This window comes from Lytechinus variegatus, chromosome 14 (genome assembly GCF_018143015.1).
Source record: "Lytechinus variegatus isolate NC3 chromosome 14, Lvar_3.0, whole genome shotgun sequence".
Classification (NCBI taxonomy): Eukaryota; Metazoa; Echinodermata; class Echinoidea; order Temnopleuroida; family Toxopneustidae; genus Lytechinus; species Lytechinus variegatus.
The window spans coordinates 30467943-30540031 of record NC_054753.1 but is presented as its reverse complement, the minus strand read 5'-3'; the positions used below and the strand labels follow the sequence as shown (position 1 = coordinate 30540031).

At 36.6% G+C, this 72089-nt stretch overlaps 2 protein-coding genes and 1 long non-coding RNA gene across 3 annotated transcripts; 2 read left to right on the top strand and 1 right to left on the bottom strand.

The window, feature by feature from the left end:
- Nucleotides 1-38711: 38711 nt before the first annotated feature.
- Nucleotides 38712-48621, top strand: LOC121427526 (kelch-like protein 14). Its single transcript, XM_041623969.1, has 3 exons — nucleotides 38712-38804; nucleotides 44384-45144; nucleotides 46348-48621. The coding sequence occupies exons 2-3, from the start codon at nucleotides 44441-44443 to the stop codon at nucleotides 47576-47578; spliced, it is 1935 nt and encodes a 644-aa protein (XP_041479903.1). The 5' UTR covers nucleotides 38712-38804; nucleotides 44384-44440; the 3' UTR covers nucleotides 47579-48621.
- A 568-nt stretch (nucleotides 48622-49189) lies between these two features.
- On the bottom strand, nucleotides 49190-51057 carry LOC121427524. The gene is made up of 2 exons (XR_005971699.1): nucleotides 50826-51057; nucleotides 49190-50055 (listed from the first exon to the last, which is right to left on the bottom strand). It is a non-coding gene; the product is annotated as an uncharacterized LOC121427524 (long non-coding RNA).
- Nucleotides 51058-60330: 9273 nt separating this feature from the next.
- On the top strand, nucleotides 60331-64962 carry LOC121427155 (carboxypeptidase N subunit 2-like). Its single transcript, XM_041623405.1, has 2 exons — nucleotides 60331-60658; nucleotides 62308-64962. Exon 2 carries the CDS (start codon nucleotides 62315-62317, stop codon nucleotides 64229-64231), a length of 1917 nt encoding a protein of 638 aa, XP_041479339.1. The 5' UTR covers nucleotides 60331-60658; nucleotides 62308-62314; the 3' UTR covers nucleotides 64232-64962.
- Nucleotides 64963-72089: the final 7127 nt, after the last annotated feature.

The following is a 72089-nucleotide window of genomic DNA, read 5'->3' as shown; positions in this document are numbered from 1 at the left end:
CCTATGGAACAGTCATGCGTGCATGATGCAGCTAGCAAGGCCTCCGCCGGGTGTGCTCGCGGAGAGCTGAGGTGATGGTCGGACAGCGCTTTGCGGCCGCTTTTCACCAAAATTGCAGCTCCTTGTAGCAGATCAATGCGATCGAAACGGCATAAAGAAAATTTTTTGAAGCTTTGGAGCAGATTTCTTTCTACTTTTTCTCCATAACAAGAAAATGATATGCTTTGGAGCGACTTTCTTTCTTCTTGCAATGCCTTGGAACGGAAATTTGAGTGTAAAAATGGGGGTCCCCTCCGCAGCACATACCCACTATGCAATTATATACTGAGTGCTCACCCCCCCCCCCGGGGGCACCACTTACGCATGGAGCATTTAGTCATGCAGCTTCAGCTCCAGGACTGAACACTTGTGGATCGAAGCATGGTAGGCCCACAGAGGGTGCTAGACTAAGAGGGAGGTCATTACGTCAAAATTCCCTTTGAAACGTTACCGCAGTTCGGATTGCGAACTGCGGTGTTGTACCTCATTTTCCATTTGGATTTCCTAAAAATCATTTCCAAGCCATTATCAACCGCGCTTGGCCAAGTAATCCAGGGGTAATCCCTGCTGTCTCAATTTCACCCCCACAGGCCAGTATATGAGCGTTGAGCAAAGGACGAAAAGATAAACAACAGCTGTGCTATTACGTAAGACTTCTCTGCCTGTAGTAGGACCTTCGGAATTAAATTATTTTATTCCATATTTAATCACGTTTTCAAAGGCATAATGTATTCAGTAACCCAATGTTAGTCCATTTTCAATTCCGAACGAAGAAAACCGACCTCGGAATAAGTAAGTGAATAAAAATGATGGCATGCTTACAGGGACCGCACTCAGCACTGCGCATGCATCCCATCGTGTGTGGCCCCCTGCTGTGACTGTATATGCCAGGCTGTTGTTTTATCTTCGGATACTTAAATTGCTTTCTTGAGGCAGTTACGGCTGGAGAAGAGAATTGATGAGAAGGGGAACTGGGGTATAGTGTTCTCGAATGGAAGTTTTTCGTCATGGTCCAGAATCAACGGGGAGGTCAAAAATTGGATTGAGCAGGCTAAAAACTGCTCAAGGGGATCATGAACCCCTTTTGTTGCAATCAAATTCTGAACCTGTAGAAGGTACTCAATAATGTATGTTGTTCAATACATCATAGCTTTTCTTTAGGAAGGTAAAAATATAGCAATGTAAACATAGGACAGGAATAATCTCAATTAAGAGACCCATCTCCTAAATGCCAAATTGATCTCGGCATAACTATATATGGCAAGCTCCCTATCCTAACTGATGAATTGATATCGTAACCGTGGCGATGGATCGAGTGCTGATCATGATTTCTAATCAATTAGCGGTGTGATAGAGCCAGATTATTTAGTGATTTAGGAAGAGTGTTAGGAACTGTAAGGTGGTAAAATATGCAACTACAAGTGTTGGCAAGGAGTAGGTTTATACAAGCTCAGATGAATTAGGTACGATTTTTAAATATTGTGCATTTGCTCTTTTGTCCATCTCCCACCCCCTATTTTTATCAAGGCTTTCTCTCTCTCTCTGGCCCCTTCTACTTTTTCGCTCTCAAATAATTTCTCACAGCTTTTTTCTTCTCTTTCTCTCCCTTTCCTCATTTTTTTGTATCCATAAAGCTGCTTCAAATTTCACCTATTTTCTATGAATTTTGCCAACATGTCTTCATTAAAGGTACCCAAGGTCTTCTCTCATACTTCCCTCCTCCCAATTTCCTCTTTTACTCTACTACCAATCTCCAGCATCACTCAACGTTGCCATGGCAGTCGCACATTTTCACTTCAATTCCAGAAATTGACTTGCGAGTTGCTCTTAGCAGTGTTCTTTCCAAAGCCGTCAAAAACCTGGCTGAATAATGATGCAGCAACTTTCAAGAGCTCTTTCTTGATAATGAATATAGCTGACATCAAGAGAGCCATTACATCAAAAACCTCAAAACCTACTTTCAAGAGTGGATTTTCTTTTTGTGACATGCCAGCTATTAGATGTTTCCAATGAATATATCAGGTTTCATGAGACATTCCTATAACTCTCTTCTGCTGCTTGCTGTCCATTGTTTTGATGACAAGATGGAGGCTTTAAATGCAGTCACACAAGATAACACAGATCTCCACAATTAGTTTCCAAGGGTTTTATGGAGGATTGGTCATGAAGATCAATTCATAAACACTCCATCAAATTGGCATTGCATTTATGATATTTGTTAAGCCTTTGTTTTATATTTTATGAAAAGACAATAAGAAATTTCACTTTCCTTCATTTCAAATCATCCCTATACCCTAATTAGTAGGAAAACCCATATTAATGCACAGAAAATAGAGATTTATAAATATGTGAAAAGCTAATGAGAGGGATAGCCAAGAATTTTTTGAAATTTATATCTTTACAAAGAGAAAATCCCTTAATAAAGATGGAAAATGTACAAATGCATCTGCCTTTTTCTAGAAGTCTGAAAACAATGATTAAAAAAAAAACAAAAAAAAAACATGTCCTTCCCATCTTTGGTTCACTATTGCTTGGGTAAAGTTACAGTTGTTTGGAATCAGGTCCACTACTTATGATAAAAAAGTTTGATGTGATCTTAATGCACACAAGAATTTTTTTTTCTTCAAATATTCTTTTATTTGCATTTACAAACTGTCTAATGATAAGGTAGCAGCAAAATCAAAGAACAAAGAATTATAAAAATGAATTTATTTGTATCTAGTTATCATTTCATTGAATATAGCTTGTCCTTTCCTTTCTTTTCACCAAAATAAAGATTTACAAAGAAACTTGAAAAGAAAGAAAGACACGCCAACACAAAAGTTTACCCTTCCCTTTCTTACTCACAACCCCCCCCCCCCAAAAAAAAGTCAACACCACCTTTTCCGTATTTTCTTTTAATTTGGGGATGAGAATTTTTTCTTTGGTTGCCAAAACCTGCTTTCATTTAAAAGAGAATTCTGAAAAAATATCCAAAAATATTTGTACCATCACTTCCCTGCCACAAATTATTGGAATCCTGGATCCATGCCTGCATATAACTCTTGAAAAACGGACATGCTAAAACTCCAAATCCAGATCTAATAAAGTGAGAATAACCAGTAATCTTCAACTTGACTCTTACCAAGCCAAATTTATAACCTAAGGGTTTAAAGGTTCAAGTGGATAGTTGACCTCACATTAAAGGGCAAATCCATTATAATTACATATATGTATATATATATGATTTCTTACAAACAGGAATGTAGGCCTACAGGAGAAAAATTCAGCAAAACAATAATGACATCAATATTTGGAACGTAACAAACTTTAATGACATTTCCTGTTATGTAATGGACATGTACTCACTGGAGAAATTAAAAATATGAAAACGTTTAGGCCTATAATAACATGCGATTTTCTTGTTTCCCTTTTATAGTTTTTGTTATAAATGAACATTGAGAAAAAAACTGCATAGATTATAATTTCTAGACAGTTATTTATAGCTGAGAATTTGATGACACCCAGGAGCAGGTTACCAGCCATTAAGAGTCCAAATTAGGCCAGCTTCATAAATCACCACCCAGTTGGATACATTGTTATATTGAATTATTATGGCAACATCAAATTTTTATTTTTCAACTTTTCGCTTATTCCTCCCTATAGCTGCATATACACCCTTTAATCAAATCTCAAAGTTAAGAAGTTGTTAAGAGGCTGTTAAGAGGATTACCCCACTTGACTTATCAGCCTCTTAAGTGCATGTTAAGCACCCATTACTGCCTTCTATTCTAAACACTATTGCTAGATTGAAGATTAGCAAGGGAAAAGTTAACACCCATTTGTATTTTGTAAATGGCTTCTCTATCATACGCCCACTGTGTACGCCAGTTTCTACTTCATTTTGGAATTTTAATCCCCTTTAATAACGCAACATAAATTCACATCCTATTAGGACATATAAAAGTACAAAACAAAAACAATATCAAAATCATAAAATTCATGATTGCATTTATATTTTTGGAAATGATGCCTAATATTTCCTTCAATTGTTTTTTTTACCAAAATTTCATATTCATGAAAAAGGAAATTTAACCCCCAAAAAGCGTTTATTTGGGGGGGTTAACCAAGTATGATAAAATTAAATACAGTTACTGAAATAAAATATATAATTGGAATAGACTTTAATAAACAAATACAGTTACTGAAATAAAATAAATAATTGGAACATTGCGGTAGGATTCAGAAGAATTGTCAAATACACTAAAAAATGGAAGATCGTTGGCTTGTAGCTTTTTTTAAGGTATATCGCCATAGCAAAAATCATATTTGAGCATTGACTATATATATAAAGCAAGAATGAATATGCACCAACCCAAAATCAGATTTCCACACGAACAACACGATACCAACTTGGAAGACAAAAATGTTAAGTTTATCAAAATGTTAAATTCTCTTTTCATTATCTTTGTCTTCAAAATTTAGGTGTCATGAATTGTATTCTTGTTTCAAGAATAGAAAATAATGTTTGAAAAATTGAATTACCATTATAAGAATAAAAGTAAATAATAATCTTTAAAATCTTAATGGGGCTACAAGTTGGGCTGCCCTCAATCTCTCTCTCTCTTCCCTTCTTGAGTTTTTAAAGGAAAATCAAATTTGGATATTATGGTCATAAAATCAGATGTGCATGTGCAGAGAGCAAGTGGAAATAAGCATATAACTTGGTGAGGAATATTTAGAATCCATCATAATTGATTTCATTTTGAGGGGGGGGAGTACATGACTGATAGATCACTTCCTTCAATGCTTCCCTCTGAATATTCCAATCTACAGATTCTTAGTAACAGAAGGTCTTTAAATTGCCTCTTTTTGCTTGGTGTAAACTCCCTCCTGGCTCTCAACTAAGGGTGTGTTTATGCTTCCATTGCGAGGACAGAATCAGCGATTTCAAACGTCGATTCAAAACGCCGATCGTAAACGTGGTTCTGGGAGTGCTGTTTATGCTTAACTTTTCAGAGCAAATCATGATCTCCAGCCGCATCGTAAAGCGAGGTCAAATTGGGCGCGCCTTTTTTCGAAATTTTTTTTTTCCCATTGTTGTTATTACGTAGAGATAACATGGAGCAATACGACTGTATTTGCCCGCGGATTTTCATCTCACCGGAAGCAGGTACCAAATGACGTCATTTAAACACGTTTACGATCGCGGTTGTGTTTATGCTTCCCCAGAAAGCCTGATTCTGGTCAAACGACGTTTACAAACGCACCTTTTTGTGAGTTTACGATCGGCGTTTTGAAACAGCGTTTATATGAAAGTAAGCATGGACGCAACCGTGTTTTGCACTAATCACGTTTGGAAACGCTGATTCTGGCCTGAAAAATGGAAGCATAAACACGGCCTAACACTGATAGAGGCACGTTCCCATCAGTCCAAACAAGCTTTAATTCAAGATAAGAGCATGAATTAAAAGTGCCTCTCAAGAAAATGTGAATGTGATGTTCAGCAGAGGTGTGTTTTCATTACGAACGTGTTTGCTCTGGATCCAGGAATTACCTGTACAAAGTCTTTCAGCATGACTAATTTAAGAAGTCTTAATAATAGCCCTGCTATCTAAAATAAAAATAAAAAAAGAGACAGGTACAGTACTACTCAAAACAATTAAGTGGTGGATTTTTATGTATAGATGTATAATCTTTTATAAACAAGTTCTAAATTAAGATATGGAATAGCTTCAAATGTACTCTGCTTGATTGTATAGGGTTTTAAATGTTCAAGTACACAAGTACAATTGGATATTCTTAATATCCAATTGCACAAATAGTTATTATTCATAGACCAAACTCTTAAGCAAATTATGAGGCACTATCAGGGCATTATTTTATGACTACTTGAAATAAAAACACTGGCAATTCACAATTATGTAAGATATAAAGCTCGAGTATATGCTGATATTAATTAGCCACACCAAGACTGTATTTATAAACTTTCCCAAAATAAACATTTTCCTACACTCGATATAAAAAAGAAACACAAATTTGTGCAATTCAAAAGGCTTGTCAAATCTTAAGTGGTCAAAACAGGTATCATCTGCCCAAAGTTCCCAGAAATGCCTTTTGAAACCTTAATTCTACAGATACCCCTAGAGGAGTTTAAAAGAAATTAGAAATCAATTTTAAGAAAATATTTGGTCACAAAATTAATAATAATTAACACTTGTGGTTAATTGTAAACTTGTAAATGATTGCTGCTCTGTTTCTTGGAAACAGAAAATATAATCCTATTGGTTTAAGTTTTCATGAATTAATCAATTAATTATAATCAATGTAATGCTGACATATTTCATGCCATATCTTCTTTATACCTCATGCTTAAAACATGGGCAAATGAAAGTATGCCTTAATTCATCTTAAATCAGGCCAAGTGATCACTTCCAGTATGTAATTCACATAGGAAATAAACAAAGGTCATAGGATGAAACATAAATGTATTGAGTGCATCCATCAGTATCTTCAGAAATGTTCATTCATTACTGAGGAATGTTTCCTTTCACAGTTTTACACTTAATACTGAAGCAAACTAAGGACCTGTAAATGCATTGTGATTTGTGAAAGGGAGTTTCTGCATTTACTTAGAGATCAAGAAAAGTTAATATAATTCTTTACCCTATGTGTCATTCAAAAAGGGCATATAGGAAATACCGGTAATATTCAAATAATGAATGTTTATGAGTGCAATGGAAGAATACTTCATGAGGTGAAAGATGAAATGATCCATACGAGGCGAAGCCGAGTTGAATGGATCATTATTTCATCTTTCACTGAATGAAGTATTCTGTCCATTGCACAATTGAAAAAATCATTCATTATTTGGTATATATGACACCTAAAGTTGTTTTTTTCATACGAAATTCATGAATTTCGAGTGCAATGGACAGAATCATATGGATCCAAAATTGCACGGTTGATGACTTCATTGCAAAATGGGCTGAATGAACGATATCAAACAACCAATCAAATCACAAGGATCTATCTAGGTGTCATATACATTATCATCTATATAGAGAGTTTTAGCGATGCATTAAAAACATATATTTTGGTCTGCATCAATTGCCTGTGCAGCATCAGACCGTATCCCTAAAATTAATTAAATGTTAAAAAGGTTGTCACTCCACCAAACTCTCAATTATTGATTTAACTTTATTTCAATTTTTTAAAGCTCTCAAGCACCACATGTATTATGTAGGCCTACAACATAATGTTCCATCTTCCAAAGAGAGTGAAAGACACACTCCCAAGAGAAAGGTTTGGATAATGTAAGGAGGAAACAGGCATGCCTACCAAATTGATCTGTGTCATCCCCTTCCTTTGGAAACCGCAAAGGAAATCATTGGATGAGAGAACCCCCCCCCCCCCATGATCCTCATTGACTCCAACTTTAGGTGATTTTGATATTTCAAACTGACTCAATCACCAAAAAACCTGTAAAATTTATAACAATAACACAGTTCTTGCATAGCGCAAATATGTCATAACGTCCCGATGTGCTTCCAGAGGACTTGGATATTATTACCCTAGCTTTAGCCCCACAGCCTTTTACAGCGGGGTGGCATTTCAAGGAATAGATTCCCGCCAGGTACCCATTGACCTCACCTGGGTTGAGTGCAGCACAATGTGGATGAATTTCTTGCTGAAGGAAATTACGCCATGGCTGGGATTTGAAACCACGACTCTCTGTTTCAAAGTCAGAAGACTAATCGACTGGGCCACAACGCTCCACAACATTCAAAAATTTTACAAGAACTTGTTCAGGTCTCAAAATATCTGATAATTATCATCTCATAATCTGCTTTCATACCTACCCAAACAAGACCCTTGTCGGGATACTAAGCTCCTGAAGCTGTGAACATGCAAATTATTAAGATCCAGGCAGAGACGCCAGGGAAGCTGTTAAAAATTGTGAGCTCAGCTAGCTCACAAACTAAGAACCTTATGGCACCCATGCCCAAATTACTCGCAAGGATGGGAAGATTATCATAATATGCTTCACACTACGAGCTTACCCAAGATGCTGGAAATTCCCTGCAAAAGTTCTTGTAATTTTAAAAAGTACATGGATACCTACTAATTATTGGGTTCTATTTATCCTGAATAGTACAAGTAACTTGATTTTTCTCTGGCAAAAATGGCTGATTTTCTTTCAGAGTCAGAAAAAAACATATGGTAGGTAATGCAACAGCTGGATCGAGGCAGCGAACATGGGGTGGGGGAAGGGATGATGCATTCCCCCAACTACCATCACTTCCACCACCCTGTACCCCATGATTTTGCAAAAAACTTGCATTTTACATTAAATTTAAGCTATGTTGCATAATTTGTAAAAGACAGTAAGGTGTCAAAATAAATATTTCCTATGTACATTAAGTTCAATATTTATTTGAGGTTTTCACTTCTCATTTTATGCAAACAGATCTGTTTATGACAGATTTTGGTTGATTCCTTTTCAGTGGGTTACATCAAGGTGCAGATTGCTATGTTAGGCAAGCACATCGAAAACAGTGAAATATTGTAACCAACTGAAAGCAAATTTTCCAAAATATATATACAGTAGTACAGGGCTCTGATTATCCCACTTTGAAAGGTAAAACCTCTGCAAACCCCCATCTTAACAATGTGCAAAGTGTAATCTCTCCTTGAGTTAAATGCTCTGAAGTGAGATTCCTGATAGCTTTGATGACCAAACAAATATGAATCAGCTATTTAACCTTTAACTCTCAGGTGATCCATAAAGAGTCGATAGTTTTCTTCATGGTCAGTTTGTATCCAGGGTAGGTCTATCATATGGTCACCTGTCTGTAGTCGGGTCTCTGACAGGATCGGTCAGCAACCTAACAAGATCTAGGGTCCATGAACTTGCTCTTTACACCTGCTTTTCCGGTGTATAAAGCCATGAGATCGAACACCAACTGATCTACTTCTAGGGCAATTCACTGGGACATTGTGGTAAAAACTCAATATCGTTAAAGGGGTGGTCCAGGCTAAAAATATTTATATCTTAATACAGAGTAGAATTCACTGAGCAAAACGCTGAAAATTTCATCAAAATCGGATAACAAATGATAAAGTTATTGAACTTTAAAGTTTAGCAATATTTTGTGAAAACAGTCGACATGAATATTCATTAGGCGAGCTGATGATGTCACATCTCCACTTTCCGTTTTCGTATGTTATTACATAAAATCATATTTTTTCATTATTTCATACTTGTGTGAATAATATGTCTCCCTTATAATGAAATATGTTGCAGCAATAAATATCTAATGCACTAAATCAGTTGTCAATCCAATTTTTCTAGTTCTTGGAGGAAAAAATTTGAATAAACCTAATTTCATATAATAAAATACAAAAGAACAAGTGGAGATGTGACATCATCAGCCCACCTAATGAATATTCATGACGACTGTTTTTACAAAATATTACTAAAATTTAAAATTCAATAACTTTGCTATTTGTTGTCCTATTTTGACGAAATTTTAGGCATTTTGCTTAGTGAATTCTTTTACTAAGCTGTAAATACTTTCAGCCTGGACCACCCCTTTAAGTTTAATTATTTATCAAGTTTCAATAATATGCCCTGTAAGCATTGTATGTTGTTATTGCCCCTTGCGAGTGATAGGACAATCAGAAACGAGTGGTAGGCCTATACCTTTATCACTGCTTGCAACTAATAGCAACAGGCAATCTGTATTAACATGCCATTTTAGACTTTATCAACACGTATCCACCTTGTTAGGTGCTCAAGCCACTCCTACATGTATATATTACCCTGGCTAAGCTATTCTACCGATTCCTGCCCGTACCCAATCACCTCACATGGGTTGAGTGCAGCACAATGTGGGTAAATTTCTTGCTGAAGGCAAACACATCATGTCTTGAAATCGAACCCACATCTTTCAGATTGAAAGAGGAGAGTCTTAACCATTAGACCGTCACTTTATATTTTTCATAATTTGTTTTATTAATTTTTTAGCATTTTAATTTAATGCTTTCATTAAAAATTGACAACTGGGTAAACTTCCTCTTCAAATCACCATGCAACCTTCCTTGATGGACATAATTTCCTAAATTTTTTTTTTTGTTCTGAGTACAATTTTGCTTCAACATTAGGCTACCATTGGGTTCATTTTGAACAGTCTAGACTGATTTAGTTTCACTACTTTTATTGGTCACAAAAGACTGACTGTTTACCTTTAAGGGACTTGAGCCCAGATGCAACACCATCTGCCGAGGGAGGGCTGCGGTCTGAGAGAAGTTTTGAAGGAAAGGGGCGCAGGAAGGCAAGGTGACCCGACTAAAGAAAGATTTTTGGTTAGGAATATCCTCGTCTGGTTCTCAGGTGTGGGTCCTATGGGATTCGCAGTAAAAAGAAAAAAATTCTATTGTTATCCACCGTTTTTTATTGATGTTTTTGTCTGTAATCTAGTTTCTATTTCTAGTTTCTTTCACCATTTACTTCTAAATTTCAAATTCTTTCACTATCATTTACCTTTTTTTCTTTATTTCTTACTTCCATTTTGCGCTCTCTCTCTCTGCCCTCGTTTTACTACACTCTCTCTTTCTCACTCTAAGACTCTCTCATTCTCTCACCAGTAATTGTTACTTGTCCCATATGCCTCAATCTCAATTTTAATAAAATTAGGCAGATTTTCGAACAAAACAATGCTACAATCTTCTCAATTCTTTATTTTGATGACCTTATCCTGTGCATCATATCTATCTACTCATTGTTTTGAAAACAAACCTGGGTTCAGAAAGAATGTTGTAACCCCTACACCCTGCCTTTAATGAAATCATAAAGAAACCATTAGTAGACCCAAGTCATATTGTTTTTTTTTTGGGGGGGGGGTCGTACATGTGCCCTTCATGTTAAAGGTGTAATTTTGTTTTGTGTTTCAAGTTTTAAAGAAATTGAGATGAGCCATTACAATACTAGGAGCTGTTATTTTCGCGGGGGTTTTATTTTCGCGGATTTCGCGAATTGCCGATCGGCCGCGAATTTAACAACACGCGAAAATTTTGACACATTTCTTAGTCAGCGCCAATGCCCCCAACAGCAAAGCTTTGCTATTGAAAACATCCTGCATAATGAGAAAATGGAGATATGCACCTCTATATGTACAAAAAATAAGGCTTAGAAAGTACAGTTATTGATTCAAAAAGTTAGCTAGAATTTCACTTTTTTTAATTTCTCAAACAAAATTCAGGGCCTAAACTATTTTCTAACATTATTTTATCAATATTTATACACTCACTGTAATATTAAAATGTATTTTCCATGAAGCAATTTGATTTTATTGTCATCTGATTGACTCTATACACACGTATTGGTAGCTATTTGCATACTCATTAATATTCATAAGTCACATGACCAGAATTTTTAAGGTGAACATTCTGTTCACTAAATTCCACAATTTTGCACTTTTTACCAACTTTTTGAAAAATGAATCGAACAAAACACAAATTCCAAAGATTGCTTAACCCTATAGATCCTGTGGCATGATGAATTTTTAGATCTAAAGGTTAAAAAAGTGAAATTTAAGCCACTTTTTCCACAATTTGTAACTGTTTTTACAGGGACATATTTATGTACAAAAGACATATCAGCAAGGTGACTTGGAAGTGTAGATATTTCCACATGAATTGCACTAGTTTTGCTTCTTTGAAATGCTGTGGAAATGTATGGTACATCTTCCGATCGCGAATTTAACAACCCGCGAAAATGTCGGGACCCCGCGATTCGCGAAAAATTCTGTACGCGAAAATAACAGCTTTTACAGTAACAAACCATTAAACAAATATCTTTAATAACTGAATATTATCAACTTTAAATAGAGACATTCAGATTTGTATTCTCAAACAATAATCCACATTTAGATCATTTTCAAGTATTGAAATAAGTTTTTTTAAGGGATGATAGAATAACTTTAATGAGTGAAATGATAGAACATCGGGCCTGAAGCAATCAGACTCCTTCACCCTTTGATGACCGAGGTCTCAGACAAGAGTTTGGTCAGCTAACGACAGACCGATTGTTCCAAATGTCCAAATCGGTACTTCTATCTTCCCTTTTCTATTAAACACAGGAAATCAGCCTCCTCCTTCATGGATCACCATTAAACAGAAATAAACAACAGTATTCATGCAAGGGAGATAGAAAAATAGGCTTTAGTAAATTATCTCATTATTTAGTGCAGTTGTTTCCATGATGATGGGTATTTATTCAGTTCACAAGCAGTCAATCTCCTCAGATAATCAAATGCCACATGGTCTAAGCCCACCATATCAAATTTTTGCTCTTCACTAAACTTCAAGTGTAATGGCTCGCTTTAATGCCCAGTTAATCTATTTCCATCTCATCCACTTATTACTTTTTAGTCTGTAAAATGATTTGATTCACAAACACTTCATCTATAGACTAAATGGTATTAAACCAGGTGGTTTGACTGGCCTAACTGAGAATAATACATATGGTAAATGGACTAAATAGAATTATACCAAAAGGTAAGAAAAACAACTAGGAGTAAGACCAAAACACAAACAAAACAGAAACCAGACAAACAAAGCAGGTCAAGGAAAATCAGAAATTTCATCTCCATGGAGCATTGTGGCCCAGTGGATTAGTCTTCTGACTGTAAAACAGATGGTCGTGGGTTCGAATCCCAGCCATGGCGTAAATTCCTTCAGCAATAAATTTATCCACATTGTGCTGCACTCGACCCAGGTGAGGTAAATGGGTACCCGGCAGGATTGATTCCTTGAATGCACTGAGGTAAAGCCCTCAGAACAGAAAATTTCTAGATAGATGGCACTATATAAATGCCTATTTATTATTATGACACGAAAAATGATTAGAATCTTTAGGCAACCAATGTAGCTCTGCAGTTTCAATTTAGTCACTAAGGTCATAAAATGAATCTTATAATCACTGGTGAAAATCCCACCAAGGCCTAGGTCCTTTGGCATTGCGTTAATCCACACTTTGCCACTCTCCACCCGGGTGATAAATGGGTACCATTGAGGATGCGAAAGGCAATGTAGTATGCCCAGAATAGCATGGAGTTTACAAATTCTCGTTGAAATGATCCTTAGGGAGTGGAGAACGTGTATACATTGTGTAAAACCAAGCCAGTATCTAATAAATCAAGTAATAACATTATATGTAAAGCACTTTGCTGTTGTTCCCACCTCTGTATTAGGTGATATGACATAACACTATAATGAATATGCTAAGAATTAAAGTAATTTGCATACCTTCTTGATGTCTCCCTGCTAGTAGGGATAAGGTATTAAATCCATAAAAGCTCCTGTTCCCTTCACATCTATAGCTATAACATACAATTAAAAAATATATGACATAGAATTTTACAAAAAAAACCCAATCTGTATCGAGACAGCTCTGCTTCCCACAAAAGTAAATCCAGTTCTTTGGGGAGCTTTAGAGAAGTGTCAATCAAAAATAACCTGATTTCAAATCCATACCATCAGATATTAAACTTTAGCAGCATTAAAGGACATATTTTCTGTAACGATAGTGCTTTTCATCCCCATGACCCTGACCTAGTTAGGGATCTTAATATTGGCGTTATTAATTCCAGCTAATTAGATCTCAGATCCTGGGACATGTTCACACAAGGGATTGATATTCCTATTGACAGTCAGAGTCATGTTCATATGTCTACATTAGTTGAACTCTATTGAAATGTTTGGGGTGTGTTCACACTATGTCTGTACCAGCGAACTACAGTTACAATTTACAACTGATTCACATCAATCGTTTGCATGAAGTGAAATATATTACATCAAGGAATTCTAGGCTAGTATTATTAATGTATTTATAAAAAAATACAATTTTTACAAAATGCAAGTATGCCTACAAATGAATGCAAGTAGGCCTATAACTTGATCAGGCATGCTTGTATAAGAATATGCATCAGCAAATGACAAAATCAATGGTACATGTAATAACTGAAACCAGAACCAGAACTAAGTAAACTACAATCTTAGCTTACTTCACTTGAGTACCTCAAAATTTGTTTCAAGAAAAATAACATATTGATATACACCTATTGAAATATTAGAATACATTAAGGTACATCAACAGAAAATCAAATTAAATTAAGTCTTTGTATTCAGATGGATGTAAACCAATGATGAGTTGAATGCTCAATAGTATTATCAGCAATTTGAAAAGACAGATTCTTTCATTAATAGACTTAGATAATTAAAAGTTGCTTTGCCTAGCCCTAGATGCTATGTAGGCTTAAATAATTTTAGAAGTTGAAGTTAAAAATTTGTTAGTAAAAATTGACTGAAATCGGCCAATTAATCTGCTAAGGTCCTCAACAGGCTGCTTAGTCGGAAGGTAGAGGACCACTGACAGCATTTTCAGAATTAGTCAGTGGTTTGCAATAAATTTGTCAGTGATTTTCTGTGACAAATTTTCCTGAAATGGAATTTAGTCGGAGATGCTGAATTGTCGGAGAAAATGAAATTAGTCGGAGAAAACCAACTATTTTTTTCATGAAACGCCCCCTTGATCTGCTTGAAGATCAGATATAGACCAAGGGCCTGTTACAGTATTATAAAGTGTTATGACAAAGATCAATGATAATTACCAATAATGGTAAACCATTGAAAACTTTCATTTTTATTGGCTACATGCAGAGTCTGTTACCAAAATATGCAAAGTAATACATGCAGAGTCTGTTACCAAAATATGCAAAGTAATACCATTATCACAAATTCTTTGTAAAACAAATCTGTTTAAAGGCTGTGTATAGCTTTGGTAAAGGGTCAATAATGTGATTGATAATCGAATATCATCCAATATGACAGTCTTACTGAAGCATAGAGACCGTTAGATATTTTTCCAACTGCACTTCTCTGAGAAAATTTCAAATATTCAAATCTTGGATATATAGCGCCCTCTCTCTGCGATGCTTGTTTTAAGTTTAAAAAATGGGCATTCAAGCATTTATCTTATAAATTTAATGATTAAATATCCAAAAGTTACAGACAAAGAACATATCATGAAAGTTTCAGCCCATTCCATGATTTGGAATAGGATTTAATTGAAAGACAAAAACACACAGATATTTTAATTTGATCAGGTGACCCGATCAAGTTAAATTTCCATGTAAAATCGCAAAATTTATCCTGTAAAACACATTTTCATTTCATATCCTCCACATCACAACTGTTATAGGGCATATCAATTCATATTAGCTAGCAATGAATTGGAATAGTGATATGTGCATTTTGGTGGATTTACCAAAACCATACACAAGCTTTAATAGACCAGTTTAATCTCCCTGAAAGGATTTTTTTATTTTTTTTTTTTTGGGGGGGACTATCATTACAAGATGGAAACCATACTTTGATTAATGTATTTAAGGAAAAAATGGGACAAAAGTATTTTTAGTACTCTGAGGTTGAAGCATTATTACTTACTTTATGCTATAGCCACATTTCCCCTACTGCGAGTCGAAATCAGCCGTTTTGTTCATTTTATTCAAACCACCTTTATGTAGCTGATACAAAAAATGTTAAAACGGCTGTTTTTACTCCCCGTATGGCCGCCATAGAGAAAATATGACTGAGGCATTAGGGTCCTGTTTGAAAATCCATGGACAAGGATGGTGTTATCTTGTAAAGAGTGAGTGACCCCCTCCCCCCATCCTAGTCAGATCACACCAGATCAATGCAACATTCATTATGGTACCCCCCCCCCACCTCCTTCAAAGCATGGACCTAGTCAGAGCAGTAGGTTCATGTTCAAAGCAAACAATCTTGTCACAACTACGGTACTTGGACATAAATAGTCTTTCTATTTTGAAAGATTGTATGAGTAATCACAAGCATTTCTGCTGGGTGCTGTCGGCATGACATCGAATCCAGACAATATTTCCAAAGAGTAGGAAGACATCGTTCATGGTCTGAGGATATGTCCAGATGTGGGTCTAAAGGCCAACGCACACCTTACGACTGTTCGCCATCCAATTTTAGAATAAAACGTAGTAGAATTTGATGCTAATATTGGGACTTGGAATATCTGATTGTGTAATGTTCAAAATCATTGCACGAATACCTATGTTCAAAATTTGTGACTATGCTATCATCCTTCTTTTTCTTAGAATAAAGGCAAATTTGATATCTAGTCGTAATGATGTCATAGCAGTCGTACGATTGGCTACGATTTGAAACTTATTTGGTCTTTACTCAAAAAAAAGGCTTGTAATCTTTCAAAATGGTTATATTAGTATTCTTTCCATTAATTTTAGCCTCATATAAAATGATAAAATGATATGTTACATTCATATTTTCAGAAAATGAGCAAAATGCGATTATTCCAAAATCTGATAGTGAACAGTCATAAGGTGTGCGGTGGCCTTAATGGCCATAAGTTTGTTTTTTCATTGCTGGGGATGTTTCTTCTATATTGGAGATCTGGGCCCCCCAAGAGTTGCGATTGATCCGATCAATCGCAACTATGGATGGCCAGCAACGTCAACATCCACTATGCATGTTTGTTTCAAAATATTTTCTAGCTATGTATATTCATGCATTCATTGTTTTCTTGAAGCTTCACTTTGTGTCTCTTTGGATACAAAAGTCAAACTTTCTGTAGAACAAGTTATGACCCTGGTGGATTTCCATAGAGTTACAATTGATTGAATCAATCGTAACTGTATAAGACAGGGCCCTGGTTAGTCTTATGAATGTCACTCATTTTGGAAACAGACCACAGAACCTACACATTGATTTATGTTCTCTTATTTTCTGCCTCGTAAAAAAAACACTTTGATATCAAAGTTGACTTCCCCCTTTCAAAGGATACTCCAGGCAGAAAATATTCATATCTAAATAAATAGAAGTACAATTCACTGAGCAAAATGCTCAAAATTTCATCAAAATCGGATAACAAAAAACAAAGTTATTGAATTTTAAAGATTTGCATTATTCTGGTGATAATGTACTCGGCAAGTCTTCATGAATATTCATTAGATTGGCTGATGTCACATCCCCACATTTCTTTATCTTATGTTATTACATATAATCATAATTGTTCCATTTTTTCATAAACTTGTATTATGACGTGTCTCCTTTATGATGAATTAAGTTGTATGCTCAATAAATAAAATACACTTAATCAGTCAATCCAATTGTTTTAGTTCTCAGTACAAAATTTATGAATAAACCTAATTTCATAAACGAAAATACGAAAGAACAAGTGGGGATATGACATCATCAGCCCAACTAATGAATATTCATGAAGACATGCCGAGAACGGTTTCACTAGAATAATGCAAATCTTTAAAATTTAATAACTTTGTTATTTGTAATCCGATTTTGATCAAATTTTCAGCATTTTGCTTTGTGAATATTCATCTTCTGAGCATGATCGGTTCATCACGGACGGACATTTGATAGATTTTGAAAGTTTTGAAGGCTTGTAACAAATTAGGAATAAGATGAACAAGGTTCCTTTGTGTTTTATAGTGAAGGGTAGGACATAGTATGCTGAATGATTAAAAAAGTTTGTTGCCATGGTTACCTACAAACACAGGTATCCACTAAATGTGCCATATCATGGACGGACAAGATAGAAATGTGGTTTTTAGAATTTTTGTACATTTTTATTGTTTCTATCTAAACAGCTTTACATGGACCAATTATTGTTAATGCACCTAACACTCGGGTATGTTAGCTTCTTATGTTCAGCATATTGAATTCTTAACCAATATCAAACTTCTGTGAGAATTGCAAATATTTTCCATCATGGACGGACATCTGGGACGGACATCACGGACGGACACAATTAAAATACAATGGAAGTACTCTGTAAAAAGTTCTTAGTACTTTTTTTGGTAAACAAATGCAATTGTTTTGATGATTTGTACATATTTTAATAATATTAAACAGTATTAGTTGCACAATCAAGTTGCTACAACTTCAATCAAGTTGCTGCAACTTGATTTAAGATGTAGCAACTTGATTTCTATGCTAGACGCACAGTATAATCTAGACATACGATTGCTCTTAACACATTTCTTGTCAAAATCGAATGTAAAGAATAGGTGATGTATAATAAAAAAAAATAAAAAATGTAAAAAGCCATTGATATGCAGGCAGAAAGGAGCAAATTCACATGACAGTCCTTTTACTTTCAGAAGATGTTAGTATCCATAGAGAATTAGCAAGTGAAAAGACTTTAAATGAAAAATTGACATCCTGGTTCTTCCCGCATACATTTTTTACATAGTTTTTGTGGCTCAACTTACCCCAGACGATGGCACAACTTACCCCACAGATGGGGCAAGTTGAGCAATTTGACATCCTTTTTTTCAAAGGTCACAATGACATTCAGCGTGGGGGTAGAAAGTTATATATATAGGTGAAAAATATTTCCCAAGAATCAAATTTAAAGGTAAGGTACTTATTTCTACAATATTACTAGTCATATCAATTCTAACGTGCAAAATGCAAAAAGTGTCACAACTTACCCCGCCTTCCCCTATTGTCTTTTTAAAGTGTAGAATACAAGTAGGTTCAAAATCAACAGCTAGTTGATTATTGATCATGTTGATACAAGTATTTTTATGATCATGATGATTTTAGGCATTAATTTTCCAAGAGCAAAGATGTTTTTTTAAGGTCCAAAAACTAAATCTAAAAGATTAACAGGTCGCTGATCCTTATGCTTGTTTGTTGGATCAACACTTGTCAGGGGCTCTCTTTAAATCCATCTTTTGCATATATCAAAGCGGAGACACCCCATAACATCAACAGCCCTCATGTATTTAGGCCCTGACCGAATCCAAAATTGAAATTGATATTCATCTCCAAAGCTTAACTTCTAAACACTGCAGTGCAAGCTTTATGCATTTTCACAGTTTACCAGATAAGCGATTTGCTTAAAATTAGCTCCAAAATGGACTTCGAAAAAAGGTATTCATGTAATTTTCACAAACCTATGTTCTGTTAGAAGCATTGTGAATCCATAAGTTTGTACATGGAAAAATTGATTTTTCTGCTTATCAGATTATGCATTGCATTCTACTTCTTCTCAATCACTAGGCGGTTTCAAACCGCCTCGATCACAAGAATCCCCGTTAAATTACGAGAACTTTTTAAGGCTAAAAATACCCGTTAATTATTCCTGCATTCACACCGCCCCGAAACACATCCTTCGGGATAAGTTCCCGAAGTTACGAGCATGCGCAGTGTGGTCTGATAAGCAGGCAAGGCGGGAGATTCAAAATCTCTAGCCCAGCAGCCACCCACGCCACCGCGCCCAACGACACGCTGGGATAAAAGTTCCCGTAATTTGCTTTCACATCGCCAAAATACCTGCGACCTTGGAAAAATCCCCACGAAAGTTCTCGTAATTTCGCCAAGTACCTACTATTTAGCGGGTATTTTCTTTCGGGGAGATTACGCGTAGTTTGCTTTCACATTACCAAAATACCTGGTATTTTCTGATCGGGGTAAATTTCCCGATCAGAGAATACCTGGAACTGGCGAACTTCGAGGCGGTCTGAAACCACCTACTTTCTGCAAGCTTGAATTGATGAAATCTACAGCTTTGGACTTGTCTACCTCTTGGGTCAATCCATGTCAAATCAACCAATGCTTGTCACCCGACCCTCTTCGATTTTCTTTAAACTCGCACCAAATGTTGCCCCAAGTGTCTGACGGAAAAATCTGAAATATTTTGCCCCAAGGTCAAATGGTTGCTAAGATACGGCCTCCCATAGCAACCAATGCGCACTCAAAGAAATTATTTTAAATAAAATTGCCTATTTTTGATTGACTACTGCAGCAAAGTTTGATTGATTACAGTCTTCATTTTAAGTAAATTGGAAGAACTTTTTGGTCTAAACATGCAGAGTATACTGTAGCGCGGACCTGTCAACCGGATTTCGCACACGAGGTCACCGAAAATGGCGTTAAGCATCCGTGTCAATGATTTCAGAAGCATGTTTGGAGGCTCATAAATCCAAAACTAAATTAGCTTAGAACCAAATATTATGCACATTTATGACTTTCATATACTCAACAGAATTACAAAAAATTGACCCAAGAGTGTGTGTCGTTTTCCTGTAGGGCGCCCTCAAAGTTGGATTTTTTTCAAAAGATGCCAAGTTCAAGGTCACGGATCACCTCCCGTCCCATCGAGGAGGGGGACCAATTTCTGTGTTTTGATAGACATTTACCCATATTTTCAAGTGTTACTTGAGAAATTTTGCTACCGGAATGTTTAGGGGCTGATTTGCGCATTCCAAAATGGTCGTAAACACCCTAAATTTGACGTTAATGACACATACATGCTTTTCAACACTTTTCAAATTGTGATAACTCAAAGATGAAATGCCAAAAGACATTGATATCTTCTGTGATGATAGTCTGTAATTGGTATTAAAAGGATATATCTTCAGAAATAGTTTTTATTGTTGGTAATGACCTTGAAAACACACCTAAAATTCAATAAAAACAGTAAATTGGCTAATTTTCCAGAATCATATGGCATTCAAATGGTGTTTACATTGACTTTCAAATGGGTGTCATTTCAATACAAAGGGTGAGCTTAAGCCAAAACTTGAAAGACATGTTCAACTTTTGTTCTACATGTACTTTCAGCAACATAAAATATTTGAACTCAAAACTATATCATTTGACCTTGAAATTATTCCAAATATAGCTAATTATTGCTTCATAAGTAGCATATTCAAATTGTGCGTGTACATTGCACTTTGCAACACATTTCAAAATGGATTTTCTCATAGAGAGAATACCTGATCAGGCTGATATTTGCAGTATTGGTAGTCTGTAATGAGTTCTTGGAGGATCTACAGATTAAGTACCTATTCTTTCATGACAATGACCATGAAAATACAGCTGAAAATCATGAAAATCAATAAATCATACAATTTTCATTAGTAATCAAGTGTTTTTACCCACTTTTCATTGTGTGTTATTCCATCTTAGATTGTGAGCTCATGCTGATAATTGCAAATCATGTTCCACTTTTGGTCTACTTTAAGCTACATTGATTTCATTGATTTATTATATGCATAAAATGTATGGATTTTAGCTATGTTCAAATAAAATGATGAACAGTGTCCAGTGAAATACTTCTACCCACTTTTATTTTTGTTTCTATTCTGACAAAGAATAAAAAGCTGAATCCATAGACATTATCCTAATAAAAATGATCACGGATGGACATTAATTTCATCACGGACGGAAATGTTAACATCTACAAGGAAAGTTTACTTCCCATATTTTTTTCCTACTAATTTATGTTTTAATGATAGATTAATGTTCAGAGTGCAAGACCATTAAAAAAAGTTGGAGTAACTTTGAAAACAATAAAACTAGAGTGAAATGAATTTGAGTGAATTAACTTTGTCCGTCTGTGATCAAATTAATGTCCGTCCGTGATCATTTTTGACTGAGTTTGTGATATGGATAAAATGTATGGATTTTAGCCATGTTCAAATAAAATGATGTTCAGTGTTTAGAGAGATACCTCTAAACCTTTTTATTCTTTATTTCTACTCTGATAAAGAATAACAAAACTTTTCATCTTTTTTTCCATCACGGACGGAAATTTCAAAATGGAAATGTTAACACCAACCCAAAAAAATTAGTTCCCAATATTTTTTTTCTACTATATTATGTCTGATAATAGAGAAATGTTCAGAGTGCAAGAACATCCAAACCAAATTAGCGTAACTTTAAAAACAATAAAACTAGAGTGAATTTAATTTGAGTAGAAATGTCCGTCCGTGATGAGAGGTAGCAGCACCCCCATGAATAAAATGGACTATTCCGGTACTTTCGGCATCATCAATCTTCATGAAACTTAGCTTTTTGAAACCTGAGATATCAAAGATTATTCTAAAAGCAAATTTGATAAAAGTACCTTAAAATTTTTTTTTCACCTCAATGCGAACCCTTAACCGATCATGCTCTTCTACTTATTGAGATATAAATATTGTCAGCCTGGAGCATCCCTCTAAAGCGCAATGAATTACGAGAGCCCAGTGAATGGAAGGGGGGGGGGAAACTGCACAACTCTAAGGGTAAGATACAGAGGCAAAGCAGATGAGAGACCACTGGATTAACTTCTACATTTGCAGAAATCCATACCAGACCATAGAAAATGATTTTTTCCCAAGTGATCAGGTATAAATGTTTAATTCATTTCATAGGTCACTCTACTTACATGTACATGTTAATAGTTTGTATATCCAGTTAATCCAGTTGAGGCAGACAAGACAAGAAAAGAAAACCAGGTTGCTATTTCATGTAGGAAAACACAAGTCTGAACTTGTTAACTTTCAATGAAAATACATGGTTATTGTCACTACATGTGGTTACAGTGTAAAAAAATGTAACGATCTACGGATCCTTGATTTAAACAGTGTACAAAGTCGAGTATACAATACTGCTGATGAACATTTAAAAGTGGGCACGTCGTGGTCTAGTGGTTCTGACTCTCGCCTTTCAAACAGAGGGTCGTGTTTTCCTTCAGCAAGAAATTTATCCACACTGTGCTGCACTCGACCCAGGTGAGGTAAATGGGTATCGGCAGGAAGTAATTCCTCAAAAAGCTGTGCGCACCAGAATCGGTAGACTAGCTAAGCCAGGGTAATATAGGAGCGCCTTGAGCACCTAGCAAGGTGGATACGTGCGCTGTACAAATCCTATATTATTATTATTTATTATTATTATTAATACAAATTTATTCAGATAATCTTCTTGCTATCTATCAATTCAGAAACTTTCTATGCTCATTATCATCATCAGTTCAGATAAATCCTGATTACTATTTAAAGTGTACTTCCTGGAATAGCCTTTCTCTTCATTCATATGGGTCTTAATTCATGTACATCCTCTTGGCAACTAAACCCTATACACCAGTAAATAAAACCTTGACTAGGTTTGATACAGGACTAGTGATGACAGAGATTGTCTGCGTCAAGGAGAATATATCAACTAGGAAAGTATTTATATCTCAAATATGATCTAGGAAATAAAGCACAGGGCTAGGGGAGGGGTATATTGAGTTGTCCTCATCAGAATTGTCACTTCCTTATAATGCAATTTCTACTCCTTTTATCATTTTGAGGGGGCTGGGCCAGTGGTCAGTCTTTCTTTTTATTTCTCAACACCATCCTTCCCCTTTCCTCTTGCATATACTTGTCCGGGGGGGGGGGGGCAGTCAAATACATGTATATTGCTGTATGTTTTTTCCCCAAACGTCTCCGAGGTCATATTTTGGCGACAAATTGTTTAGGGGCCAAATTATGTAAATAAAGCCTGCGAAAAATTGTTCAAGGGGTTATTTAGCAAACACAGAAAAAAACTTGTTTAGGGGGTGTTTTGAAAGAATTTGGCCACACATGTGTACAGCAATACATTTGACTGCCCCCCCCCCCTACCCCCTGGGATACTTGTACCGTAGACCACATAAACTTTATGACAGAGCCTGGAGGCAAAATATTATCCAAAATGCTCTAAAGATTTATTTCATTTGGAAAAAAAATCACAAAAAATCGAGGGTCTCATGTAGACTATAATACAAAGTACATGTACTTGTAGAAAATTTGGGCTGGTGAGCTAAAAAAAAAAAAAAGCATATCCCTAAAAGTTATTTTCTCTGTTATAGATCCTGTCAAAACATCCCCTTTCCCTTTTATTATTATTAACAAGTTTATTATTATTAACTTGTAATAAGAACCTTTATCTTTTATTTTGTTAACTATTTAAATCAATTTTCTCTTTCTTGAAATTAGGCTATCTGCAGGATGGTCCTTTTATAATGCCATGACAACCTTCAAACACTTCCATTTTATTCTTCTTTTTTGTTCCTAATTTTCACACACTTAACAGTTTATCACTCTTTTTAAATTATTATTGTTTTATATAAAAACACTGGCAAAGTTTGTCCAACAATCTCCCCAAAATGATCACATGACACCGTCATACAGGACTGAAAAACAGGAAACCAAATGATAGAATCATTGGCAAAACAAAACTGTTTGAACACTAATCAAAGTTATTCAAGGGCATGGACAAGATTTAAATGAAAACAATTCAATCAAACAAAGAATGCAATAAGGGTGGTTTCATACAGATACGAAATGCTGATTTTCTCTTGATTTCATTAAACTAGTGTATGATAAATGCTATATGCAAAGTCCAATGTGTCGTTTCTCTATTAACTTCAAGCATTAAAGCTTTCAATTTAAGAAACATTATATAGTGCTAAATACAATGTTTCTAAGTGCTGCATACTATTACCATGGCTTTAGCACAGCTACCTGATTGGATGTTCAAGCATTCACGGAATTCCTTCCTTGCATGCAGGTACCCATTTACTACACCTGGGTGGAGAGTGGCAAATGTAGATAAACACCTTGACAAAGGACACGGGTGCCATGGTAGGATTCGATCCCCCGACCTGTACCATTAATGTACCATTCAACATTTTTATGAAAGATCGTTAATGAATCCCCATTCCACTCCCACCCAGTCTAATCCTGAAATTCCCATTTGACTTCAAAAATGAACAGGTATATGCACAAAGGGCTAAATAATTTCTGAAATGATACTTTTGATACTTTGCTAGAGCCCCTTAACCCCCCACCCCCCCTTACACTGCACACTTATAAAACTTTCATTAGAAGAATATTTGAAAAAGTTTCTAGCTGTAGGTAGGCCCTACTTCTGTCTATACTCTAAAAACCCTCAAGCTTTTAATTCTCTTGTCAATTTCCTGCCCTTTACCCTCCCCCCCCCAACTGAGAAAGGGAAAGGATGAAAACCAGTAGGCCTCATTACCCTATTGTTAAGAGATAATTTTCAAATAACATCAACGATTCTGTTGAAAAAAAAATCATCCAAAAAAGTTATATATAAGACCAGATTCATGGACAGTCAGGAACCCATTCTCTATCGGCGGCTGTTGGGTTCAAAACAAGTTTTCTTATGAAGCTTTATTTTGCCAGTGGGAAGTGACTGAAAGTTCATCAGTGAAAATCATGACACCATGCACCTCACTGGATTTGAATTAATGAAACCTTTTTTCTTCTCAATGAAATGATCAAAGATCCTACCCTTCACATATAGTTAAAAATGCCTGTAGCAGGGGTTGAAAATACTCTCAACTCCTAAAACTGAAGAAAAAAAATTAAATTTCCATCCAAATTACAACTGAATCAGAGGTAGAGATGACAAAGTTTTCATGAGGAAATTTATGAATTGAATATTCTACTCTCAGTTTTTTAATATAGGAAAAGAATGTATTTAGAAAAAGTGAAACTTGTCAAAAAACATTCCACTTCAATGACTGGATCTGATCAGGAACAGGAAAAGGGCCCCTGCGATGTTCCTCTGATTGCCATGCATGTATTTTATGTTTGTCTGTTAGGGGGTCATGAACACATACACACTCATAAACCTATTAATGGGACTGAAGAGAAGGAAGGATTCTCCCTAATAATCCTTCTGTTTGGACATCTGCCTGACGCCTGCAAGATATCACCGATGCATCTGAAAACATTCAGGAAATCAACCGTTTCTCTCTCCCTCAAAATAGATTTTTAACAAACTTGTTCCCAGATCTATCGTGCTTGCTCCATAGATCACATAGGCAGCAATGGAGTTTTACAAAGATCATTTTATTGAATTTAAATAGAAATAGACAAAGGATGAATAAGAAACATCTTTCTTAACTTTTGAATAGGTTTGGCTTCTATGCCCAGATTTCAAATTATTATCTTTCTGATAATTAAGTGTTTCTTTAAATTCCATGATTAACACCAATGCTCCAACAAGAAAAAATAGGCCTAATTAAGAAAACATATTACAAATACTACGAGACAATACATTCCAATACATAATGATAATTTACTAATAATGATAAAGAGCATGGGGGAGATCTAGATTCTTGCAGATAATAGCAAGAAAGTAATCTTGGGCTATAAAGCACTTCCAATTGTTAATGAATGGATTTTTTTTTGCTTATTATCATTTGTACATATATCTGTGTCTTTAAACAATTAGGGCTATTACCTACATGTATTTTCATATCATTCAAACTCTTTACAAGAGAAATTATTTCTTGAGCTAACCACAGCTAATTAATGTTTTTCATATGCATTATTCTTCTATATTTGTCATCTTAATCAATTTTGGTATAATTGGCACATACTGCTTTGAGTTTGAATTTTTCATGGAATGTTTTTTAAAGTCATTAAGAAAATTGATTCTTAATTCTAATCTTGATTTTTTGGATGATAAATATTCCCTCAATCTCATAAATTACTATTATTTAGTCTTTCATGGTTCACATCAACAGGTCAGGTGTATATGCATTTGACTTATAGAAAGAACACAGCGTTTACATTGTGTGTTCAGTGTCCACATATAATCATTTGAAGATGTGCTCCACACTGACAAAATGCTCAAATCTAAAAGAGTGTAAAGATTTTTCACACTGTGGACACCTCGACACCGTGTCACATAGTGGATTATGTAAAGATTTCCTTGAATTCCTTCAGTGTTACATCTGAGCATATCAATACTATGAAGATAATATCACACTGTAAACACCTCCACAGTGTGTTTACATAATGGATTATGTTGTGTGGTTCCACACTGTGAACATACTTTTTACACAAGGGTGATATCAACATGTTAGCTTCTGATGACTATTATCCATAGGCCTATTTCAAATGGACAAGAAGGGATAGAACAATGTAAACTGCCTATTTGGCATCAGAGTGACAAATCTTTGATACATGAAAATTGCAGGGTGTCACGATTCATTTACTTGAATTTCCCCCTCATTATGAGTCACATTCATTAAATCTCGATACAATGGAAAAAGTTTATCCCCACTGTGATTCAACACCTTTCACCTATTTTTCTATCAACCCATCCCCTCCTTAGTCTGCAGTGAATTACAAGTAATTTCAGTAAAAAAACAATACATGTAAAACTAATTAGTACCACCATAACCAGTTATTCAATGGATGTTGTTTTGATATGCAACAAAATGAATGGAATTGAAGAATTGAATGGATATGAAATAAAAGAATTGAACTGAATTTGAAAAATATAGCAGTCTGACTGACTACCGTGCTTTCGACTTTCGGGCTAATCAATATTCTCTGATTTTTCCCCCATTTGAAGCATTTTCCCCTGATTTGAAGTATTTTTTTATCATACTCCCTGATTTTTCCCTGACTGGAAAAATGTAAAATAATTTTCCATGATGCCACATTAATGCCAGGGCTGGGAACCCTGTCCTACAGAAGCATTTGGACCACTTGATTTGATTTCATTCTTTTAGTTCTAATATGTTCTCATCATTATTTAGGCCTTGTTGCTCTTGACTAGGCCAGGTCTAAAAGACTCTAGGCCTATTCTAACTAAGTGAGGTCTACATTTTTTTTCAATAACTGTCTCTAGACTTGTCTTGTTAATTTTAATTCTGTTCATTTTTTTTCACAAAATTCAGGATCACTTTTATTTATACAAAACTTAAATTATTGACACATACTAGATAAACAGAAATATGTACCCTCAATCCTCTTTCAGACTAGTCCAAAAGCTTCAGTCTCTGTATTTTGGTTGTTCCGCTGAACTATGTTGGCTCCACTCACCAATACATAGACTGAAGAGCTTGGAGGCCCATACGTACAGCCCACGTATAAGTGAACTAACGTTTTATAGGTCGCGATTTAAAACTGTTTTTAAGCGAAATTTACAGTTTCATGGTTTCCATTATCGGGGAAATATAATTGCGTACCTTGGACCGGAGTTATTGATAAAAATCCTCTGGATGATGGAGAAATCTTTCATCTAAGACATTTTCACCTGAACTGACAGTTTTCTTGCAAGTTGCCATCTTGAATGACGACATTATCGTTATTACCTTTTTAATGTCTCGATATATCGAATGTCGTCTGCTACCTGTAATTGTAGCAGTTTAGCTCGCATGCGGAGCAGATCGCATAATAATTGATATCGAAAGCAATATCGATATCACATTCGTAAATTGTTGACGCCCTCTCCGTTCTTTTGTAAATATTTCAAAGTTTGGCTGCCATTTTTGATCAATTTTCCTGCGTCCAACCCAAGTAAACTTTGGTAAAGTATAATTTTCATAACTTTTCATCTATATCGTTGAAAGAATTTTAATAATGAAATATCAAGTATTGAATGTTTATAGTTTATAAATCCTTAGAGTTTAAATTCGATGTGTAAAATTACATCAAACTGTGGAGTTTTTTGGACTGTGGATTGACAAAAGGGAGGGCGTGATAACACATGCGAGCTCACACGAACACTCTACCGTCGGTAAATGGGGATTACAGTAAAATGTCAGAATAAATCCCCAGAAACGACGTTTATTCCTGTCTACTTTCAGACAAGATCTACTTTCATATTTTACAGGACTACTACTGTAGCCTGCTGCAGTACAGCAGTCCAAGGCCGGACCAAGCAACTTCTATTGTACTGACTCATACTTGCATGTATTTGAAGTCATATAGGCCTAGACCTAGGCCCCTGCCCTAGGCCTAGGTCTAGATCTATATCTCTAAGTTAGAATCTGCATCTAGATCTAGAGCTATTTTTATAGATCTAAATTTAAGTTTAGTCTATTGAAGTGTAACTCATTTACACTTACTTTGGCTAATTCAAATCGTCAACTCCTTATTCTTGAATAATTTTCTGCAACTATCCTTCCCACTATCCTTTCCGAGAGACCGAGGAAGATGAGTTCTATTTCGGGTGCGTGTGTCAGCTGCGACGACCGGTCGGAATATAGAGCCCAGTGCAGTGCAGCACGAGTCCGACGGCTGCTGTCCCAAGTCTCGCTGAGTAGCTGGGCGCGAGCGGCGGAGATTAATTTTGATGATGATGCACGTGGAGCTCCCAAAACAATGAAAACAATCAGTCTAAAGATGGCGCTAGAGCACAAATCACATAACTCTGACAAATCACAAGCAAATCAGACAAAAGTCAACGAAAGCTCTAATTTGTAGTTGGCCCGAATTCACGATTTTTTTAATCACCTCTTTATTGATAAATCATGTAAAATATATACAGGTAAAAAGAAATAAGCTTTACATCCACTTAAAAAAATATGAAATTCGAGGTGTAACCCTGATATCTATGCGCTTATACAGCTCGATATTTTGTCTTCGATATTTTTTTAGCCTTTTTAACCCCCGGGGGGGGCACTTACATTGACGAGTGGATACCATGCGCGACCCAAAAAACACGTAAAAAGGATGTCCTTTTCACGATAGGGCACGTTACGTACAACCTGATATTGTGTGTCAAAAACGCAAAAATAATGAAAAAAGGGTATTTATTTCGCTAGGACAATTACGTGTTTAGGGTCGAATTTGCGGGGATGATAAACGATGAAACATTCCTGTACTTGTTTAGGGGCGTATTTCAGGGAATATTTGCCCATGAGTATCGTTTTGTTTCCAATACGTGTTAAGGGTATGGTTTCACACGCCAATACTAGTTAAGGAGTGCATTTTCAGAATATGGAAATTACGTGTTTGGGTGCAGCTTTTCGAGACCCCGGCCATGGTCGCAGACACTCAGTATATAATGCATAGTGGGTATGTGCCGCGGAGGGGACCCCCATTTTTACACTCAAATTTCCGTTCCAAGGCATAGCATTTTTGCCTTGTTGAGAAAAAGAACACAGAAAGCCGCTCCAAGGCATAGCATTTTCTTCTTACCGAGAAAAAAGAAGAGAGAAATCCGCTCCAAAGCTTCGCATATTTTTCGTTACGCCGCTCCGATCGCGTTGAATGAGCTGCAATTTTGGTGAAAAGCGGCCGCAGAGCTCCCCGCCGGCGCGTTTCCGTTTTACACCCTGGCGAAGGCATTTTCCGGAAAAGTAGCCAAAAAGCGACTAGTGAAGAGTCTACACACGTCGCTGGTTGCATGCAGCATGCGACACAGGCGAGTCCACCACCACATGCAATTTGCACAGTTACTGAGAGCACAGAGCTCCTCGGCACTTCATGTACAGAGAGAGCGGCAGTCAGGAATGAAATCCGAACATGCTTTTGCAGTCGCGTTGTTTATGATAGTTTTTTTCTAAAAATAAATTATTAACTAAATGAATAGAATGACAGACAAAATCAAAATAAACAGATACTTATAATGGAAAGACAAACTGGAGTTTGATGGATTGATACACTTAGAAGCTGCCGAAAGATAGATATAGAAGACTGATAAATAGATAGAGACAAGATAGACAGATAGATAGATAGATAGATAGATAGAAAGAGAGAGAGAGAGGTGGATAGATAGATAGAAAGAGAGAGAAAGAGGGAGAGATGGATGGATAGATAAATAAATAGAGAGAGGGGGAGAGATAGAGAGGTCGATATATAGAGGGAGAGGGGGAGAGAGAGAAAGAAGGATAGATATATAGATAGATGAGAGAGAGAGAGATGTTGTAGATAGAAATATGGACGGACAAAGAGAAAGAGAGAAAAAAGACAGACAGATGCTGGAGGAGAGAGATAGAGAATTTGAGAGACTTATAGATAGATGTTAGATAGATAGAAAGATAAAGAATAGAACATAACATTTTAATAAACGGAACATGTTTCGAGGTGTCGCACCTCATCCTCAGCCTGAAAATTATTAACAATGTCTTCAATGTCTTCCCAAGATTTGTGAGAGTTCATCTGCCCAATGTTAACCAACAGGATGTGTACGCGATCCATAAGAGACTTCTTCGCAGTGCTATTACAAAACGGAAACGAGAAAAGAACAGATTGGAACGGGAAAAAAAAGGAAAAAGAGAAACATTTACGGAACACTTTGACTGGTTTTGACTGGCAAATTCTTCGGCGAGCTGTTACAAGAAATGTCACGAAATGCGAGGCTACAGTCATTGAAGGGCACACTAAGAAACTACAGAATTTAACTAGAAACACAATACTTCCATTCACACCGGACGACACAGTTTTGAATCTATCCAGCACCAATCTACGGGATGAAGAACTTAATCTACTGAAAAATGGATTGTTCTTTTCAATCAAACCCCCTAAGTCTTGGATCAGCAAAGCAGATGTCTTCACATCTTTTGAGCTAATTCAACGAGCTTTTCATGATAAGTTGATTGACCGCAAAGATGACCACAGAGTGAAAGCAGAATTATCATATCTAGCTAATGAATATGTAAGCAGCTATCAACCTTCACACAGTGATTTACATAATTTCAGGATACTTAAGAAACTAAGGAGCAATAAACAGATTGTTATTCTCAAACCTGACAAAGGGAACGGTGTTGTTATCTTAGATAGGAGCGTATATAATAATGCTATATCTTTATTACTTGGTGACAAAAGTAAATTCAACAAACTTAATAAAGATCCCACCTTGACAAGGGAACGTTCTCTTCAACGATTCCTATGCAAACTTAAGAAAAAGGGGGCATTTGATGGTTCTACTTACAACAATATATACCCAGGAGGTTCAAAACCAGCAAGAATATACGGGCTACCGAAAACACATAAAATCAACAATAACAAAGATGTACCACCTTTTCGGCCTATAGTATCATCTATTGGGACGTACAATTATAATTTGGCTAAGTATTTGGGATCACTCCTCACACCTCATATACCTGATGAATTCTGTACACAAGATTCATTTTCTTTTATAGAGGAGCTTAAAACCAAGAACCTACAAGGAAAGTTTTTAGTGTCATTTGATGTCACTAGTTTATTCACAAATATTCCTTTAGATGAGACTATTGAACTTGCTGCTGATACTATTCTGAAGTATAACAATGATGTATGTTTTAGTAAAGATGAACTGATTGAATTGTTCAAATATGCTACCAAACAGACCCATTTCCTATTCAATGGTGAAATGTATGACCAGGTTGATGGAGTTGCTATGGGCTCTCCTCTTGCCCCTACACTGGCAAACCTATTTATGGGTCATCATGAAAAGAAATGGTTGGAAGAGTTTGAAGGACCCAATGTTCCATTCTATCGTAGATATGTAGACGATGTGTTTTGTATTTTTAACAATGAAGATGAGGTTCAAACCTTTCATGACTATTTGAACTCCAGGCATCCCAATATAAATTTCACTGTTGAAAAGGAAGAACGTGGACAGTTGCCCTTTTTAGATATTTTAATCAACAATAGCACAGATGTTTATACTACTTCAGTTTTTCATAAGAAGAATTACACTGGGTTGTATACAAATTTTCTTAGCTTCACTTGTTACAAATACAAAACTGGATTGATTAGAACATTGATAGATAGGGCTTACAAAATTTGCAGTCACTCTCATCTCTTTGATACTTGTATCGAGAATTTGAAAGAAGTGTTGAGCAGAAACATGTACCCAGGTTGGTTAATCGAAAGGTCATTGAACCAATACATTCAAAACATCCAAAACCCAAACAATGGTCAGGATAAAAAGACTACAAGATTTTTTAAGTTACCATACATTGGTAAAGCATCAAAGGAACTTGAAAAGAGAATCAACATTATGGTTAAACAATATTGCCAAGATCTTCATATTACTCTTTCTTTCTCATCTTTCAAGCTCAGTTCTTTACTTTCTGTGAAAGACTCCATTCCCCAGGAGCTCCGTGCTCGTGTCATATTATACAGATATTGACTAATGGGGTGTGTAATATAACCATTCTTTGGACCGCCGGATTTGTATTTTCCCGAGGGGTTATATTTTCCCGAAGCGCGCAGCGCTGACGGAAAATATGATCACGAGGGAAAATATTAATCCTTTAGGTGGTCCAAAGAATGTTTTTTTACACATCCCATCAGTCAATATCTGTTATATTAGATAGCCTCTAATAATGAAGATAAAGTTAGGCCTAACGATGCGTGCAGCATGTTTATGATATTCAAAGTGATTGATTGAACTGGTATAGATCTAACATTAGATCTTGATCTATATATATCTAAGTAACGTTAGTCTAACGCAGTGAATGACCCTTTTATATTCAAATCAACTTTGTTTAGGCCTAGCCATAGATCTAAATCTAAGTTCGAGCCCAGTCCAGGTCCAAGGCAGGCCGATAATGCATGGTAACATCTAATCCACAAGAGGGCGCCATACACGTAAAAAATATATTCATGGACCGGTTAGTCAATATATTCATCGAAGGTGGACCGGCTGGGAAAATACATGGATTTCGATCATATCACGTGACGCGCAATTGACCAATCGCGCTTGGCTCTCTGTCTTGGCTATCTAATATATCAATTTACATGTGCGAGATGTAAAGCTCGCTATATTGGTCAAACCAAGCGTCATTATAAGACACGAGTACAGGAGCATCTGGGGAAGGACAAAAACTCCCATGTCTGGAGACACTTGCAATCGTCACCCCAGTGCTTGTTAGAATGCAATACCCACTGTTTCAAGATTCTCGATACTGCTCAAACAGATTTTCAACTAAAAATAAAAGAAGGGCTTTTCATCAAATGGAAACAACCTCAACTAAACCAACAGGTGTACAATTACCAAATAATGTTATCCATTTAATTTAAACCCACCCCTATCTGATAAATCCATAGACTTTGTAACTTTTTACTTCATTCCATTCAACAATTGCATTCCTTGTAATCCTGTGTAACTACATTCTTGAAATTTTTACTTGACATCTCAACTGTATAAATACCAATGACTCTGTTAATAATTTTCAGGCTGAGGATGAGGTGCGACACCTCGAAACATGTTCCGTTTATTAAAATGTTATGTTCTATTCTTTATTTTTGTCTTCAATTTAGTATCGTGTCGTTCTTTTGGAAGATAGAAAGATAAAGAATGAGAGAGACAGAGAAGATAGACAAATTAACAGATAGATAGATAGATAGATATATAGATAGAGAGAAATAGAGAAAGACAGACAGATGGATAGATAGAGATAGATGACTAAGAGATAGATAGATGTTAGATAGATAAAGAGGGAGAGAGACAAAGAATATTAACAGAAAGATAAGTTTAAAAAATAGATAGATAAATAGATAGAGAGAATAAGAGAAAGACAGACAGATGGATAGATAGATAGATAGAGAGAGATATTAAATAGATAATTAAAGAATGAGAGAGACAGAGAAGATTATTAACAAATTAACAGATAGATAGATACTCTAGTTAAAAAATAGATAAATAGATAGAGAGAAATAGAGAAAGACAGACAGATGGATAGAGAGATAGATAGAGAATTTGAGAGATAGATAGATGTCAGATAGATCAAGAATGAGAGAGAAGAGCGACAAATTAATATGTAGTTACATAGGTAGGTAGAGAGAGAAAAATAGAGAAAGACAGATGGATGGATAGATAGAGAGGGAGAGAGAATTTGAGATAGGTAGATGTTAGATAAAGAATGAGAGAGACAGAGAAGATTATTAGATAGATAGATACTGCAGTTACATAGATAGAGATAGAATTTGAGAGATAGATATATAGACAGATAGAGAGAAAGACAGACATCAGCAAATCGGCAAGGCAAATGATCAAGGCAAACATAGTCGAACCTGGAAAGTATAAGCTCAGCTGCATTTACGGTATGTTCTGCGGATAACTTCGGTGCGGACTTTGGATAGCGCGCCTATGTAAACAAACGTAGACGTAGACTCTTCACTAGTCGCTTTATGGCTACTTTTCCGGAAAATGCCTTCGCCAGGGTGTAAAACGGAAACGCGCTCCCCGGCGGAGGCCGCGCTAGCTGCATCATGCACGCATGACCGTTCCGTAGGGAGGCATACGCGCTCACACGCTGGCGATCCGTTCCAAGGACCCCCGTTTTCACAAACATTTGTCGTTCCGAAGTCCGTTCCGAGGACCCTCCTTTTTACAATAAGCCCGCTCCAAGGCCCCTGTTTTTTGTCTCGCCCGCGGCACACCCCCACCACTTTTTTGGTCGAGTGCCCCCCCCCGGGCCCCGGCCATGGTCGCGCATGGTATCCTCTCGTGAATGGAAGTGCCCCCCCCCCCGGGTTTTAACCCATACATGTACAGCAATTAGCAACTGTTCAAAGCTATGATGTTAGTGTGTTTGCCTTGTATTATTTTATTGTTTTGTTTGTTAAGCTTTATCGCCTTTTGTTTCAATAACTCTGATCTGTTTCGATAAGTTGTCAATATTGTAATTTTACCTCGATTATGATTTAATGAAACATACAAATATAAAAAATATAAATATATCGGTAAACAAAGGTAACAAACATTAAACCCAGGCCCGGATTTTACCCAACAGGGAACAATAACAGATGTGAACGTGAATCATGAACATACAAAAACATAAGCAAACATTTAGACCTATATATAACAAAGATATGAATGAAGTGCGTACTGTGAAAAGAAAACTATTGGGAGCAATGCACACTTTTATTTTATACATTTTATACAAGCCAAATAAACTCCAGTACGTTTTCAAAGAGCAATGGTCATTATTAATCTAAACATACATTCGACTGATATAAAGGAAAGGGCAGTGTTTTCCGACAGATCCAAACAAATTTCCCCAAACTGAATCCCAAGTTTTCCGAAATTCATAGACATTTCCTGGAATTTTCAAGTTTGATTAAAAAAAAAAGAAATTAGGGCAATAATACAGTGCGCCTTAATTTGGTCCAAGTTGTTTTTTACCCCCTCTAGGAACAAAATAATGAAATTCGAGCACGGAGCGCGAGCGGAAATTTTGAGCTACATAAATATGTAGGCAAACAATTCTTTAAAATATATTATATTAAAAGTTGCTACGTTTAATTGTTGATTATCTTAAACGTTGCTACGTTTAATTGTTGTTTTCAGATTTCCTTAACTTTCCTGGATTTTCATCATTTCCCGAACCTTTCCTGGAAAAAGTCAAAATTTGTAATTTCATGTAAATATACGTGTATTGCTCTTACCCAAGTGTGCTCCCCGCCCCTTTTGAAAGTGAAAGCCTTTTTTTTTGCTCGTCCAATTTTCATCGGGAAAATGTGCCCCCCCCCCTTTGAAAATCCTTAATCCGCCCCTGAGGATGAATGACAAAAAGAGAAAGAAATAGTTATGAAGAAAAAGGGAGAGCGTGGGTCAGAAGGGGGATAGGGGAAGAAAGAGACTGAAAAGCGAGGAGATAAAGGGAGAGGAAGAGAGAAAGAAGACAAGAGAGAGAGAGGGAGGGAGAGAAAGAAGGAGGGAGCCATGGCAAGAATGAGAACATGGCAAAGATTGTAGTGTGTACAGATTCTCACACATGTTAATCTAAGATTCTGTTTATTGGTCAATGTATGCACACAAATAAATTTGGTTTCTAATAGCTTTGACAATAAGTATATACAAAAATGAAAAGTAAAATATAATTACCATAACTGTATTGAAAAATTTACATATACAAATGCGATAAATCATTCATTTTCTGCAATTACTTTAATTTCCCTAAAAATTCATAATGCATGTGGATGATGATAAAAAGTTCAGTATATTGCTATAACCCCCCCCCCCCTCATTCTAGTATATGCGGAGTATGTAGAAGAAGTAATATACATAATCTAACACTTGTACATGACTATGGTAAGATCCTTAAATCCTTGAATCTAAGATCCTTAAATCTAAGATTATGTTATATAATCTTGCAGTATTTTCGACCTTGTTATGATGTATTTATCATAATTATGTACAATTCTTGTGGAACGGAAATCAATAAATCAAATCAAAGATAATACAGTAAAATTTCCTCATGGTAACATATAATAAAAGCAATCAAACTTCAAGACGAGTTATTACTATTTGGTTCTTATTTGGAAAAAAAAATTATGTTCACCCACCGACAGAATTATTGTGGTTGCCGACGACTCAAATATATTTTTTTCCCATAAGGACCCCCAAACATTTACTTGACACACTCAATAAAGAATTAAAACTAGTCTCAGAGTGGATCAAAGCCAACAAATAATCGCTTAATCTCACTAAAACAAATTACATGCTCTTCGGCAATATGATGAACTCCTAGGTAACATTACTTTTGATAATATTAATATTCAAAGAGTATTAAGTACGAAATTTCTATAGGAGTAACTATCGACGACAGACTGTCATGGAAAGAACATATAGATAACACATGTAAAATAATTTCAAGGAATATTGGAATTATAAATAAAGTTAAATTCTATTTCCCGACTCGTATATTATTAAACTAGTACTCTACGCTGATACTCCCGCATTTGAACTTTTGTATTATTGCATGGGGGAGTTGTGCTGATTTTCATTTGAATAGACTTTTACTACTTCAGAAAAAAGCTTTGCGCGTAGTTGCCATTCTCATTATCGGGCACATACGAATGTTCTTTTTAAAACTCATGGAATTCTTAAGATACATGATCTTTACCATTATAATCTTGGATCTTTTATGTTTAACCTTAGTAAAGATGACAGACGTATTTTATTCTATGTTCACACGAAATATCAATGTACATCACTACCCTACAAGATCTGCTGGACTTTTCCATTTACCTAGAACGAGGACATTATTAACAAACAAACTGTTCATATCTTCTGGTATCAAACTTTGGAATTCACTTCCGCAAACTTTACGAAATAAGCCAACTATTCATAGCTTCAATAGAGCACTTAAAAAAACATCTGACCAATAACTATAACACTCACATCATTCATCATACTTAGGATATCTTATGGATCTTCTGTCCCCCCCCTTATTTCGCTTCTTTTCCTGTCTCCTTTCATTCGCTCTACCTGTGCAGATTTTTTTTTTGTTCTTTTTTCTTTTACTCGTTTTTGTCCTTTGTTTTGTTGTTGTTGTTGTTGTCTTTTTTTATTTGTCTGTTCTTGTAATATTTCGTCCGTCTTGTTTTGGTATAACTTTTTGTCATGTCTTGTTCTTGTACCGTTCTGTCACGTCCTGTTTTCGTAACGTTTTTGTCTTGTGTGTCCTTTTCACTTTTCTTCATATCTTGTAATATAATCCAGCCTTGTGTATCTTTTACTTGGGAGAATATGTAAAAAATATATATTTAACAAGGATTTACATAATTTTTTTACAAGAAAGATATGATGACTTGTATATTATATATATTTTGAACTTCAACAAGAACGTTATGATTTGTATATTATATATTGTTTGTTTTTGCATTAATATGTCTTATTTATTGAAGGAAACCTTCGATAACAAGCTTTGCTTTCCAGAAGGTTCCTTTTTCATTTCAAAATATTATATTATATTTTGCTTTACTTTGCAACTTTGTTATAATTTTGGAATGAATAAATTCGTTATCAATCAATCGTTATCAATCAATCAATCAATCAATCAATCAATCAAAATAAAGAATTATCATCTCTTCTACTATAGCATATTGATTCAGTGTAAAATTCAAGATTGTGCTGATATTTATGGATTTCACAGGCAGTTTGGCTCAACACATTCTTTTGTAATGTATTAATTGAAGATTTTTACAATGAGGGGGTTCTTCATCAATCACAGTAGGTAATATCAACTGCACATAAGGTTTGGTCCGCTCCCAATGTCGTGTAGGGCCTTGATGATTAAAAGGGGAGAACGCCCTCTTTTGACTAATTACATATAGCAAATAGCAACGGATGACGCTTTCCGTTACAGTTAGAAATTTGATGGAAGATGATATTCTGTAAAGTTTTACCTATTCATAACATACGTAAGTATCTTTTTTAAATAACTAAATATCTGAGCATGATATTCATTTTGTTATCATTTAGATGAGGTGAAATCTTAAATCCATCACCATTTGCGCATTTGCAAAGTTGCTGGGCCTGTGGCGTTAGGCGAGTGTACAATGTATATGCCCGACGCATTCTATTCAGTGTATTGTTTACCATATCAGTTGATCACTTTTGCTTGCGTGACTCATTGCAGGGCGGGGCACATGAACGTTGGTGACTCATCATCATCATCTGGTGTACGGGAGTGAGGTAAACCTGTAGATCTCCCGGTCGTCAACGAAGTCATAACGGATAAAATTGCAAAAAACTGATACGTGATGCGTGTGTGCGTGGATGTCGTCATGGTACATACATATTACATGTAGAACTGTTTGCTTTGCCAAAATTTGTCCAAGCCATTTTTGAAAGCAACAATATTACGTGCAGAGATAAGTGATTCAGGCAAGGCATTCCATGAAGTAATAATACGTATGCTGAAGTAGCTACTTCTAACATTGAGTTTCCGATGTGTGCTAAAAAGCTTCAAAGAGTGACCACGAGTTGTACCATAGAGAGATCTTTCGAAAAAGTAATCTGGAGCAAGTCTGTCTAAGCCATTAAGTATCTTGTAAACTTGAATCATATCGGCCCTTTCACGTCGGTAGTGAAGAGAGAAGAGTTGAAGTTTTTTCAACCTTTCAGTGTAGGTTAAAAAAGACATACCAGGAACCATTTTTGTAGCTCTCCTCTGCACTGCCTCAATTTTACGGTCATCAGTTACAAAGCGTGGATTCCAAGACACAGTACAATATTCGAGATGCGGACGGACAAGGGTTTTATACAAAGGTATGAAGATATCCGGAGTTGTATTTACAAAGGCTCGTTTAATGATCCCTAGCATCTGGTTAGCCTTCTGTACCATTGCTGCTATGTGCTTATGGAAAGTAAGATTGTTATCAACAATGACACCGAGGTCTTTTTCAGAGTCCACATTCTCAAGATGTCTGTTTTCCATCACATAGGTGTGTTTAGGATTATTGTAGCCAAGATGTAGGGTCTTGCATTTTTGAGAGTTTAAAGGAAGCTGCCAAAGTGAAGACCACGTAGAAATGTTATTTAAATCCTCTTGTAATTCATGGCAAGAATTTTGGCAGTTGATGGATGTATAAACTTTAACATCATCTGCATACATCTGAGTTCTACAGGAAGTAATACATGTATCAGGCAAGTCATTTACAAACAGAACAAAAAGGGTCGGACCGAGTACGCTGCCCTGCGGAATTCCGCTGATGACAGTAGACCAGTCTGAATAACATCCATCGATTGAAACTCTCTGGACTCTATGCGTTAAAAAATCTTGAATCCAAGAAAGAAGTGGGCCATCGATACCATATGAAGCAATCTTATTCAACAGTCTAACATGTGGCACAGAATCAAAAGCTTTTTTGAAGTCTAAATACACTACATCAACTGGATCTCCATTGTCCAAATACTGAGTCCAATCCTCGAGCTGTGTTAACAGTTGAGTTAAGCATGACCTCCCTGGAACAAATCCATGTTGTGCATCAGTGAATAAATAATGATCACTCATATGATTAACAATGGTATCACGTATAATAGACTCGAAAACTTTAACCACTACTGATGTCAAACTAATAGGGCGGTAATTTCCAGGGTCCTTTCTGCTGCCCTTTTTGTGTATTGCTGTAACATTAGCTGATTTCCAGTCAGAAGGAAGCACAGATTCATCAAAGGACATATTAAATATCAATGACAGAGGTGTGCACAGTTCACTGGCTAGTTCCTTCAAAATACGAGGGTGAATGTTGTCAGGACCAGCGGATTTGGTAACATTCAAAGCAATAAGCTTCTTGCGAACGATATCTGGTGTAATCAGTACATGATCCAAAATAATATCATCATTCAGGCGATTTGGAATACATGGTAATTCAGACAAATCCTCTTCGATGAAAACTGAACTGAATTGTTCGTTAAGTATATCAGCTTTTGATCCGTCGGTCCGAGTGAGGTTTGACACCTTGGATCTCGTTTTGGTTTTACTGTTAACATATTTCCAAAATACTTTCGGATTCACCTTTGATTGAGATGCAACATGTTGTTCAAAATTACTACAGAGTTGCCTGGTCATGGACCTTAAATTGTCTCGTACGCGCATATAAGGAATGTAGTCCCAAACACTATTAGAAGTCTGGTATTTCTTCCATAGTCTGTGTTTCTTTTTTGACATAGAAACCGCCTTATGAGTAATATACAAGTGTCTTTTCCTATGTCTTTTACCTGATCTTTTAGGAATATGTCTCTTGACAGATGCATGCAGCATATCTGAAAATAGCTTCCAAGACTCATTACATGACAGGTCAGCATCGAAGGGGGACAGCCTAATATCACATTGACATTTAAGTACAAGTCCACCAAACAGAAGGTTTATTTGAATAAAAAAGAGAAAAATCCAACAAACTTAATCATTGATGCAAATGCTGAAAATTTCATAAAGATCGGATGTACTAAAATAAAATTATGACAATTTTAAGTTGTAAACTTCTGCCACTCGTTCTGCTTTAATTTTCACAAATTCCAAACTGAGTCTGTATGCAAACTGATGACATCACTCACTATTTCCTTTGTATTTTGTTATATGAAAAAAATTTCTCATTGTCTTGTCAAAGTTTTATTTCTCCCTGAAGGCTGAACATGTATTTAAATTAGTCACCTCTCTCTTCTTGTGTGTGTCGGTGTGTGTGCGCTTGTTGTTGTGTACGAGTTGAAAGAAGTCACCAGTGCTGACGAAATAAACCATAGTGGGTGGACTGGTGACTTAAACCAGGATATTGCCGAAATTACCACCATTTTCCCAAAAAATTTATGGTTCAGTCATGCTGGTCCCGTATTGACAAATCTGTAAAAAATGAAATTTTGTATGAACTACATGTAAACAATAAAAAACAAAAGAAATAGTGAGCGAAGGACATTGCATCCCACGAATGCTTTATGGAGGCAAAGTTTTGAAACTTACAAAGGCAATGTTCCAGAAGCTAGATGTCAGTCTCATCTATTAAAGAGAATCATTGGTGTCCCATTGACTGCACCAGATGAGATAGTCTTCTTGTTGACTGGCCTCATCCCTATTTCTCGTCAAATAGAGTTAAACAGACTCCTACTAGGACATGTAATCAACCTGAGCCCTGGACGTTTTGAACTCAAGACCTTTCTTCATGCCTTTGCCCTCCTCACTCCTATAAGAGCTTTGAAGGATTTACTAAGTATACCAACTGCCTGACTTGAACTCGCTTCTTGAATCGACTCCTTCATACCAGCAATGGAAGCAGGTTGTCAAAAGTAAAGTTCATGCAGCTGTGAGAGAGCAAGTGGTCGGAGGTATATCCCAGAAATCTTCCCTGAAGTTCTGAATGGGAAAATCAGAAATCAATGCAGAGGTACTCTTTCCTCCCGGTCCTGTCCAGGATGGCTTGAGACAAGCGTTAATATATAGAGCACAACTTCTTTCTGGGACATATCTAGTAAAGGCAAGAAGATGTAAGATCGGAAAGAGCACAAATTCCCTCTGTCCTCTTTGTAAGCTTGAAGATGAGACAACCGATCATTTCATAGCATCTTGCATCTTTCTGAAGCATATTAGAGATGATTTCATGTACTCAAAATCAAGGAGATATTACAGGATCATCGATGGTATCTGGAGCATTTTTCTGACAAACCAGCTGTAAACTACAATTTCAATTTCACCCAAGATGTTCTTATTGCCTTTGACTCAAGGCTCCCCCTGGATATCAATGCCAAGCTATTAAAAGCGACCTTGATATATATCACAAAAATCCATAATAGCCGTTCCAGTGCTCTCCTGGCCTGATGAGTCACTATCATTCAGTCTTCAAGATACATGTACGTCACATGCGGGTTGGACCCGACGACCTCCGAACCAAGCGAAGGGATGAGAACAGAGAGAGAGAGAGAGAGAGAGACATTGACTTTCTCATTTGCATATCACTGAGTTTTGCATAGTCTATAACTCTTGTGAAAAATAAGCGAAATATGTTGTAACTTATGTTCAATTTTGATGAAATTTTTAGCAGCGTGGCAGTCTGTGAGAATGGGAATTCGCATTCTCACAGACTGATGCGCTGCTGATACCCCATCTATGGCGATTCTGCGCTTGTCTGAAGAAGCCTGCAAAGACAGTAGGTAAAACTGAAAGCTCACAAAGTAAAAGAAAATATTTTGGAAAGATAAAAATTTGTTCTATTAAACAGTTTTAATCTAGTAAGTCATCTAATGAAATGGGAGCGGGGGAGTTGGCAATAGTTAGAATAGACTGTAAAACTTATATAAAAATATTTTCTCTTGAAGGGACGCCTTGTTTGGAATCTTCTTTAATGTCGCTCATATTGACTGGCCTTTGATTTACCTCAGTTCGAATAATATGAATTGTTGCACTAGTACAGTGAATTAGTGTTAGTCTGTGTGATGTAAGAAAAAGATCAGCATCTTGATTGCAGTCATTCTTTCCATGAATTTTATGTAGGAAAAGAAAAAATACAAGGCTTCATTCTAGAAGTTTAGTGATAACAGCCCAGCACACTGATACAAATTATTTAGTAAGATGGAGAGAGCATCAGTAATAGACCTGGAAAATCGACTGCATAAGTAATTGCATTTTCCCAGTAGATCCGGTAATTAGGTAATAAGGTAATTAATGAGAACGAAATGAATCATATGATATTGAAGATTGTAAGTTTAATTTTGCATCATTTTGCAGCCTATTGAACAGAAAGAACATTATTTATACACATACATTTTGTAGAACAACAGTTTTTATTACAATTGTTGTGAGAATTGCATCAATTCATTGTTTGAAAGGAAAGTTTTTTTTTCCTGATGTCATGAAGGTGAGTTGATATTAACTCATGGGTTAAATCATGTAATTTTACACAATGGTACATGTATTGCATAGTTTTTCTTCGTATCAACTGGATCCTGCAGTTCTCCAGGACTGGAGGAAATCAACAGAAGAAGAAGGTAATACCAGTGTTAAATGATGCAATTCACAAAAGTGGGTTAACTCAGTCATCAGGGTGCTTTATTTAACACAACACGTTTGGAGGCGCAATAGCTCGGTCAGTAGAGGGGTGGTTTCAGATTCCATTGACCCGGGTTTGATTCCCACTTGGTGCGCTAGTGCCCTTTGGTAAGGCATTACATGTAATCCTTATTACCAGGTCCCTCGGAGAGGATCTTAAGCCGTTGGTCCTCTGGTTGCTTGCTTACAAGCATTCATACTTTCTTAGCAATTAGGTAAAAAATCACCACCACCAACACAAATTGTCAATTTAGCAACAGGGTGAAACAAAAATGTGTTGTGAAATATGAATTCACAGCGTAAATTTTACAATATTTAGCCCAAGGGTGGAAGATACATGTTCATGCTATCCACCTTTGTGAATTCAGATAATTTTGAAAAATATAATATAGGTACATGTATTTGACTGTGCATGTATATCTCGGTTATAAAAAATAATTTGCTTTATTTCTCTTTGCCCAGGTCTGGGAATTATCAAACTCTTTGATATGAAGTAGTGGCTGACATTCCAGAATAACAATGGCAACAGCACGCATCGCAATAAACAACAATTTCAGCATGCAGAAGCCTATAAGACCAGAACCACATCGTAGTCATGCTCCGGCCCCTAGCAGACAGTACCAGTGTGCTGAGCATGGTAAAGACATTCTCAACCAGCTTCATCAGTTGTGGAAGCAGCGGATCTTGTGCGATGGTAACATCATTGCCAATGGTCACCATTTTGCTGTACATCGCGCTGTGCTTGCTTCCTGCAGTGAGTACTTCAGGTCAATTTATCTTGAGAATGACAACGTCCGTGACGTCCAACTCCACAGTAACATCACCAAGGACAGTCTGGAGTTGCTCCTGCACTATGCTTACACCTCTCAGATAGAACTCACCCTGGAGAATGTCCGCAAGGTTGTGTCTGGAGCCGTTCAGTTGAAAATGAAGCGTGTCATCGACATCTGCATTCAGTATCTGACGTCTGTCCTGGCCGTTGAGAACTGCATCGGAATCCTCCACCTCTCCAGGAAGTTCTGTTTCAAGCAGTTGGAGCAGGATGTGCATGAGTTCATCGTTGATAACTTCTTGACTGTAGCAGAGAGACCAGAGTTCCAGTCCCTCAAGTATGATGATATGTGTTTTTTCCTCAAGCAAGACCGCATGTCCATTGTTTCTGAGTTTCAGCTCTTTGGAATTGCAGCTCGCTGGATAAACCATGATAAGCAGACAAGATTCAGGTATAGAATTTAGTGGTATATATTGCTTGCTTTATTTAGATTTACATAAGATTAAATCAACAGCATAGGCCTATACATGTACTCAAAAATATTTTTCTTTACAATAATGAAAACAAATAGTTGTTTTGTTTTCTTCAGGGAAAAGCATTCTGACATGTTCACTTGTTACTGCAAATTGTTATTTTTTCATTCATGTTTCCATATAAAAAAAGACAGATATTTACATGAAGTAGTATTTTGAGGAGTTTGAGGTACATGTAGTCATGAGGTAGTGGTGGTAATTTTAGAGTAGCACAATGTGCATTCATCAGAATATGAATGGAAGCAATACACAACAAATAAAATGGAAATTTATGCAAAAATTGACATTGAAATTAGAGCACCGGTCCCTGTTGTACAAAGAGTTACGATTGTTCCGATCAATCGCAACTTTGGACGGCCAGCAACATCAACATCTATTATGCATGTTTGTTCAAAATATTTTCTAGCTGTGATGCGTATTCACGCATTCAGTGTTTTCTTGAAAATTTACTGCGCTTCTCTTTTGCATAAAAGGGACATTGTGCAAATTTTTCGTAGAATAAATTATGACACTAATGGATTTCCAGAGAGTTACGATTGATCGGATCAATCGTAACTCTTTGTACTACAGGGCCTAGATTTGCTTAGGAATAAAGTTTAGGGGACTTGGGGTAAATATGACTCGTTCATCAGTCTGATTTTGATCAGAAAATAGCAATTAACTGTTATTAGCCAATCAGTACAATCCGTTTTCACACCAAATTTAGTTTCTCCCTTTTGTTGTGCTTCTACATGTATTCATTTGTGCATCATACTACATGTACGTGTATGATGAGTTCCAATCGCAAATCTCAAATATGTCTGATTTCGTGCTTCAAATAAATTAACATTACTGTAGTTCAGGGTTTGAATTAATCCAAGGTCTTAGATGCCCTTTAGACTGGCCTCAGTGCCCCCTTGTCATTAGTATTGGATATTTATTTTTAAAAAGTATTATTTCCATTTGGGCTTTAATATAGAAATGTGTCCTATAGAAAAGTGGCATTGCCTTGAAAGTATCAATATTTAAGGCCTACTACTTTTACACCTTGTCCCATCTTTCCTTGCCATCTTGCCATGTTATCCCTGATATTTAGGCAAAAATAGTTGTATACTTAACTTTTTATTTAATTGATTTGACAGACATGCAGCTCACCTGATGAAGCACATTCGATTCCCATTGATATCAAGTGATGACCTGGTGGAACACGTCCAGTCACATGACTTCATGATGCAAGATCAGGCATGCCATCGATTCCTGATAGAAGCCTTAAACTACCACCTGGTGCCTCACCGCCAGCCGGCCATGCAGACCCCTCGCACCCGCATCAGGTCGACCAAGGAAGCCATCGTGACCATTGGAGGTGAACTGCCACACCATAGAGTGAGTAACCTGGTTATTGCTATGGATGAACTACACAGCGGCTGGAAGGAACTATCTAGGATGCCTCTGAAGCGGGTGGATCACTGTGTGGTGGTCCTCAATCATTTTGTTTATGTTGTCGGTGGGCAGGTGACATTGAACTCCAATGGCAAGGAGAGCATTGGAACTGTTCATCGGTATGATCCTAGGTTCAACAAATGGCTTCAGATGTGTCCTATGCAACAGAGAAGAGCATTCTTCTACTTGGCTGGGGTTGGAGGCAGCTTGATAGCTGTGGGAGGTAAGAATGAACAGGGTGCCCTGGCTTCAGTTGAGATGTTCAATCCGACAGAGAATAGTTGGAAATACCTGCATCGCTTGGATGAACCAACATATGCCATGTCTGGAACTGTCGTAGATGGCCACCTATACATCAGTGGAGGATTTGCCACCCACAACTTCAGCCGGATGTGCTACATGTACAACGGAGAGATCGACCACTGGATTCCCAAGTGCAAAATGAGTGTTGCTAGAGGGTTTCACATGAGCTGCACTATCCGTGGAATGATGTATGTTATGGGTGGGAACCATTTGAACTCCTATGGAGATCGGGTAGACGTGATGGGAGTTGAGCGGTACAACCCTCAAGAAGATACCTGGATCACCATGTCACCCATGCTGACTGGACTTAGCATGGCAGGATGTACAACAACGGAAGACAAGAAGATCTATGTTGTTGGTGGCTACAATGGCCTTGGTCGGCAGCGTGAGAAGGACATTCATTGCTACAATGTAGACGCAGATGAGTGGGACGTGGTTGCAGAGCTTCCAGACTCGAGTTTAAGAATGTCTTGTTGCACATTGACTCTTCCAAATAGCGTCTTCAACGGATCATCTCCTACTGCCGACTCCTTGTCGACTTCAGACTCTCATTTCACTTCTGTTTCACAGCTGAACGAGAATTACTCGGGAATGAGTAACAGTGGAAGTACTGTCTTAATGAACAGGTAACACAATATCGTTAAAAAGTTACAAGGGTGTGTAGTATACTAGCCAGTTTAACATTCCATTGGAGTTTAGTAATCTTTCATGTATGCTTTTAATCTTAATACAGGTACTTAAACAGATCAATGCCAATATTATCTATTGAAATCATGAGGTTGCTATTTTGACCAAATCCATTTTCAGTGAGCTCATCACTTGTTGGCAATAAACATTTTTAATAAATTGACATTTGAAATTGAAAAAAAAAGTACTACTTTATAACATAGCAGGATTGAAGTACTGTGCCTGTACTCATATCTTTGCCAAACATTTTCAAAAGTAAATTTATAAATCCACAAATGTAAACTTGTGGGATTGTCTTTCTGGTGGTGTGAAAATATAAAATTCAGTGTTACTGAAACTGAAAGGTAAGATTTGTCTTTGCTTGAAATGCTTATATATTTTTTTTCATTGTACATTTTATGAAGAAAATTAACAAGTTTTGGTTGTGACAAACAAATGATTGCGTACATGTTCAATGTATACACATTTTTTGGCAATACATGTACCTGTATATCAAATGGTTTACTATTTGATCTGTTTTAGGAAGCTTTGTACAATAAAGCTTGAGGAATCTGATGAGATAAAGATGAATACAGTATTAGCAAGGAATTGGTAGTGAGACGATTCTCTGAAGTGAGTGCTTTTCATTGCTGTTTATTGAATTGAGTGTTTTGGGATTTTTCTTTTGTTCTATATTTCAAAATCACTGCCAATTCATTACCAGATTATATGAATATGTATACCCTAAATCATATGATGTAGTAGTACACATGGGTGTATGATCAAAGTTAAGATTAATTGCACAGTTTTGTTTTCATTTGAAATAGAATTCATTCCAATTAAATAACTGGGTTGCAATTGTCATGATGTAATCTTTGTCTATCTGGTCAAGTCCCTCAATTTGTAAGATAAATATTCAATGAGCGCTTTTGAAGGAAAATGAAAAAAAAAGGTTGGGAGAGGCCACTACTTGTATACATGTATTTGTTTGATTTGAATATATGTTCACAGGAAATCAGCAGTTGAATTTTTTTTATTAAAATCAGTCACTACAAATTTGTAAGATTGGGATGTTAGTACATGTATATGAAAGCCAAAGTCAGGCTTTAAGTCCATACATTTTGTTGGAATTTTTTTTTATTTAGACTCACTTTTATAACAAATTACCAAGGAAAACAGTATATTCAGCTTTCACATACAAGTGCTAAGTACTACATGTAAGTAGCATCAGCATATTTATATTTTTTTCCTACATGTAGGTCTATACAGTGTGCAAATCATGGTAATGAGGTTGACCAAAACTTAATACAATATACACATTTACATGTACATTGTTATTTGTGAAGTCAGGTAGATAAATACCAGAGATATAGATACATGTACATACATGTATAAATTCCTATTAAAAAAAACACCGAGTAGCAAGGTTAAAATTTTTCAATGTTGTAAACTAAGGCAATACGTTATCTTCTTATCCTGTGCCATAAGTATTTCAAAGCATCATTAACTTTGCTCTACAAAAGGCAAATCTTTGATGCTTGCGCTGTTTGAAGTTTAATTGTTCTTAAGTAGAGATATTGTCCACTTTATATCTTTACAATGTGGGCTTCTTAGCCTACTCATGTATGTGATAATATTGTAAAACAAGTAATTTATCTGAAGAGCAGTGGTGATAGATTGCTCCCCCCTAGTTGGGGGAGGGATGGGTTCTCCTGTCTCAGATATACATGTAGAACCTTGGAGATCACACAAATAAAGTATACCCGGAGGACCAATCAATATGCTTCATTGCCTTTAAGATAAATAAGCTGATTTTGACAATGGTTTTAAGGTGAACAATACATGTACAGTACATGTATTTACCCCACCCCCTCCCTTTACAATGTATACCCAATCATGGCAAATATGAATGATTCAGAACAAAAAACAGTCCTGAACAACAAAGAAAGTTCATTTTACATATCCGGTAATACAAATGTACATGTACCTAAAAGCAATAACAAGTGAAGCTATTTACATCACTACTCCCCCCAAAAAACAAAAAAATATTGCTGTAATTCAGCTTTTAGACAAAACTGGAGTAGAATCAAGTATTAATCATGTTCTTTCTAGAGCGAATTTTAAAAATGAAATTTTCAATAATATTTAATGTAAATGTACATTTATTATACATGGGGCTCAGAAACTCCATAGAAGTAAATCATTTGCATGACATGATGGTACATGTATACATGTATAATGTATTTACACCTTGACTTATTGTCTAATATATATTTCACCTTGAATTTAGTGAAATGCATTATATCACCCTCGTCTTTCCTTTTATGGCGTGCATTTGCACGTAAGTATTTTGCAATAATAGTTTTTGTGTGATATATATAAAATGTGCATGTAATATATAATGTAGTTTGTATTAGAACCCATTCTCTATTTCCTTAACCCTAATTCTCCCGGGGGGGGGGGCCATAATGGCCCCCCCCCTCAACAATTTTCGCGATATATCTGCTGCGCGAAATTTTTTCACCTCGCAGCTCACTGACTTTTTACATTCAAGTCTCGCGCAAATTTTGAGACCAAATTTGTGACGCCCGGGTACGCGGTTACGACATTACGCAACATTATGCAAGTGCATGTCAGACCAAAAATTGCTCATAAACGTGATTTCATGTACAAATCCAATGCAAATTGCGTATTTAGCCAAAATTCATAAATGTATCATTATTTCTACTTTTACTGATTAAACTTAATTAATTTTGCCTTGTTTATGATCAGAATTATGTCTGGAACAATTTCCATTGAAAAAACAATAAAAAACAAAAAGTAAAAAAACAAAGAAATACATAAGAAATTCATAAAACAATAAAATACATAAGAAATTTATTTCCAAACCAAAGTTTTTTTGAATTACGATTGTTAAGAATGCTACAAAGAAAATTTTTACCAAAAATTAGCATTCTAGGAGCTTTATTTAGTGAATGAGAGCAAAAAGTATGATTTATGCATAAATTAGCATAATTAATTCATATAAAATAAAATCTCATTATTTTGGAAAATTTTACCATACAGCCTTGTAGATTACATCGCACACTACCAGCGTGCAAATTTTTGCGTCACTCGCGCGATCGGCGGCCGAGATCTTAAGGGGGGGCCATAATGGCCCTCCCCCGGGAATGACAAGAATCAAAACACCCCGGGAGATTTAGGGTTAAACTAGTTTTCAAAATCAGTTTTAAAAGTTCTAATAGTGGAAACCATATAACATGTAATGGGGCTGCTCGAAGTGGTTAATTGGAAGCAATCTTAAGTGGTCTTTGAAACCACTATGGAAAGCCAAGTCAGGATGTGGGTTTTCAAGGCTGCTTTGGCTTGTTTAAAGGACAAGTCCACCCCAACAAAAATTTGATTTAAATAAAAAGAGAAAAATTCAACAAGCATAACACTGAAAATTTCATCAAAATCGGATGTAAAATAATAAAGTTATGACATTTTAAAGTTTCGCTTCATTTCACAAAACAGTGATACATGTATGCACATCTCTGTCGGTATGCAAATGAGGGAACTAATGACATCACTCACTATTTCTTTTGTATTTTATTATATGAAATATGAAATATTTGGATTTTCTTGTCATTGTCATGTGAAATTAAGTTTCATTTATCCTTGAACATTTGGAATTCCATTATTTTAATATTTTGTACACCAGGCAAGGAGGTCCTAATCATCAAATTCGTAAAAATTGAAATATTGTATAATTCAAACAATAAAAAACAAAAGAAATAGTGAGTGAGTGACGTCATCAACTCTCTCATTTGGATGTAACAGGCTCGTTCATATAACTATTTTGTTAAAAATAAGCGAAACTTTGAAATGTCATAACTTTCTTATTTTACATCCGATTTTGATGAAATTTTCAGCAATGTGCTTGTCTGATTTTTCTCTATTGATTCAAATCAACATTTTTCTGAGGTGGACTTGACCTTTAACTGGTTAAAGTGTACATGAGGACACAGTTGATCTTTGCATGGAAGTACATGTACAAGTGTGCACATTGGGTGTGCTGCTGTCTGTAGAATGCCTATAGGCTGCAGTTTCAAATTTCGCACGAAACATGTGACTCTACTGAGAGCGTCCCCATAGCAACAAGACCACGATACATGAAGTGGTTCTGGAAACCAGTGCAGAAGATGGTAGATGGTTTCAGACCGCCTCGAAGTTCGTCAGTTTCAGATATTTTCTGATCGGAAAATTTACCCCAATCAGAAAATACCAGGTACCGGTAATATTGGCAATGTGAAAACAAAACGTGTAATCTCCCCGAAAGAAAACACCCGCTAGTAGGTACTTGTCAAAATTATGAGAACTTTCACAGGGATTTTTCCAAGGTGGCAGGTACATGTATTTTGGCAATGTGAAAACAATTTACGGAACTTTTGGCCCAGCGTGTTGGGTGGCTGCTGAGCTAGTGATTTTGAATCTCGCGCCTCTCTTGCTTATCACACTATACTGCGCATGCTCGTAACTTTAGGAACTTATCCAGAAGGGTATGATTTGGGGCGGTGTGAATGCAGGAATAATTAATTGGTATTTTTTAGACTAAAAAGTTCTCGTAATTTAACAGGGATTTTTGTGATCGAGGCGGTTTGAAACCACCTAGAGATAAGGACAGTGGCAAAATGATTTTCTAAACTTGTTTCTGTAAAACTGCTTCAAGGGAAACTAGTTCAAGATTGTAGATGAGAATGGAGTCTTCTCCAATATCTCTTTGCTTCTGTACAGCTCTATCTATTCATTTTAGACAATAAATCCTTATTTGGTTGGCTTTGTATACTCAAAATTGGCAATATTTAACATTGTATTCTCTTATTGCTGCGTGTACATGTAAGTTTTTCCTTTAAAAGGTCACTCTGTACAGGGCCCCGTGACTAATCTTTAATCATACTGTACATGTACAGAAGGGCTGATATTTGCAATTGATTATAATTATATAATCATTACAATAAATTATAGAAATCAGGCTTGCAATTAATCACTATTAAGTGTCTCAGGGCCTGATGTATAGGGATTGATAAAGAGTGTAAGAAGAAATTTGCCAATTTGTGTTTTTGTCTCACCTGCGAAGCAAAGTGAGACTATAGGCGCCGCTTTTCCGACGGCGGAGGCGTCAACATCAAATCTTAACCTGAGGTTAAGTTTTTGAAATGACGTCATAACTTAGAAAGTATATGGACCTAGTTAATAAAACTTGGCCATAAGGTTGATCAAGTATTACTGAACATCCTATCAGAGTTTCATGTCACATAACCAAGGTCAAAGGTCATTTAGGGTCAATGAACTTAGACCATGTTGGAGGAATCAACATCGAAATCTTAACCTGAGGTTAAGTTTTTGAAATGTCATCATAACTTAGAAAATATATGGACCTAGTTCATGAACCTTGGACATAAGGTTAATCAAGTATCACTGAACATCCTGCATGAGTTTCACGTCACATGACCAAGGTCAAAGGTCATTTAGGGTCAATGAACTTTGGTCGAATTGGGGATATCTGTTGAATTCCCATCATAACTTTGAAAGTTTATTGGTCTAGTTCATTAAACTTGGACATATGAGTAATCAAGTATCACTGAACATCCTGTGCGCGTTTCAGGTCACATGACCAAGGTCAAAGGTCAATGAACTTTGGCCGAATTGGGTGTATCTGTTGAATTACCATCATAACTTTGAAAGTTTATGGATCTGATTCATGAAACTTGTACATAAGAGTAATCAAGTATCCCTGAACATCCTGTTCGAGTTTCAGGTCACATGATCAAGGTCAAAGGTCATGTAAGGTCAATGAACTTTGGCCATGTTGGGGTTTTTTGTTGAATAACCATCATATCTCTGTAAGTTTATTGGTCTAGTTCATAAAAAGTGGACATAAGAGTAACCATGTATCACTGAACATGCAGGGAATGAATACTATCATTCAGGGGGAGAGGATCTATTGAGTGATGTCATGCTTTTTGAATGTCTGTTTATGTATATGCATTTCGCTGGACATTTGTCTTGAAAAATGAATTACACATACATGTACAGTACTTGGACTAAACTAAGATGTTGAAAGTCATTATACTGTCTTATTGGCAAAGTTCATGTTCCTGATAATTTCCTATTAATCATTATGCTTCATTAAGGTATTTAAACGTACTGTTTATTGATAATTACGGGTAGGGTAGAAAATTTCTACATTAGGGCAATCACAGAATATTTTTGGCTATTTTTTTTCCATTTGAATGGCTACAGTACATGTACGTTCTACATGTAGGGCTAAAACATGATTTTGCATTAATAGCAAGTATTCTTCTACCACAGTTACAATATTGATTTTCTAAATAATCTTTAGTTTTGTTTGGAACAGATCTTTGGGTGTCTCTAGAATGAATAATCGCCCAAAGCATGTATTTTGGGGGAATTTTAGGGGCGATGTGGGTTGTCATGAGGGCAAACTTGCCCTATTGTGGATAATATGTTTGTTGAGAGCTAGTGTAAATACATGTATATCATAGGTTATTTGTCGTACATGTATACATGTAGGTACTATGTAATATGGATTTTCAAATAACGGGGCGTGAATGTTTCAGAAGCCAATAATACTGGTTGATTGTTTATGAGGCCACGTTCCTTAGTATGGTTTGTTTCTGTCCATGTAACTATGTACTATAAGATATTGATGATTCTATTTATTGATAATTGTCTTGGATCTTGGATGAATTCATGTGAATAATTTGTTTGTTGAGTGTGTGAAATATCTTGTTTGATATTTGGCTTTCATGTAATTATTTGGGCAATATTGATTTTCAAAATGAATTGAAATGTGAAGATCATTTAATGACTTGTATTAAATAAAATCGGAATGTGATTGGTACTTGAATGAAGTTACATGTATTTTGTGAATTCTATGCAATCACTGTTATCTTGAGATTTCATTTCCTTGAAATTCCCAAAGACATTTAGACTCTATTGTACACTGTTCTTCAGTGTTCTATAAGTATCACATTTCATGTTCCTCAGTGACATGTACAAAAACAATAACATGGATAGTGAAGAATCTTAATGAAAATGAAAAACAAATCAAAACATATCCTACTTTTCCCGAGAAGATTGGCCAAAACATGCTCAAAACTGTATGATCTAAATCGGATAACAACGAACAAAGTTATTGAATTTTCAAGATTTGCATTATTGCACAGTTCTAGGCATTTCTTTATGAATATTTATTAGGTGGGCTGATGATGTCATATCCCTACTTGTTCTTTTGTATTTTATTATATGAAATTATGTTTATTAAAGAACAAAAACAATTGGATTGACAAGTGCATTAGTTATTTATTGCTGCAACTTATTTCATCATAATGGAGGCACATCATGAAAAAAATGAAACATTTATGATTTCAAGTGATAACATATTAAAGAAAAAGGAAAGTAGGGATGTGACATCATCAGCCCATCACCTAATAAATATTCATGAAGATATTGATAAACTTTAAAATCCAATAACTTCTTTATTTTTATCCAATGTTGATGAAATCTTTAGCATTTTGCTCTGTGAATTTTTATTTAGATAAAAATATTTTCAGCCCGGACCACCCCGTTTAACTATAGGTGCCATGAGCCTAATTACATCAGGAGGGCTCAAGATATTCGTTCGACCCAACCCATTCGAATTTTTTTCAATTTGATGTGGCTGATTGACAAAACTGTATGAATATGATTCAAAAATCTAACACTGATTCTAGAAATGGTAACTACTGAACTTCCTTCGCCCAAATTAGGAAGATAAAAAATTGACTTGGAACTATTTTTTTGACTGGCCGACTAATTAGGGCTATTTTACTGTTTGAGTCGATGAATTTGATCCATTCATAGTTATCTTCATAAATGGCAATTTATTTTTAAAATGAGCTGGCTACGCTACCCTTTCCTGGTCAGATATGGAATGCCAGATATATATCCTATCCAATGGTAGTAAACATTCCACCCTCTAATTTCACATTTATTTTTTATGAATTTTTCAAAAGTGCCATTTTAACACACAAGTCTATGGGGAATGTTTTACGCGCGTGACACCTATAAGTAATATGGGAAATCCCTATTAGTGGATGGAATTCCTGGCCAAACTCTTCAGTAGCAAACAATTTCTCACTGATATCAATATATTTAGTCATCAAGAGGTGCAAAGAATTGATTTAATGGCTAGCAAGGCAATATCAGCTAAAGTTAGTAGGTCTGTGTATATGTAAGCCTATATGTAGACTGGTCAATGTATAGAGCGTCTATGCATCTTTTTGTTCTGATTCATCATTGGTTTGTGTTAGTGTACATCACATACTTAATATTAGAAAGACCTTTATAAATTGCTCATGTAAAAGGAAGGGGGTACAGAGGAGCTTTGAGAACTTTATTGAAGAGGACTAGAGTGGTACCTTCAAGAAGGTATTTAGAAAAAGGCACAGAGTAAGGTAAGGTATCTAAGGGCTAATAGTGCTCAACTAAGGAGGGATGGGGGGGGGGGGGGTGGCTGTGTGCTCCAATCTTAGTCTTACCCCCCTCTTTATAAGCCATGCCATCTATGAAATTATCTTTCTTTCTCTCTCTCTTTCTATCTCTCTTTTTCTCTCCCCCTCTCTTCTATCTATTTTTATGTATCTCTTCCTTCTTACAGCTGAGAGGCAATAGCCCTAGGAAGATTCTGATATAATAGGTCAAATGCAAATGTACTAAAGTGGTATATTCTTATACTTTTATTGTTTCCTCATTCAATCTCAGGTATATCTGGTAATTTTGTTTGAGGCAGTTCTGGTATCCTGATATCTACACAAAATTTACATACACCTTTATATTACAATTAATAGGGACCTATTGTCATTACATTCACTGCTGGGCTGTATGCAGGTAGGATATGTATGCATCCATATAGTGAATATAACATGTATGAGTAATACATTAAAATGGGTCATTGCATAGAAAATAGGCATTTTCACTGCATTTCTTTGTGCTAGTGTGAGTGTACAGATATGAAAGAATAGCAAAGTAGCTATTCAATAAAATAAAATTCATAGGTCATATAATATAGATAAATACCGAAGGACGTAGAGGGCAGCAACACTTTGTCGGCTGTTGCGGCGTGATGCTGCCCTTACCTTCGTTTGATTAATACCCTTTCTTCTGAAGCATCAGGAAAGTCGAGATAATTATAGAAACACTTAATGTTTGAAAAAAAGGGAGAAATTTGCCGGGATATTTGAAATCCCAAATTACTGAAATGTGGAGCTCTTGAAATGTTGATGTGTTATTGATATGCTAATGAGATGTTTTCATAAGATGGGACCTAAGATATATAATTATTCTATATTTCCTTCAAAATGAAAGATCTACTCAGAAACCATGGATAGCAGACATTTCCATTAAAAAATATTTTTTCCTCTTAATTTTCGAATTTTCCCTCCTCATCTTTCATTGACATTCATTTTCTCCTCCCCCTTTCCTTCTTCTTTTTCCTCCCTCTTTTTTTGTTAACACTCCCCCCAAGGGGGGGGGGGGCATTTCGACTCCCTGAATTCACAATAACAATGACGCTGTGAAATTGAGAACAATACTTTTGAATGCATAATTAGCCACTTTAATGAATCAAATTCCGTTTTTTTTAATTATTGAGAAACCCTATTACAATATCATGGAATGCAGGTGGGTGTTTCATAAAGCTGTTCGTAAAGTTACGCACAACTTTACGCACGACTGGAACATGTTCTTAGGTCATAAATCAATTATATAGGGATATCACATAGCACAAAAAAAGGATCACCAGTCATTATGAAACACCCATCAACACAGGTTACTTAAATATACCCATACAGATATCTCTATGAATATACCAAACATCGAAATCTGATGAGCATTCTCGTCGGGTTTTTTTTTTTTTGGGGGGGGGGGCGTCAAACATTGGGCTTCCCCAAACCCCCATCAAAGCTGACTTTTCGAACTTTTCAACAGATTTTCTAACAGGTTGTAAGCAAACTGTCTACCAACTAGAAGTGTTTCTTTATTATTGAGTAACTTCTGTGTAAAATTAAACATGGTTCTGGATAGCAGGGGTGCTGGGGTATCACCTCCCAAAATGTTTCTAAGGGTGCTGCGTATGTAATACAGTATATACCATGTATGTAAGCAGCACCCCCTAAAAATTAGGTAAGTAAAGTTGAGATTTGACCAAAATATCATTCATTTGGGAGCAAAAACCTTTTTATGCTTTCTTTTAAATTTTTTTTTTCTGACAAAAAACCCAATACTTTTTTTGTGTGTGTTCTATTTTTTACCAAAATCACAGTAATTTTGGAGTAAAAACTTTTTATTTATTTATTTCATTTTATTATTATTATTTATTTGTTTATTTATTTATTCATCTAATATTATTACTATTATCTTTTTTTTTTTTGGGGGGGGGAGGAGGCGGTTGTTGTCAAACTAGCACTCCCTATTCAAAAATCGTTCCCAGGCTGCTGCATGAAAATGTTTACGGTGATCTTTGCAAAGTGGATTTGATGTGCGGGTCACGTAGACGTGACTTGATTGATTGAATGGTTTTATTAGATGATTAATTAATTTAATTTTATCAGCTAATTAATTAATTCATTTATCTATTCAAACAAAATTTTATCCTTAATTTTATTCATTCATTTATCGTCATTATTACTGGTATTTTTATTATTCATCATCTTTTTTTTTTTGGGCGGGGGGTGTAACAAAGGATACGTGCACTGACAGCAAAGCACCTGGTCCATTGCATGATCAGTGGGTCCAGTGATGGCTGCCATGTCGGGTCCATCTATCGTGTATATCATTGGGTTCTTTGCAATGGCATGAGCCAAAATAGAAGGGTCACAACATAGCGTATGGGGGGAAAAGAATGAAAATGTTGCCCTTTTTAATAAAAATGTAATTTTGTGATAGATTTTGACGTAATAATAACAAAGTAATGTCATATGAATGATTTTTTGTTTACTTTCTTGGTCCAGGGATTTTTTGGGGCCCAGCACCAAAGCCACCCACCCCCCCTTCATTATGTATATCAGTAGCTATTTCAGATGACCCCAAAGTAATACATAATACCAGAAAAGTCATGAAGTGTAGACTAGTCACCCATAACTCCGGGCCCTAACTGAGGGTTCCAGACTTAATTGGCATGCGGGGAGGGGATGGCGGCGGGGGACAGACTTTTCTTACACAGTGCTGCTTTGTCAGTGTATTTAATAAACATGTTGAAAGACCCGTCACAATTAGTCTGATCAAGCAGAATTGGCCGGAATGAAAGTATTGTAATCGACTCCAAACTACTAATTTTTTTCTCCTAATATTCATTCAGCTCTCATAATGCGTTTAATATGTATCGAATGCTGGTGGAATGTTGTACGAATAGAATACATTCAGAATTCAGTATGCAGTGGAGGATCCAACTTTCGCCAAGAGGAGGGAGGGGCGGAAAAATATTTTCACCCCCATTTTCTCTTATCGGCCGCCAGAAACTGACTTTGTTGTTGTTTTTTTGGAAGGGATAATCATCAATAAGTTTTAAGAATATCTAGCGTTATTCTCACAAACACGATAAAGTATCTCATCAGTCCTAAATAAATAATGCGAGCACGAAGCTCGAGCTCAGATGTTGGATAAGCACGAATTGAGACAAGAAAATCGAACACTAAACATTTTTTTTTATCATTAACAAGATGCGTATGCAAACATGAAGTGCGAGTAGAAATGTTTAAATATACTGACCATAAAAGGAACCTGTTAAATATTTGAGGTGACTCATGGATAGGTACAAAATCATCTCCCCGATTAAATAATACACTGGCGTAAACCCAACTTGAATAGTATAACGTCATGTATTTACCCCCATGAAAAAGTGCTCACGCGTGCTAAAAAAAGATTTTCCAACCGTAAACATGTACAGTTTAAGCAATCTTATTATTATTCATTTTTTTGCTAAAGAACAATATATTTAATAAACAATTTATTGTTTAGATGCAAAGGGCCTTCAAACATAACTTGTTTTTTTTTAAGTGCTTAGACTTCACAGGTTTCAGGTTGGAAAATCAAATTTCTTCAGCTCGCGCTTCACGCTAGCATTATTTCATCATTGGCATGGGCGTCTGGAAGCGTGAAGCACGAGTTGAATTTTGTTTCTAGATTTAGATCTAATAACATAGCAATCAATGCACGTTTTTATCATGAAAACGATGGGTATCTTCCAAATAAATGATTCGAGGGCAAAGTGCGAGCCGATGTTATACTGACCCGAAAGTAAACCTGTTTGATAACACAAGCCGAATATTTTTGGTGATTTGGGCTAGGCTTCCAAAGACATTCACACACACACAAAAAACGCACAATTTGATGGGATGGGTTATTCAATGGGCCGGGTTTGTTGCTATGTGGATGCTTCAATTATCTTTCTTTTGTTGAGCATACTTGAAACCCTCAATTAACATGAGAACGGGATCATACCCGAGTAGATCGGTAGGAATACAAAGATACATTCAAATAATTTCTATGTAGTGTAACAGGTGGACTTAAAGAATCCATGCAGGGGATCTAATCCGCAATCATTCATTCGATTAAAATAATGAGTCAATGAACAACACGTCATTTCGAACGTCTGGACTTTAGACTCTACATTGGGTAAGCAACGAACGCTTCCTGATCCTCACCTCAATATTTACAAAATACAAATATTATATTAATATCCCTGATCGAAGGTCTTCTCCCGGATTTTATGGTTTCATTATTCCATATTATCAGCGTGTGACAGCATAGGTCCATGGTGACAGGCACAATCGTTCTACAGCAGTCTTCAAGCAGGGAAAATCTAGTTCGCAGTTCAATGGTTCTAACGACATGATTGGATAAGAGTCTTATTTCAAAACCATCAGAATCAACGGTTCGGGCCTGAAGTCGTGATTACTTTGACTTTGTTTACTCCGTACACCCTTTTATATAAGCAAAAAGGTGAGATGATTTACACATAATTATGTACCTTTAATGTTATGATTTTAGTTATCATCTTCCTAAATATCGAGATATAGACAAATTTTTGTTATCATTAACTAGAAGAAAACAATTTGCATTGCTATTTAAAACTTGTTTTCCTTGACCCCCCTTGATTGTTTATCAACATTTCTTTTAACTGATTGCTTCTATGGTGGTGATTCAATCAGGGGCTTTAGGAAGAACGTCTATAATGGACATCAATGTTATGGTTCCGTTCCAGACTGACACTTTGTGCTCAAGAATAAATGAATATCTGTATTTCCGGTGAAGGAAATTTTACATTCTACAGCACCTATCACATCAACATTTTACGATCAATTCTCCATATATTACCATTTACGCAGGGGCGGCGATTCTGGGGGGGGGGGGGGCACAATGTCCCCACTTTTTGAAGTACTGAAAAGTGTCATTTTTACACTAGAAAAATGCGCCCTCGCGAACGTCTATTGTGCCCTTTCCCCCGGGCCTTTCCCCTGAGTAGGATTCGTTTTAGGTATTACCAAGTATCCTTTCTCGTACAAGGTGCCATTAAAAAAAATATGCCCCCTCTCGAATGTGTTACGTGCCCCTTTCACCAGAGGAAAAAAAAACGTTTTATGTGTTACCAAGTGCCCTTTCTGGTATAAGTTCCCCTTTTCGGATCAGTTCCCCTTTTTACCCAAGAAAAGTGCCCCTCACGAACGTGTTCTGTACCCCACTTTCTCTTGAGAAGGAACCGTTTTATGTGTGAGCAAGTGCCCCCTTGCCTTCCTGTAAGTGCCCTTTCTCGAATCAGTGCCCCTTTTTACCCAAGAAAAGCGCCCTCACGGACGTGTTCTGTGCCCCTTTCATACCTGAGAAGGACCCGTTTCATGCCGTTAGCAAGTCCCACTTTGATTTTTCCCGTATCAATGCCCGTGTTTATCCAAGAAAAGTGCCCCTCACGAACGTGTTCTGTGCCCCTTCACATGAGAAGGACCCGTTAGGACACGAATGCCTTTGAAAAAAGAAAACAATATATTTTAATTTTGTCATATATGTTACTACTTATGAAGAAAAAAAACCTTGTAAGAAATAATCCTACGTGCCCTAGGTTTCATGAGTCATTTGAGTGGGGTAGATAAGTGTCGTATAGATGATGGGGGGGGGGGTGTACTTGGTGGCTCTTCCATGTTTTTACAACCAAGAAAAAAAAATGGAAAGGTAAAAAATGAAGGAGTAAAGGGTAAAATGTATTATAGTCTGAATAGCACATACATCACAAAACTGGATTTACGTTATAAAAATATCACCATTTTTGTTCGCTCGCTCGTAGATTTTACATGATACGCCATATCAACCCCCCTCAATTTGTTTTGGCTCATTGCGCCACTGTTTTTTCTTTATTTTGAGATAGTGCCCTTTTCGAAAACAATGTGCCGCCACACTTTCTACTTCGCTCCGCCGTCCCTGCACTTACAAAGAATAATTTTGGCAGACTTATGTAAAAAGACATAACAATTTTGGTTATACAATCTGTAACAATGGGAACTGTAATGACACATTGGCCATATGAGCTTTTTCATGTCACCACAACTCTCAGGGAACTTTAACTAATAATGACCGTCTTTCCATTATTTCCTTCTCAGTAAAACAATGGATTGTCCTTCAAGAAGTCTAATAATAGGATGCATCTTCTTTAGCTTCGTGGCGTCTGTCTCTCCATGTCCCCCTAGATGTAGATGTGATCCCAACCAGGTCTCCTGTACCGGAAGTAATCTCACAACCATACCCAGTGGCCTCCCAAATACAACACTGGTACTTCATCTTGAACGGAATGGCATCGAAATCATTAGACAGAATGCCTTCTCAAACCTACAATACACTGAAGAACTCTCGATAGCACAGAACAGACTTCACGAAATTGAGAGTGGTGCTTTTACGGGTTTGTCAAACCTTGATAAGCTCTTTTTGAACGATAATCTAATAACAGGGTTTCCTTCAGGAATCTTTGCGCCATTGATCAAGTTGACGGAGCTTAATCTTGGTGGCAATCGCTTTCCTGTAATTCCTGGAAACCTATTTGGATCGATCCCTTTGTTAGGACGCTTGTTTCTTGAGAACAGTGAGGTCGATCTTATCATCGAGTCTCAAGCCTTTGGTGGACTTGTAAACCTCGCGGAACTGTCACTCCGGTCTAGTCGGATCAAGAACCTTTCCCCTGGAACATTTCAAGGGCTAAATAATCTGCTCATTTTAGATCTTAGTATGAATACATTTGGTACTCCTACAAGAGATGGCGCCAAAACTATTTCTTCGCTAAAAGGAAAACAGCACCCCAACGCAGGCCTAAATGCGCTTGGAGAGGGGATTTTCGCGGATCTTAAAAGTCTCATCGACTTAAATATGAGTTCGTGTACTTTGACAACCATCAATAAAGAACTGTTCAGAGGTTTAACTTCACTTCAGCATCTTTACCTTTCTGGGAATAAATTGGATGGTATTGTTGAGAACACCTTTTGCGAATCGCCGAAGCTAGTGCTACTCGAACTAGATGGAAACCCTCTTGAGAACATTGAAGTCGGTTCGTTTAATTGTCTGAACCAACTCGGATATTTGAATCTGAACCATACGAGTATTGGACGAACTAAAGGAGCTTTGTTCAAAGAACTTCACCAACTGGTGGTGGTCTCCCTAAGCCATAGCGGTCTTGAAAAAATTGCTGATGATTCCTTTCAGAACAAATCTAGATTGACTCGGATAGATCTAAGTGACAATGACATTGAGTGGTTGAATGCAAGCATGTTCTATGGAACGCCTCAGATCGGGACACTTCGCTTACAGAATAATCAAATCACAAAATTGCCAGAGAACCTCTTTGCTGATGTTGCCGGACCTCTGAACTTGTCGCTAAAAGGAAACCCCTTGGTTTGCGATTGTCAACTGGATTGGATTTCAGGATGGTTGTTGGAGAATGGAGGAAATCTTGACAAGTGTCTCTGTGATCAACCCTCTGCTCTCCACGGTCTTCATCTTGACAGTATCCCCTACGACAGATTCCACTGTAAACCATACATAATGATAGACATTCCGCAGATTTACAACGCAACACCAGGAGACAAGCGGTTCGAACTAGTCTGTCCTGTTGGTGGTAAACCGCCCCCTACGATCACATGGACGATCCCAAGTGGCGAAAAGATATCCAAGAACACCGTCCATGAGTACGAAAATGGCTTATATCGCGTTCGTGGAAACGACACCCTCGTCATCAGGGAAATAACATCAGCAGTCGAGGGGTGGTTTACATGCGAGGCAACGAACATTCTTGGACATATATCTGTCGATCTTGAGGTAAAGGTCGTCCACGTACCCAGTAATTGGATGGTAGCTTTCCTTGCGGTGATGATCGTGTTGTTTATTGGATGTGCTTTGTGTCTTGTTGTTACATTCCTGAAACCATGTCGACGTCGAAGGCGCAGAAGGGAACTCATAAGGACACCAGCTCGAAGGGTTGACCCTCGGTACGGTCCACTCAGTCCCATAGCTGAAGGAAATGAAACCGATGAATTATGATGAATTATATCGTCAACTGTGATGAACTGAACTATGACAGACCATGACGCACTGTAAGAATTGTTGATCCGTGATCGTACATTATGTAACGTGTGCAAAATGATGTTAAAGACTGAAGGGTAACGTAAGAATGGAAAATGATAAAGACATGAAATGCGATATACCAGTAATATAAACATTCATGCTGGAAAATGTAGGTTGCAACATGAACGGGATATTGTTGTTACTTACAAAATTTTGACTTTTTGCACTTATTGTGCTTACGCATAATACAACAGGCCTATGTATATTATGCATCCTTTTAGAACTAAACAAGTAGAGCGCATCTGGCCATTACGCGATTCAATAAAGCAGCAGTGCTGACTTTCAAAATGAGTATGAAAAAAATATTCACAACAAACACCATCCACATAATGTGCTACTACGTTCATTGACCCTAAATGACATTTGACCTTAATCAAGTACCTACGACCTGTGCAAGATGAACAATGATACTGGATTACCCCTTTGTCAACATTTCATTATTCATCATATCTATACAATTTCAAGTTATGATGGCAATTCAACATTTACCTACAACGTCGCCAAAGCTTATTGTCCTTAAATGACTTTTGACCTTGGTCATGTGACCTGAAACTCGCACAGGATGTTCAGTGATACTTGATTGCTCTTATGTACAAGTTTTATGAACTAAATTCCATAAATGTTGAAAGTATTCAACAAATACCCCCAATATGACCAAAGTTCATTGACCCTTAATGACCTTTAACCTTGGTCATGTGACCTGAAACTCAGGCACGATGTTCAGTAATACTTCATTACCCTATGTGCAAGTTTCATGCACTAGGTCTTTCTAAGTTATGACATTTCAGAAACTTAACCTTGGGTTACGATTTCAATGTTAATTCACCCAACATGGTCTAAGTTCATTGACCCTAAATGACCTTTGACCTTGGTAATGTGGCCTGAAACCGGGGCAGGATACCTTATGTCTAAATTTCATGAACTAGGTTCGTATACTTTCCAAGTTATGACGTTATTTCAAAAACTTAACCTTAGGTTAAGATTTGATGTTGACGACGCGACCGCCGTCGGATAAGCTGCGCCTATAGTCTCGATCTGCTATGCAGGCGGAACAAAAAGGAGAAAAAATGCTTGGTAACAAGGAGAAACCAGTCTCTTTTAATATGTAAGTTTTCTGTTTGAACTCTAATTGAGTTACAATGAATTAAAAGTCAACTCAAATTATTAAAGCAAGTCTACTTTATTCATTTAGAAGAATGCCCGAGATGGATAATGACAAAATGCAACTATATCCAGAAATAAATACAGACGAGGATAAATTGAAGCATACATAGACATACCTATACCAGGAACAGAAATAAAGAGAGAAATAGAGAGAAGGAATAAAGAGGGAGAGAAAGAGAGAGCGAGGGGAGAGGGAGAAAAGAAACTGAATCTCAGATGACAACTAAGAAACAATATTTTTCTCTTTCAATTATCAAAATGTGTAATACTACCGTTAATGGCTTTATTATTGATTCATCAAACTTTGCAATCTAGAAAAGTAAGTTTTCTTGCGCGGTCGTTCCCGCGCTCTCTCTTTATTTCCTACACGTTTAAGGCATTTTTTATTCCTGAAAAGTACGATGACATCTTCATTCTCATCTCACCTCTAACCTATGCTGTGTAAATGAGTGTGCATTGAATACATCTCGTGTGTTAACTTCTCATTTTACCGAGTTGGTTTATGTAGAAACTGGTTTTGGCCATCTGCACCCAGTTTTCGAACTAATAAAAATTTGCATGTTCGCTTCGCTCGCTCATACATCAATATGCATGGTTAGCCCAACTTTAGTTATTTATGCAATAATTAACTCTGAAGATAATGGAGGTGCGCCCCCACAACCCGTGTATTCAATGAAATTACTGACGTGACGTCACAATGACTTCTGCGCAGAGTGAAAACTTTTATCCAATCGGGTCGCGGTAACCAAGGGAATGATGTAGGCGCACCTGTTTGTTTATTTTGCATCGTAAAGCAAACAAAATTGAATTGATCTTCGCATACGGACAGACTTTGGCTTACATTATATTCATGGAACCTTATTCAAATTGCCTTTCTTCTTTATAGGATTAATATTCTTTTGCTTGCTCTGAAAGATGGTCAACATAATGTTTTTAAGGTAAATAAATAACATTGTACGATATCTATTTCTATCCAGAACGATCGTCTTTTTACTTTCGTCCCAAAAGTATTAGTGCAAAAAGTTGATACCAGCCATGCCAGTTCGAGGTGTAAGGCAATAGAGATTCATATGAAAAAAAAAACACTTGCAATATTACTTATTAATTGTATGTTAAGTTGCCCTTTGTCCTCGTATAGGTGTATATGTGCGATTCTAATAAAAGAAAGCCCACAACGACCACTAACTTTACACATGCAATACACATAGGTAGATCCAGGGGGCCGAGGGGCCCGGGCCCCCTCTATTGGAGCAAAAAAAGACAAAAAAAGAAAGAAAGAAAGAAAAAAAGAAAAGAGCAGAGGAAAAAAGAAGAGAGACGAGTGAATAAAAAATAATGAAATGGGGGGAAAACTTGGAAAACAAAAATAATCTTTCGTCACTGTGGAGCGTTGTTGCCCAATGGATTAGTCTCCGGACTCTGAAACAAAGGGTCGTGGGTTCGAATCCCAACCATGGCGTAATTTCCTTCAGCAAGAAATTGATCCACAATGTGCCGCACTCAACCCAGGTGAGGTAAATGGGTACCTGGCAGGAATTTATTCCTTGAAATGCAGCGCGCGTAACAGCTGCACTGCTAAAGCCAGGGTAATTATGCTGCATATACTGAAGAGCGCTAAGAGACTTCTGACAAAGTAAGTGTTAGGCGCTATATAAGCAAGTATAATTATTATTATTATTATGTATAAAATTTTCGATCGCGCTTCGCGCTCGCATTTGCTGTTAAGTGATATACATAACTTGTTCAATATTGAGCTTAGATACCAAATTTGGAAGTCAATATACAAAACATATTCACCTCGGAAATCGAACTTTCATAATTTTGTGTGATTTACAAATTGATTTTTATAAAGTGCTTTGTAAAAATATCCCTTTTCAGGTCTGATTGTCAAAACGTATCAGCTAGCGCTGCATACTCGCATTTTGATTGGCGAATTATGTTTGTGGCAATATTGATTACACAACAAACTACTTAAAATCTCCTTTTCATGACAGTTTATCAAAAAGTTTGGCTCGCGATTTGGGTTACACTTCGTAATTCCGAAGGTTCTTTATTCCGAAGGGTCGTAATTTCGAAACGCGTAAATTGCATATACCTCGATGTTCGTTAATCCGAAAGCGAAAAAGCGTTCGTTACTTCTGACATTTGTGTCGTCATTCCGAAAACGAAATAAGGTTCGTTGTTCCGAAGGTTCGTTAATCCAAAAACGATATAAGGTTCGTTGTTCCGAAGGTTCGATAATCCGAAAACGAAATAAGGTTCGTTAATCCAAAAATGAAATACGATTCGTTGTCCGAAGGTTCGTTACTCCGAAAACGATATAAGGTTCGTTGTTCCGAAGGTTCGATAATCCGAAAACGAAATAAGGTTCGTTGTTCCGAAAACGAAATAATGTTCGTTAATCCAAAAATGAAATAAGGTTCTTCATTCTGAAGGTTCGTTAATCCGAAAAATGAAAACCGGGAAAAGCACAAGAAGGGCAAGTGTGGTGGTGTGCATGGGCGTCAATCCAAACTTGAGCATGGGGGCATTTTTTTTCCTGGGGGGCACTAGTGGGTCCTTGCTTTTTCGGGGGAGGGGGCACCGGCCATTTTTTCCGATGTGTGTGTATGTGTCACAAGAGCGGATCCGACTTTCGCCAATAGGGGACGGGGCCCAAAATTATCTTCACCTATATTTTTCCGATCAGTCACTACTTAGTTTTATTCTTATAAAACAACTTAAAAACAAGAAATAATCTCATAAGTTTATAAAAACTGCGAGCGCGAGCGATTTTTGTTTTTTGTTTTACTTTCATGAATTTTGTCCTGAAAATTTAATATTCTGGGCAATGTTATGTGTGATCCTGAACAAGATTCGTACTAACTAGATGGGTAATGCGAACGAAAAGCACGAGCAGAAATTTGTATTAACTGTTCAAGCATTATCGAAAAGGGACATGTTAAGGACTGCTGACAGTTACCCACGAAATCGGTATATATTTCAATAATCCGAGCGCGAAGCGCTAGCAATTTTTTTTGACATTCCGACCTAAAAAATGGTCATTCTAAGCACTTTTTGTATTAATAGATGGTATAGGTATGTAACTAAACAACTGATTGTACAGGCAATTCTGGCGCGAAGTGCAAGCACAAAATTTATATAGTAACATGAATTTTTTTTGGCAAGTCTTCCCCTCACATTAATTCATTCACTCGTCTTCCTCGTCTTATTTTCTTCTTTTTGTCTTCTTCTTTTCCTTTTGTCTTATCTTCTTTCTCCTTTTTTTTGCTCTGGCAATTTTTTTCTGGGGGGCACCTTGGGGGACACACCAAATCTCAGGGGAGGGGGGGGGCACGTGCCCCCTGGCCCCCGGAAGCTACGCCACTGGACACAATAGCAACATGCAAGCATGTCACTTTTATAGGTATACTTTAAACTTAATACCATGACGTATTGCTGAAGCCCGTCTTCTTTCTCCCTCTCTCCACGTACCCCCTCTCTAGCTCTCTCTATCCCACCACACACAAACACACCCACCAACCCACACACAACCTCTTTCTGACTTTGTTTCCTTCAATATGACCTCTGAATATATGAAAACTATATGAAAGGATGCCTTTATTATGCTTTCAACAAGAATGTTAAGAAGCTTTATGAACATATCTGTTAAATACTGAAATTTTTCTCCATGAAAATCAAGTTGCCTGATTATGTTACATTGTGACACGAATAGTGATGTATAAATAAACTCAAAATAAAATGCATCACTTGTAATATTTTATTCAAATTTCAAGAATATGACAATTATTTTCATCATGACTTGTAGTAGAGGTGTTATATCTTCCAAATTTCATCCTCCTTCTTTGCTCAATTTTGCCTTACATTACTCACTATCTTCAGTGGATTACACTTTGATACCAGTTACTTCCACTCCCTGGCCATAAACATGTCAACAAGTGGTCAGTGTAGTGAAGGTACAACTTGCGTCCTTTGCTTCAAAGTACAGTATGTAAAAAAAAGTTTGTCCATGTATTAAGAGGATTCATCCTAGTCAGAGATTAATGAATATCAGAAAAGAAATTTACCAGAAAAAAATAAAAGAGCAACCCCTAATCTTTTTCCTGGTACCTTACTAATACGATTTACACAGCTCATGTCTGAACCAATGAAGCTGAAAGAAAAAATGGGTGGTTAAAGGGGGCTGACTGATCAGCCCGGCAAAGCAACCTTTTCAGCCTTGCAAATTAAAATATCCTCATTAAAATTAGGATTATTCATTGTAACCACATTAAGTAACAAAAATCATTCAGCTCAGTGAGGCATCAGTGAGAGATTCATCTCATACTTACTTGCCATACCTTGCAAAAATGTAATTCGTACCTGTTGTCTGATTACTTTGTTCAGTCATGCATGGTGTCATTTATACATTGCCCCCACTGATATTTTGTTGAGCATTCTATTTTATTTCGTAATTCATGCCCGCCTCCCCGCTCACGTCTCCCTCTCTTGTTCACTTTCCTTTTCTTTGTTTTCTTTTTCTTTTCTCTGCCCTTTTTCTTGGTATTGTGTATTGTATTGTATTTTTGTCTACAGGCGGATCCCGCCACAAGCCTCAGCTTTTAGGGTATACGCCTTCTTCCTTAAACCTAATATGTACATATTTATATATATATATATATATATACATATATTTTTTTATATAACAAATTGATTTATGTATGAATTTATGTTATGAAAAATGTACTGAAATGGAAGAAAATAAATGTTTTATTTGAATTGAATTGAATTTAAGGAATATTTGCCGATCTAAACCGTTGTTTTGACTATTCAAACATTCATTCCTTAGGTGGAAGACCTTGCCCAACGCTGTGCTGACAAGAAAACAGAGCTGGAAAAGAACATTCAAAACATAGAATTACAACGTCATGAGGTACACACTGCAATGCAGACTCTACTAGATGATGTCAAGCAAGCCTACACCATCAAGGCCAAGGAGCTTGAAGAAAATCTTCGAAATCTCACCGACCAAATAAATGCCTTAAAGTATAGTTTTGATGACGACCTCAACGTCTTGAAGTCAAAAGATCGTCAGAGGATCAAGAGTATTTGTAGTCCAAATTATTACTTTGGTAGATAATGACAGACTGGGTCATCTTGAGACAGACACTCTATCTGCTCATATCCTGCTCTGTGAGGAACTAGATTCCATGCTGAAGGAGGCTACCGATCACACTTCTGCGGAAGCAATTAAAAAGAAAGCACAGGAGGAGAGGTTCAAACCAGCAGATGATACTCGCCTCGACCTCGGGAGCATCTCAGGATCAGATCCCAAGATAGAAGTCATTCAGTGTGTAAATCTACGGCCATATATGTACGGAATGACACGGTACTCACGTAACAGTGTGGGTATCGTATATGGGTGGACTGCGAATGGTGTTGATATCATTGATTCAAACGGTGGTATGCTGCAGTATAATACCATACCCAATGACGGGAAATATGATGACCTTGTCTATCAACAAAACGGATCATTATGCTTATTGATGTGCAGTACTAAAGAAGCATTATACTCCCCCCATGGCTCCAGGAAGGCAACAATCCATGTGAGAGGCAATAATGATGATCTCAATGTTAACAGAAGTCAAGCAGATGAAATCATCATTACTAACTCTGGAAACCAAGTCTATATCTATGACCCGACAGGATCCACACTTAAACACACTATTCAAACAAAACACAAGACTTGGCAGGCATCTACCACCAGGACGGGTTTGATCGTCACAAGTTCATGTTGGGACGATCCAAGGGTGGTGACGGTCTATGACAGGGATGGGAATGCTGGTGAGTCTCTACAAGCTCCAGAGGATGTCTTCCTGTATGCTGCCGTGGATGAGCAGGACAGGGTGTATGTAGCGAGTGTTGATATGGATAATAGTAGCGTCGTGATCAGGCTCTATGATCTTGATGGTCTGAACCTGAAGGAAAGAGTTGAGTTTAATGCACTAGATATGACATTGGATTGGAGTTGGTGTTACTTGGTTTCCCTCTCCCCAGACAAGCTCGCCTTTGCTTGTTGGGATAACTTATATTTCATCAAGGTATCACAGTAATCCACGTTATATCACACCATGTTGTATGGAAACTGACGTGCTTTCACCCTGCTACAAATCTACTTTAACCATGTTAACACGTGTCGATATTCAATACTACATGTATATTACTTACCATGTGATAACTACATCCAATGACAAAATCAGTTATTGTGATATTATAAATACAATTTAATTCGTAGAAAATATATTTATTGGAAAAAAGAACATGTGTCGCAGTAAGAAGCTGGATAAAACATTGAAATTTTAGAATTTAATTCGACAATATTCGAGTGACACAAATGATACATAAAATGAAGTATATCAATTATACGTTATTTTGTACCAATTTCCGAGTATTGAATATACTATTTAGTCTGCAACAATCATAGTCCTATCTTGCTTATCGTTGAGAGTGATCGCATAATGACTAACTTAAAAACAAGTAAGTATTTATTGAAAATACCACTAAAGTATATGTATAAATCAAGAGAAAGACTATAATACATACTAATGAAAATATTTACAATGCATAAGGG

Coding starts and splice junctions, on each gene's coding strand:
- LOC121427155 (XM_041623405.1), top strand. CDS start 62,315: ATGGATTGTCCTTCAAGAAGTCTAATAATAGGATGCATCTTCTTTAGC.
- LOC121427526 (XM_041623969.1), top strand. CDS start 44,441: ATGGCAACAGCACGCATCGCAATAAACAACAATTTCAGCATGCAGAAG. Junction 45,145..46,347: donor GATAAGCAGACAAGATTCAG/GTATAGAATTTA, acceptor TTGATTTGACAG/ACATGCAGCTCACCTGATGA.